Source organism: Eriocheir sinensis, chromosome 10 (genome assembly GCF_024679095.1).
Source record: "Eriocheir sinensis breed Jianghai 21 chromosome 10, ASM2467909v1, whole genome shotgun sequence".
In the NCBI taxonomy this organism is placed as follows: Eukaryota; Metazoa; Arthropoda; class Malacostraca; order Decapoda; family Varunidae; genus Eriocheir; species Eriocheir sinensis.
In genome coordinates, this window is record NC_066518.1 from 16403227 (window position 1) to 16475315 (window position 72089).

General features: G+C 44.9%; 2 long non-coding RNA genes across 3 annotated transcripts; one reads left to right on the top strand and one right to left on the bottom strand.

The window, feature by feature from the left end:
• Nucleotides 1-22190: 22190 nt before the first annotated feature.
• LOC126996649 (uncharacterized) lies at nucleotides 22191-23557 on the top strand. The gene is made up of 3 exons (XR_007751325.1): nucleotides 22191-22328; nucleotides 22392-22721; nucleotides 22790-23557. It is a non-coding gene; the product is annotated as an uncharacterized LOC126996649 (long non-coding RNA).
• LOC126996650 (uncharacterized) lies at nucleotides 22238-24020 on the bottom strand. 2 transcript variants are annotated; one of them, XR_007751326.1, is made up of 4 exons: nucleotides 23910-24020; nucleotides 22686-23678; nucleotides 22483-22549; nucleotides 22238-22356 (listed from the first exon to the last, which is right to left on the bottom strand). It is a non-coding gene; the product is annotated as an uncharacterized LOC126996650 (long non-coding RNA). The 2 variants fall into 2 exon arrangements; XR_007751327.1 differs by lacking the exon at nucleotides 22483-22549 and having other exon boundaries at nucleotides 23910-24019.
• Nucleotides 24021-72089: the final 48069 nt, after the last annotated feature.

The following is a 72089-nucleotide window of genomic DNA, read 5'->3' on the forward strand; positions in this document are numbered from 1 at the left end:
AGAAGGTGGTAAGAAATCGGGAAGAATATCAAATTAATAGATGTGTAGATACAAATGGATTTATAACAGAGAGAGGAACAGAGAAAGAAACAGAGAGAGAGAGAGAGAGAGAGAGAGAGAGAGAGAGAGAGAGAGAGAGAGAGAGAGAGAGAGAGAGAGAGAGAGAGAGAGAGAGAGAGAGAGAGAGAGAGAGAGAGAGAGAGAGAGAGAGAGAGAGAGAGAGAGAGAGAGAGAGAGAGAGAGAGAGAGAGAGAGAGAGAGAGAGAGAGAGAGAGAGAGAGAGAGAGAGAGAGAGAGAGAGAGAGAGAGAGAGAGAGAGAGAGAGAGAGAGAGAGAGAGAGAGAGAGAGAGAGAGAGAGAGAGAGAGAGAGAGAGAGAGAGAGAGAGAGAGAGACGCTTAGGGCATCCAGCACTACGTAGAAACCAAATGGTTGTAGAATCCAGGCGCGACGGGCTCTCCAAACATATTCTATCCAAACATAATTATTGGCTGGTGTATAAAGCTGACTGACGTTTGAAAAACATCACTTGTATGCAACACGATATCCTTTTAAGTGTTTTTATTAAAGAAAATAGTTGCCAAAAGAATATCGTCATGCAAAGAAACGTTATGCTTCAAGCGTCAGTCATACTTTAAACCACGACTCATAAAAAGATAAAAATCACAAGATCCGGCCACTGCATTTCTTCCCTAAATTCTCAATCGCTGCGTATATAGAACTACTTTACACCTTCCCCCCCTGCCCTCCCCCCCCCTTCCCTTCCCCCGTGGCTACTGCTACCCCATATACCCCTCGCGCCCACCTCCCTCTCGCATGGCATAAATCCTCCCTCATGCTCTCCTCCATGCCGTCAACTTGAGTTCGAGGAGGAGGAGGAAGAGGAGGAGGAGGAGGTGGAGGAGAATGAGGAGGGGTCTCAAGCGGTCAGGCCCATATACATAAAACTTGTTACCACTAGCAAACAGCTGTTAAGACTAACATATTCCTGTTAGCCTTAACATTTTTTTCTGTTAAGCGCGAACATATATTCATAAAGCTTGTTAAGGCCTTAACACCATTGTTAGGGTAACAGCGGCAGGGAGCACTTTTACCGCTTAGCAAACAGCTGTTAGCAGGATTGCTTATGTTCTTATTGTAACTTCTCCCTTATTTGTTGATCATTTTTCTTCATCCAAAAAGCATTTTGATCGGGAATGACAGGAGATTAAGGCTTGTGCGGATACATAGATGTGTTTGTTGAATTTACGAAGAAAATTACGATATAGTTCTTCGCGGATAGATACAATATGTTAGTGAATGCTAAAACATTTCCCGTTTTATTCTGTAGCAGCGCGAGAGAAAGTTGAAATTTTAGGAGAGACATAGGAATACCTAAGACATAAACGAGGTGAAAACATCTTTTGCAGCCAGTAATTCCGCAGAAACTCATGACAGGACTCAGGTTGTGAACATATTTTTTGTTTCTTTATTAATATTGACATTGAAATCAGTAAATTAATGAATATAAACACCTGAGAGTGTCGAGAGTATAGTACAGTTGGCACCCCTGAGCCGAAACAGCTGTTTGCTAGCCAACAGTTGCCAAGTTTCGCTTTCTGTTAACGTCTTACTGCTAACTAGCAGAAATTGTTAAGGCTAACAGAAAAGATTTATGTATACCGGACACTTTTATTGGGCCTGTGAGGCGCGGCGAGCAATCCCTTGACGCCCAGGGAGGAGAGGAGCGGAGTGTAAGTGGATGTTGTTAAATGATGATGTGATGATGGCGATGGCGGCAATGGTGAGTAATAATAATAATAATAATAATAAAATAATAATAATAATAATAATAAGGTAAGAACAGCAACAACCTTTATCATGACTAACAACGCTGGTACTGATCAAAATTAGAAACCTCCTTTTCTATTCAACCTCTTCTTTATAACTTGACTAGGTATATACGTTATCCAAAGCTATCACTCGACTATAGTACATTTTTTTTTTTTTACAACAAAGGAGGCAGCTCAAGGGCACACACACAAAAAAACAATAATAAAAAAAGAGCCCGCTACTCGCTGCTCCTAAAAAAGAAACAAAAGAGGTGGCCGAAAGGAAGATCAAATACGGGAGGAGAGGTGTCCTGATACCCTCCTCTTGAAAGAGTTCAAGTCGTAGGCAGGAGGAAATACAGATGAAGGAAGATTGTTCCAGAGTTTACCAGCGTGAGGGATGAAAGAGTGAAGATGCTGGTTAACTCTTGCATAAAGGGTTTGGACAGTATAGGGATGAGCATGAGTAGAAAGTCGAGTGCAGCGGGGCCGCAGGAGGGGGGGAGGCATGCAGTTAGCAAGTTCAGAAGAGCAGTCAGCGTGGAAATATCGATAGAAGATAGAAAGAGAGGCAACATTGCGGCGGAATTTAAGAGGTAGAAGACTATCAGTATGAGGAGGAGAGCTGATGAGACGAAGAGCCTTAGCCTCCACTCTGTCCAGAAGAGCTGTGTGAGTGGAGTCCCCCCACACATGAGATGCATACTCCATACGAGGGCGGACAAGGCCCCTGTATATGGACAGCAACTGTGCAGGGGAGAAGAACTGGCGGAGACGGTACAGAACGCCCAGCCTCGAGGAAGCTGATTTAGTAAGAGATGAGATATGAAGTTTCCAGTTGAGATTTTGAGTTAAGGACAGACCGAGGATGTTTAGTGTTGAGGAAGATGATAGCTGGGTGTTGTCAAAGAATAGGGGATAGTTGTTTGGAAGATTGTGTCGAGTGGATAGGTGGAGAAATTGTGTTTTTGAGGCGTTGAAGGACACCAGGTTCTTCTTGCCCCAATCGGAAATAATAGTAAGGTCTGAGGCTAAGCGTTCTGCAGCCTCCAGCCTTGAGTCGTTAAGTTCCTGAAGGGTGGGTCTTCTATTAAAAGAAGTTGAGTAATGCAGAGTGGAATCATCGGCGTAGGAATGGATAGGACAGTTCGTTTTGGAAAGAAGATCATCAATGAACAACAGAAAAAGAGTGGGGGATAGGACAGAACCCTGTGGGACACCACTGTTAATAGATTTAGGGTAAGAACAGTGACCGTCTACCACGGCAGAAATAGAGCGGTCAGAAAGGAAACTGGAGATAAAGGTACAGAGAGAAGGATAGAAACCGTAGGAGGGTAGTTTAGAAAGCAAAGATTTGTGCCAGACCCTATCAAAAGCTTTTGATATGTCCAGCGCAATAGCAAAAGTTTCACCGAAACGGCTAAGAGAGGATGACCAAGAGTCAGTTAAGAAGGCTAGGAGATCACCAGTAGAACGCCCCTTGCGGAGCCCATACTGGCGATCAGATAGAAGGTCAGAAGTGGAAAGGTGCTTTTGAATCTTCCGGTTAAGATTGATTCAAAAGCTTTAGATAGACAAGAAAGTAAAGCTATAGGACGGTAGTTTGAGGAATTGGAACGGTCACCCTTCTTAGGCACAGGCTGTATGAAGGCATACTTCCAGCAGGAAGGAAAGGTAGATGGTGATAGGCATAGGCGAAAGAGTTTGACCAGGCATAGTGACAGCACGGAGGCACAGTTTTTAAGGACAATAGGAGGCACTCCATCAGGTCCATAAGCTTTATGGGGATTGAGGCCAGAGAGGGCATAAAAAAACATCATTTTGAAGAATCTTTATAACAGGCATAAAAGAGTCAGAGGGGGGATGAGTAGGAGGAATATGCCCAGAATCGTCCAGAGTGAAGTTTTAGAAAAGTTTGAGAGAAGAGTTCAGCCTTAGAGATAGATGAGACGGCAGTGTTGCCGTCAGGACTGAGGAGTGGAGGAAAGATGAAGAAGTGAAGTTGGAGGAGATGTTTTGGCTAGATGCCAGAAGTCACGGGAAGAGTTAGAGAAAGCAAGGTTTTGACATTTTCTATTAATGAAAGAATTTTTAGTTAGTCGGAGAATAGATTTGGCACGATTTCGGGCAGAAATGTAAAGTTCATAATTAGCATTAGTTTGAAGGCTCTGGTACCTTTTGTGAGCTACCTCTCTATCATTGACAGCACGAGAACAAGCGTGATTAAACCAAGGCTTTTTAGCGTGAGGAGTAGAGAAAGAACGAGGAATGTATGCTTCCATTCCAGAGACAATCACCTCTGTGATGCGCTGAGCACACACAGAGGGGTCTCTATCCTGAAAGCAATAATCATTCCACGGGAAATCGGAAAAGTACATCCTCAGGTCGTCCCACCGAGCTGAAGCAAAATGCCAGAAGCATCGCCTCTTCGGTGGGTCCAGAGGGTGAACGTAACTTCATTAGAGACATGACTACAGAACATACACCACCCTCGAGAACAATAAAGCAACGATATCTGAAGAAAAAACACTGTTGAATAAATGGTAATCATTTCAAACAATAAAACCCACGGCAATACAAAAAAAATATAAAAAAACATATAAACATCTTTCCCATAAACACAGCAACGCAACACACAAAAATATATACATCCCTGCAAGCGTCACTCCCGCTTAGGCAGGCACGGGGAGACTAGAGAATAAGAAGCCGCCGAGTTATATGACTTGGCATAACACAAATTGAAAAGTCTCCTATCTACGTCTAATCTTTGGCGAGTCCCGAGTCGCCGCCACCTTTCATTGAGACAAACTGCTCTTGACTACATCGAGGGAAGAGGGGATGGGAGGCTTGGGTAGGCGAGGAGTGGGGAGGGGAGGGATGGGGTGTGTGTAGCCAAGGAGAAGCGAGGGGAGGTGAGGGTAAATGGCGGCGAGGGCAGCAAAGGGGGCGGGGGGAAGAAGCTTGACGGCAGGTATTGATAGATGATCCCACATATATACAGACAAAAAAAAAGAAAAAAAAAGACCTGTGTAAAACAGACGGACAGACAATAGATACACACAGGCAGAAATCGACAGACAAATACAGGCAAACAGTAAAAGCCAAAAATATTGCTGAAACTTAGATACATAGACAAGCATACAAAACAGATAAATCCCAAATAAACTGAATTTTACTTACACAAAGACAGAGACAAATGCAAGGAAAATATGACTTGGAAGGAAGGTCAACATACAAGACACACAAAGGAAAGACAAACACAAGGTATCTCTTATCAGCTCCCCCCCCCCCCACACACACACACACACACCCTCTTGCAGACTCCTTACGTTCTTATGTTCACACACACACACACACACACACACACACACACACACACACACACACACACACACACACACACACACACACACACACACACACACACACACACACACACACCCTCTGCAGACTCTTACGTTCTATGTTCACACACACACACACACACACACACACACACACACACACACACACACACACACACACACCCTTGCAGACTCTTACGTTCTATGTTCACACACACACACACCCACACAAACACACACACACACACACACACACACACACACACACACACACACCCTCTTGCAGACTCCTTACGTTCTTATGTTCACACACACACACACACACACACACACACACACACACACACACCCTCTTGCAGATTCCTTACGTTCTTATGTTCACACACACACACACACACACACACACACACACACACACACACACACACACACACACACACACACACACACACACACACACGTGGGGGAACGGCTGGCTGTCTCGAGAGAGACCCGCAGCAGACCAAGAGGTGAATTACACACACACACACACACACACACACACACACACACACACACACACACACACACGGCCTGGTAGCTCAGTAGTTAGAGCATCTGCCTCACAACCAAAAGGACCGGGGTTCGATTCCCCGACCGGGTGAAGATAAGTTGGGTTTATCTTCTTTCACGTGTAGCCCCTGTTCACCTAGCAGTGAGTAGGTACGCGACGTAAGGAGAGGAGTTGTGACCTCGTTGTCGCGGTGTGCTGTGTGTGAGTGGTCTCAGCCCTACCCAAAGATCGGTCACTGAGCACTGAGCTCCTTCAGTAGGGGAACGGCTGGCTGTCTCGAGAGACCCGCAGCAGACCAAGGGGTGAATTACACACAACACACACACACACACACACACACACACACACACACACAACTCCAAAACCTGTGACAGTCACACCAGACAACAAGAACACGCTCCATCCCCTCAACAAATACTGCAATGCCGCTGAACTTGACCTGAAATCGTCTTAACCAACGGCAGTGAAGAGCGACGCGGGTCGTCATGAGAACACTAAAAGCAAAGCGTCTCAGACCATGAATAGTGGCAAGATAATAATGCAAGAGGAGGAGGAGGAGGAGGAGGAGGAGGAACACAAAGGAACACAAATGAAGAACACACAACAGCAGACCTGATGGTCCTAACGAGGCTGTTTGTGACAAGCTACATTAACTATCTAATCAAAGGTGGAAGATGAAGGACAGCAAAGGCGAAGGCTCCTCCCCACCCCCCCACCCCCCATCCCTCCAGCAAAAGCTGGCAGGAAAGGAAAAAGAACCATGCGGCATGGAAAAACTGCATGGAAATTATGTAGGAAAGAGGAAAGAACTACCATTACTGCTACCACTAACCGGGCGATAAAAACTGACAAGGACACCAGTATTCGAAAGAACTTAACGTTATTACGACAATGAGTAATATCTTAGTTGCTGGTTGGATTCAAAATACTTGTCTAATCTATTCTTGAAGGCCGTAACTGATGTACTATCAACGACATCACAGGGTAGAGAATTCCAAACATTAACGACTCGATTGAAGAAGAAGTATTTGGCTTCGTGCGACGAGAATCTTTTACCACATATCTTCAAACTGTGATTTCTTCTAGTTCTATTTGATCGAACAACTGTAAAGTAATCTTCCGCATTAATATCACTGAATCCTTTAAACATTTAAACACTTCTATTAGATCCCCTCGCATTCTTCGTTTTGATAGGCTGAATAAATTTACTTCTTTAAGCCTTTGTTCATAAGATAAATTTCTCAATCTAGGAATAATTTTTGTTATTCTCCGTTGAGCCCGTTCTAACTTTTCTACGTCCTTTCTGTATCAGGGAGACCAAAACTGCACACAGTACTCTAGATGCGGTCGAACCAGCGAATTATATAATTTTAATATTACTTTTTCCGATTTATTATTAAAGACTCGTCCGATGAAGCCAACCAATTTGTTTGCGGTTTTAACTACCTCTGAACAATGCTGACCGGGCTTTAAATCACTTTACATAGTGATTCCAACATCCTTTTCTTTACTTACTGCAGAAAGTTGTTGGTCATTCATTACGTACTGAACGCGATTGTTACTGTTTCCGATGTGTAACACTTTACATTTGTCAACGTTAAATTTCATTTGCCATTGATTGGCCCAACGTGTAAGTCGATCTAGATCTGATTGTAATGCTTCTTCGTCGAGTGTCGTAGTTACCTTACAAGTGAGTTTTGTGTCACCACCAAATTTTGATACTTTGCAAGTGAGCCCATCAGCGATATCATTAACATAAATTAAGAAGAGCATGGGACCAAGCACTGATGCTTGAGGTACGCCGCTTCTAATATCAAGCTAGTTAGATGAAACACTGTTAAGAACTACTCTTTGTTTCCGCTCAGAGTACAGTGGCACGGCCTCTGCCAGCAGGGATGGTGCATATCACAGCCTCATATCACAGCTGGTTACAGTGGCACGGCCCCTGCCAGCAGAGGTCATGCATATCACAGCTGGTTAAAGTGGCACGGCCCCTGCCAGCAGGGGTGATGCATATCACAGCTGGTTACAGTGGCACGACCCCTGCCAGCAGGGGTGATGCATATCACAGCTGGTTACAGTGGCACGGCTCCTGCCAGCAGGGATGGTGCATGTCACAGCCTCATATCACAGCTGGTTACAGTGGCACGGCCCCTGCCAGCAGGGATGGTGCATGTCACAGCCTCATATCACAGCTGGTTACAGTGGCCCGTCCCCTATCCACCAGTCCCATTACCAATCGTTCCCCTTTCCACCAGTCCCATTAACCCTTCTTTCTCATCACACCAGTCCATTACCAACCTTCCTCTATCCACCAGTCCATTAAATCCTTCCCTTTCCACCAGTCCATTACCAATCCTTCCTTCTCCACCAGTCCCATTACTAACCTTCTTCTCCACCAGTCCCATTACCAACCTTCCCTATCCAGTCCCATTATCAACCCTTCCTTCCCTCACCAAAGTCCATTACCTTTCTCATTCATTCAAATTGTCTCATCCCTCCCAACCCTTCCCCTCTTCACCAGTCCCAATACCAATCCTTCCCCTATCCATCAGTCCGGGAAGGGTTGGTAATGTTACTGGTGGATACGGGAAGGGTTTGTTATGAGACTGGTGGATAGGGGAAGGGTTGGTAATGGGAGTGGTGGATAGGGGAAGGATTGGTAATGGATCTGGTGGATAGGGGAAGTTTTGGTAATGGGACTGGTGGAGAGGGGAAGGGTTGGTAATGGGACTGGTGGATAGGGGAATGACTGGTAATGGGACTGGTGGATAGGGGAAGGGTTGGTAATGGGACTGGTAGAGACGGGAAGGGTTGGTAATGGGACTGGTGGATAGGTGAAGGGTTGGTAATGGGACTGGTGGATAGGGGAAGGATTGGTTATGGGACTGGTGGAGAGGTTAAGGGTTGGTAATGGGACTGGTGGAGAGGGGAAGGATTGGTAATGGGACTGGTGGATAGGGGAAGGGATGGTAATGAGACTGTTGGATAGGAGACGGATAGGTAATGGGACTGGTGGATAGAGGAATGATTGGTAATGGGACTCATGGACAGGGGAAGGGTTGGTAATGGGACTGGTGTATAGGGAAGGATTGGTAATTAGACTGGTGGATAGGGGAAGGTACGGTAAACTGACTAGTGGATAGGGGAAGGATTGGTAATATGACTGGTGGAGAGGGGAAGGGTTGATAATGCGACTGGTGGATAGGGGACGGATTGGTAATGGGACTGGTGGATAAGGGAAGGATTGGTAATGGGACTGGTGTAGAGGGGAAGGATTGGTAATGGGACTGGTAGAGAGGGAAGGGTTGGTAATGGGACTGGTGGCAAAGGGAAGGGTTGGTAATGGGACTGGTGGATAGGGGAAAGATTGGTAATGGGACCGGTGCAGAGAGGGGAAGGGTTAGTAATGGGACTGATGGATAGGGGAAGGGTTGGTAATAGGACTGGTGGAGAGGGGAAGGATTGGTAATGGTACTGGTGGATAGGGGAAGGGTTGGTAATGGGAGTGGTGGATAGGGGAAGGATTGGAAATGGGACTGGTGGATAGGGGACGGGTTGGTAATGGGACTGGTGGAGGGGGGAAGGGTTGGTAATGGGACTGGTTGATAGGAGACGGGTTGGTAATGGGACTGGTGGAGAGGGGAAGGGTTGGTAATGGGACTGGTGGATAGGGGAAGGATTGATAATGGGACTGGTGGAGAGGGGAAGGATTGGTAATGGCACTGGTGGTTAGGGGACGGGTTGGTAATGTGACTGATGGAGAGGTGAAGGGTTAGGAATGCGACTGGTGAATAGGGGACGGATTGGTAATGGGACTGGTAGATAGGGGATGGATTGGTAATGGGACTGGTGGATAGGGGAAGGATTGGTAATGGGACTGGTGGATTGGGGACGGGTTGGTAATGGGACTGGTGGATTGGGGACGGGTTGGTAATGGGACTGGTGGAGAGGGGAAGGGTTGGTAATGGCACTGGTGGATAGGGGACGGGTTCTTAACGGGACTGGTGAATAGGGGAAGGTTTGTTCATGGGACTGGTGGAGAGGGGAAGGGTTGGTAATGCGACTGGTGGATAGGGGACGGATTGGTAATGGAACTGGTGGAGAGGGGAAGGATTGGTAATAGGACTGGTGGAGAGGGGAAGGATTGGTAATGGTACTGGTGGATAGGGGAAGGGTTGGTAATGGGAGTGGTGGATAGGGGAAGGATTGGTAATGGGACTGGTGGATAGGGGACGGGTTGGTAATGGGACTGGTGGAGGGGGGAAGGGTTGGTAATGGGACTGGTTGATAGGAGACGGGTTGGTAATGGGACTGGTGGAGAGGGGAAGGGTTTGAAATGGGACTGGTGGATAGGGGAAGGATTGGTAATGGGACTGGTGGAGAAGAGAAGGGTTGGTAATGGCACTGGTGGTTAGGGGACGGGTTGGTAATGTGACTGATGGATAGGTGAAGGGTTAGGAATGCGACTGGTGAATAGGGGACGGATTGGTAATGGGACTGGTAGATAGGGGATGGATTGGTAATGGGACTGGTGGATAGGGGAAGGATTGGTAATGGGACTGGTGGATAGGGGAAGGTTTGTTCATGGGACTGGTGGAGAGGGGAAGGGTTGGTAATGCGACTGGTGGATAGGGGACGGATTGGTAATGGAACTGGTGGATAGGGGAAGGAGAGGGGAAGGGTTAGTAATGGGACTGGTGAATAGGGGAAGGGTTGGTATTGGGACTGGTGGAGAGGGGAAGGATTGGTAATGGGACGGGTGGATAGGGGAATGGTTGATAATGGGACTGGTGGATAGAGGAAGGATTGGTAATGGGACTGGTAGATAGGGGAAGGGTTGGTAATGAGACTGGTGGAGAGGGGAAGGATTGGTAATGTGACTGGTGGACAAGGGACGGGTTGATAATGGGACTGGTGGAGGGGAGAAGGGTTGGTAAAGGGACTGGTGGAGAGGGGAAGTGTTGGTAATGGGACTGGTGGATAGGTGAAGGGTTGGTAATAGGACTGGTGGAGAGGGGAAGGGTTGGTAATGGGACTGGTGGATAGGGGACGCGTTGGTAATGGGACTGGTGGAGAGGGGAAGGGTTGGTAATGGGACTGGTGGATATGGGACGGGTTGGTAATGTGACTGGTGGAGAGAGGAAGGGTTGGTAATGCGACTGGTGGATAGGGGACGGATTGGTAATGGGACTGATGGATAGGGGAAGGGTGGTAATGGGACTGGTGGATAGGGGAAGGATTGGTACTGGGACTAGTGGATAGAGGACGGGTTGGTAATGGGATTGGTAGAAAGGGGAAGGATTGGTAGTGGGACTGGTGGAGAGGGGAAGGGTTGGTAACTGGACTGGTGGTTAGGGGAAGGGTTGGGATGGGACTGGTGTAGAGGAGAAGGGTTGATAATGCGACTGGTGGATCGGGGACGGATTGGTAATGGGACTGGTGGATAGGGGAAGGGTTGATAATGGGACTGGTGGATAGGGGAAGGATTGGTAATGGGACTGGTGTAAAGGGGAAGGGTTGGTAATGGGACTGATGGATAGGGGAAGGATTGGTAATGGGACTGGTGGAGAGGGGAAGGGTTGGTAATGGGACTTTTGGAGAGGGGAAGGGTTGGTAATGGGATTGGTGTATAGGGGAAGGGTTGGTAAAGGGACTGGAAGATAGGGGAAGGATTGGTAATGGGACTGGTAGATAGGGGAAGGGTTGGTAATGGGACTGGTGGAGAGGGGAAGGGTTGGTAACCTTAGTATCATTTCCAATTGGGCAAGAAGAACCTGGTGTCCTACAATGCCTCAAAAACTCAATTTCCTGACCTATCAACTCGACACAACCTTCCAAACACCTATCCCCATTCTTTGACAACACTCAGCTGTCACCTTCTCCAACACTAAACATCCTCGATCCATCCTTAACACAAAATCTCAATTGGAAACCCCATATCTCCTCTCTCACTAAATCAGCTTCTTCGAGGTTTAGCGTTCTGTATCGCTGCTTTGTATAGGCCAAATGGCCTCCTGCAGATTCCTTACGGTCTTACGTTCTTCCCTCTAGCCTGCCCCGCGCCACCTTTCTCCTTCTTCAAGTCTTCAAGTATCTGAACAAGTCTTCAAGTATCTGAACAAGTCTTCAAGTATCTGAACAAGTCTTCAAGTATCTGAAAAAATTCAATAACGTCGATTACTCCAATTTCTTTGAATTGCAAACCAACCTAAGAACTAGAAATAACGGTTTACCCATTCAGTCTAGTCGATGTAACACAGACATCGGAAGGAGTTTCTTTTCAAACCGAGTCATCCGTCACTGGAACAATCTTCCTTCAGAAGTAGTAAATGCGAATACTATCAACTCCTTCAAATATAGAATCGACCGTCACTTCGCTGCGTCGGGAGTAAACTGAATATTGAGTTGCTTTCATCTGCTCCTCAATATCGAGGCGCTTTCATCTGCTCCTCAATGTCGAGGTGCTTTCATCTGCTCCCCAGGCCCCAGGCTGTCGAGCAGATTAAATCACCAAAGCGGGCAACCTCGTAATGAGCCAATAGGCTTTCTGTTGCCTACGTTTCCATGTTTCCATGTTTCTTCCTCTTGACATACACCTTCCCTTTCCTCGCTCCCCTCGCTTCTGCTCCCCTCCTTCTTTATGATTATTTTACAGTCTTTCAATCAAGTGTAAAAAGAAATAATGGATACAAAATAACGAGGAAGCGTTTCAACTCAAATGAATCAAAATACTTCTTCTTCAACCGTGTCATCAATGTATTGTATGGTCTGCCTCAAAACGTCGTCGAAAGCGAAACGATTTGCACGTTCAAAAACCGACTAGACAAATATTTAGAAGATAACCCGAACATCCGCTATTTTGCTGCGGTCTAACAGAAAGTAGTGTTAGCTTAGTTGTCGTGTATGATCTTCCTTCTATCCATGTAAAATTCCATTGTAGTTTTTCTATACTACATGGTATTCTTCCTTTTTGTGCCAGCCTCGGCTGGAGGGACTGGTGGGAGGGGAGGGGCCTTCACCTTTGCTGTCCTGTGTCTTTGACTCGTAGATTAGAGTAGATGGTAGCAACAACAAACAGCCTAGTTAGGACCAAGAGGTCTGTTGCTGTTTGCTTTTCCTTTGTACCGCTTTGTATACTTCCCTCTACCCTGCTCCCCGCCTCTTCTCCCCTCCTTCCTCTTTATATACACCCTTCCTCTCCCGCCCTTCTCCCTTCCCCCCTCTTCAGATCCTTCCTCGGCATCCCCTTTCCTTTTATGGATTATTCTATCTCCTCGTTTTTTGGCAGATTCACGATTTTGCCTTTTTTCAAGCAGTGCTCTACGACACGCGATATCAGACCCTCCTACGAGCAGTGTTAAGACCCCTGAGGCGACTTGTAATATACGGTTTAGATTCTCCCTTTCCGTCTTGAATTGCTGATCTAAGGCTAAACAGAGGATCGCTTCAGTTATTTTTTTTTTTTTTATCACTAAGGGGGATGGTGGTTGTGAGTGGTGGAAATCACCAGTTTTCTCAGTCTTGCATAGAGGTGGAAATGCGAAAGAAATATAACGGAGATACCTATATTTTGGCATACTAAATAAGGAGGTGGAGTATGGTAAGGTCGGAGGTGAAGGGAAAAAGAAAGATGTGTAGTAAGCGAAATTTGAGTTACAGAAAGAATATGGATGAGGCAAAGCGCGACAAAGGAAGCTAAGGATAACGAACGGGTGTGCGTGGAGAGTGATGAAAGGGAAAGCAAGAAAAGAGGTACCAAAAACGCGACTTCAAACATTGATTAAAGAAATAGCGCAATGTGTGAGGTGCTGAAAGAGAGGAATAGAAATAGGAAGAGAGCAATGAAAGGGAGAGGAATGAAAATAGGGAGGTGAAAGGGAACAAAAAAAAGGATACCAAAACATGAACGTGACCAGACATCAAACAAGGACGGTAAGAAGTGTAACCGTAACTGAAGAATGGAAAAAAAAAACACTTAATAAGCGGATGGTAGAGGAGGAAATGTGCGAGTGTGCGGTGGAAAATAAAACAGGACCATATGGCAAGGCTTGATGTGGTGGAGGAGCAGGAGAAGGAAGAAGAGGAGGAGAAAGAACGAAGAGGAGGAGAAAGAACGAAGAGGAGGAGGAGGTGAGATGAAAAGGATAATGAGGACGTGTATTAAAGAAAGAAAGATGTAAAAGATGAGACAGAGGAAGAGGATGAGAATAAAGACCTCACGGATGAGGAAGGCGAGAGTGAGAAGGCAGGGAAGAGGAGGAGGAGGGGGAGGAGGGTTAGATCGCCTCTTACCTACATGGAACGCGAGCCGCACATAAATTTGCATTTGGCAGCTCAGATTCACCTAAGTCCGGCGCCATCGACACTTGTACCCGCAGAGGGATGATGGCGTGCCTCATAGACCCTCGATATAATCATGCTAACGAGTACCGCCTTTTTCTGACCTCCGCCTGGGTGCTGGGCGAAGAGTCCCGCCCTTCCCTAAAACTGTACGTCAACGCGCGAAGATTTATCGGAGTCGGATTCTTTGTCAATAGTGAGTCTTAGCGGAAAATAAGGGTAAATAATTCAAAAGAAAAGCCAGACTCGCATCATCAGTACACAAATAAGCCGTGCACTCTTCCTTCCTCCTCCGGGTGTGCCCAGCGACCTTCAGCGAGGGAGCTGAATGAAAGCTCCACCTCTCCCTCATCAGATGGATTTGATGCAAAGACTAAAAAGAAAAAAACGTGGAAAAAATGAACGAAAAATCGCTTGCTCTATCAACAACTTATACTACTCTATCGACTATATTACTACACTACTACTACTACTACTACTACTACTACTACTGCTGCTACTACTACTATTACCACCACTGTTACTACTACTACTACTATACCAACTACTACTACTATTACTATTACTTCTACTACTACTACTACTACTACTACTACTACTACTACTACTACTACTACTACTACTATTACTATTACTACTACTTCTACAACTGCTACTATTGATTGGAATTGAAGCGAGGAAAATGAGACGGCTCATCTTCCTTCTGATGAAACCCACAAATGTCTATTCAAACATAATGAGAACGCAAGGTGCCAAACTATACCATGAAAGTTATAATGGACCAAGTTTTGTGAAGGAAGTTATCACGAAAGTCCTGCAGGAAAAAGTAACCCTCGAAGTCATTACTGAAAACGTAGTACCGTACCTACAACGCTCCCAGCAAACGTGAGAGGGAGAGACGATGATGGGACGCAGCCACGGCGTTACAGAAAACAAGTCAACTTTCACAGTTAATCTCAGAACTTAAATGGTCCGTAAAATTGAAATATATAATGGGAGTCACCAGGACCGAGCGAGACGAAGCTGGCTGACCCACTTTTCTTCCAGTTGTCATCTCTGCCGTTTAAATCGTTCCATCAGTCCACCTTCTTCTCTGAATCCTTTCGTTCATACCTTATACACAAGAATGCAAAAGGATATAAGGAGATATAAGAGACCAGACGTCCTACACAGGAAAACTTCCGAGAGTAGTTTGTTCGCCAAATTACCTTCCTATCCATTAAATCTAACTTCCATTTCAAGCTTTCCATTGCGTTTTCCACAACTACACACTAGCTCAGTTGGTTCCACTCATCCACCACCCTGGTCGTGAACTAGTTCTTGCCTATTTCCTTCTAAAACTGAATGTATCTAATTTATGCCGCTGCTGTGTGTTCTTTCATCAATTTTATATATACATAAGTTATTTCTCCTCCACGTGTTCGAGGAACCTAAACTGAGCACTAAATCAGTCCTCGAAAAGAGACCAACTGTTGCTCGATAAAGGAATGTAAGTTGCCACAATGAACTCCATCCGTCCCTGATGTATTGGCTTCCACGTTTTCCCTCCGTTATTTACAGTAGTTTCCTCTGTAAGCTAACTTTCCTCAAGCCTCCCTGGCACTGCGAGAGGCTCACGTAGTAATGTGAGACGGAGGAGAGTCGTTCTTACTTTTATGCTCTCTGTATTAGGCTTTCGGGGCCGCTGGGGGGTTGGGGTTACTTTGCAGGATTTTATTTGCTTCTTTACGTCAGTGCAGCCAAGTCCATCGAAAAATTAACTACGTATTCCCTCTTATAAGCGTTACAAGATTAAAAGTTTAACAGTCACACGTAAAGCTTTTTCTTTACATATAAATTGCTTATTTTATTTCCACCTGAGTGCTTTTGAATAAGGTGTAGGAGTTTAATAGGTGTGGGATAGTCTAGGAGTGTACTCTCTCTCTCTCTCTCTCTTTTTCATGACTTTTTTTTTAAAGCCGCATCGCGGTGAACGGAACACTTTGCTGAGGCCCTGAGGGCGAGCTTCTGTGCATCACCTCATGGCCTTCTTGTTCTCCTCGGCGCGTCGCATTGCGGTGAACGGAACACTTTGCTGAGGCCCTGGGAGCGAACTGACGTCTTTTGATACACAGACGTGTTGGGGATGTATTTGGTTTGTGAGTGGATAAGTGTAAAAAAATCACGCTAAAATGACTGTCACAAGGACTAAGACTCTACTTGATTATATATGAGAAATTATGTAAATAAGGGCATGATTTAGCAGGTAATTAGTCAAGTCTTTTTTTATATCGACGAAACAACTGTTATATATATACCGCTTGGTGGTGGTGGTGACAGCTGTACATACACGCATACACACAGGACTACACGAGAGGAGAGGGAACAGCGGCTGCACACACACACACACACACACACACACACACACACACACACACACACACAGGAAAATACACACACTCGACTATATGCGGCGCGAAGGGACGCCAACTCTACACCCGCACTCACAAACTACATAGTACACGATGAGCGAGGCTGGCGGCAGTACACATATATACAGTATGGTAATGGGCGGGACAGCGGCTGGTCAGGCAACGTACAACTCACGTTAAATCAGTGGCCTCAACGCAGGTGTCATCGGGATCATCATCACCTGTTTGTCTGTGTCAGTTCGGTTCTGTGTATGCGTGTCTGTTTGTCTGTTTCTCTCTCTCTTCCTTTCCCCTCTTCTCCTTCCAATATTTCTTCCTTCTCGGGGTGTAAGCGTGTGCCGCAAAGGTCACTATGTTGGAGGTGCACGGGTGGTGGCGGTGGTGCATCACCTTCAAAGAAAAGTGTCCAGGAGAGGAGGGCAAGGAGAAGACAGGAAGGAAATGAGAGAGGTAAGAAGTGATGCAAGAACAGACAGGGAGGCGATGGGCGGAGAGGAGAGGAGTGGTAAGGGGAGAGATGAGAGTGGAGAAGGTAGGCCATTGGAGAGAAGAGAGGAGAGGAGAGAGGGGAGGAAAGGAGACGAGAGAAGAGGAGAGGAGAGGAGTGGTAAGGAATGGTCAGAGTGAAAAAGTATGGCCATTTGAGAGGAGAGGAGTGGGAAGAAAATAAGTGAGTGAACAGAGAAGGCCACTGAAGAGGAGAGGAGAGAAGAGAGGAGAGGAGAGGAGAGGGGAGGAGAGAAGAGGAGAGGAGGATAGAGGAAAGGAAGTACGAAAGGAGAAGACAGGAAGGTATTGGTGGAGGAAAACAAGGTGAGGAAGAAAAGGAAAAAGAGCAGAGGTAAAAGGTGAGAAAAAGAGAGAAGTGGGAAGGAAGAAAAGAGAAAAGCAAGAGAGAAAATAAGTGAACATGGATGTCGTGTTCCCCAGGGTCGAAGACCAATCGAATCAAAGTGTCGATCCAGAAATTACTTGACTTGCGGGGATGAACGCCGGGAGGGGAGGGAGTGGAGAAGGTGACGAAAGAAGGGGAGAAGGATTGGCGAGGGGCTGCAGGAGGGAGAAGGTGAGCGTGGACTAAATAATTGGAAACAGGAGAGGGAGGGGAGAGAGTGAAGAGGGTGAGGGAAGGGAAGAGGAAGTGACGCGGGGCTACAGAAGGGAGGAGGTGAGTGAACTATAAATAATGGGTTGCGGGAGAGGGAGAAAGAGAGAGGGGAGAAGATGCAGGATAAGAGGCGAGATCCTGCAAAGCGGAGAGAGTGAGGGTAAAGATGAGAGAGAATAAAGGAAAAAGAGTGAAGAGAGAGGGGGAAAAGGTGAGGTAAGAGGCTGCAAGAGTGGGAGAGGGATGGGGAAGGATGTAGGGTGAGGGGGAAAGGTGAGATACTTCAAGGAGCTGAACGGGGAAAGACAAGGGGAACTTTACATCATACAGAAACAATGAAAGGAAAGCAACGGGTCCAAAAAATAATCCTTCACCATTCTCACCATCACCACGACCACCACTACCACCACCACCCCTACTAGTACTCTACCTCACCTCGTTATGTCCTTTCCTCTCACCTCGCATTTCTTTCACTCCATCTCCTTACCCTATTCCTTTACCCTCAGTTGACCCCTTCATTCTTCCGCATTAGTCTTTCCCTTCACCCTGCCTGCCGTCCCCTCACACTTCCCTTCTTTCATCTTGCCATGCCTTACCCTGAACCTGTCGACCCATTTCTAACTGGCTTTCATCTTTGTCCTCCCTCCTTAATTTTGCCAAACATCACCCTGTTCCTTTTTTTTTTTTTACCCTGCCGCCCCTTCACTTTCTCGCTCCCTTCACCCACTGTCATTCTGTTATCTTCACCATGCTATCCCTTACCCTCACCCTTTCTCCCTTCACGCTGGCGACCTCTCATATTTACCTTGTCATCCCTTTAGCCTTCTCCCTCCTTCACCCTTGCCCACTCCCTCGCCCGTCCCCTCCCCACCAAGGCAGGGCTTGACGTGAGCCTCGTCCTCCCGTCCCCTCCAGGATGATGTCACTCGCTCATTTACCCTTTTCCGTGCACATTTAGACATTTTCGCAATTCATCGGCTAAGTGCTCCTTTTCATAGTCTGCTCCCCTTCCCTCGTTCCTCTCTATCCTTCAATTCTTCATACCTCTTTCCCATTCTACTTTTATTCCTCTCTCCTCTCATCCCTCTTTTTTTTTTTTTCTTCTTCTCCCCCTCATCTCGTCTCGACTCTTTCTACGTTGTTTTACTCGTACTTATATAATTAAAGCAGGAACTCTTGAGTTGTTCATGTATAATACAACACAACTCGCTTCAAGGCAGGAATTGAACACATGAATGTTTTCCAATTGGAGGCGCATAACACAAAAGCCTCCGTGGTGTTAGTCTTTGTTTACGTAATTTATTCGTTTAGAAACAATAAAATGCAGATCAGCTGCTGCAGGATGATAGAGTAATAGGCTTTGAGTGGGTTCCTGGTCAGGGAACATTATCATACTTTTTTTTAATGTTTCTGCCTATGGCGCCGGTAGCCTTTCTTGGTGGGGCCTGATGATCGGCCCCAGCCCGTTATGGCACTGGCAAGCGTTTGTAGTGGCGCCATCTTGCTTGGCCCCCGATGCTCATCTTTGATCCCTTTATTTAGAGAGAGAATCTAAAAGTTCGGGTTGGGGCGGTGGGTGCGGACGCGGAGCCGGCACGCTAACTACTCTGCCACCGCCTCTCCTCCCTACTACTATATTATTATTAGTTATTATAGCTATTATTATTATTATTATTATTATTATTATTATTATTATTATTATTATTATTATTATTATCACCAGTAGTATTATTGGTGTTGCTATTATCTTTTCCATTTCACATATCCGACAAGCGCGCGCTCTCACACACACACACACACACACACACACACACACACACACACACACACACACACACACACACACACAGACAAACGAACAAACATAAATAAAATGATTCCAGTTACGAAACAAATATATTCTTCTCATGATTATTATCACTATTATTGCTGTTATTGTTATTATTATCAATGTTATCATCATTATCATCGTCATTATTATCACTGTTACCTTTCACATTTCCTGTTTCAGAAACACACAAACAAAAAACATTGTGTTTCACGCACGAAACAGATAAACGATTCCGAGCAGGAAATTTACGAGGCAATTCATCGCGTGTTATCGCCGGTCCTCGACGGGCTGGAGCGACAACACACAGCCAGACAGCCGGGGATAAATATGCGGGCAGGTGAGGCATGCACGAAGAAGGCTGATTAGGCGCGGCGCAGGTGTGGCGGGTGGTTAGTGCGGACACGGGGGCGTGCTAGTAAGGGCAATAAGGGAAGGTTGTATTGGGCTGTGTTCACCGCGGAGGCTGTCAGCTGGGGAAAAGACATAACTACATTACGCTCTTTTTGTTCTAATTTTTAAATCCTCTTTTCTCTCCTCTTCTTCCGTTTCCCCTTGTTTCTTCTCTTCCTCCTCTTCCTTTTCCTCCTTCTTTTTCTTCTTTTTCCTATTCCTCCTCCTCCTCCTCCTTAAAACAAAAACTCCTCCTCTTCCTTCTCCCTTTTCTTTTTCCTCCCTTTGCCTCCTTTTCTTCGTCGATCTCCGTCTTCCTCTTCTTTGTTCAGGGGTGAGACCGGACAGGTGCTGTGGTGAACACACACACACACACACACACCAGGGGTGGATCAAATACAATTGTATTTGTATTTGAATTGTATTTAAATACAATTTCAATGTATTTGTATTTGTATTTGTATTTTGACATCCAGAGAAAAAAGTATTTTGTATTTGTATTTGTATTTTGGCACCCAGAAAAAAAGTATTTTGTATTTGTATTTATATTTTGGCACCCAGAAAAAAAGTATTTTGTCTTTGTATTTATATTTCGAGTCAAAACCATTTGAGGAGGATAAATACTGTTAAGGAAATAGAAAAAGAAATAATGTTAAGCCGCGTTAAGGCGGAGGAGGAAACAGATTAAGGTTGAAGGCGAAGGAGGAAAGGATTAACGTCAGATCACGGGGAAAGCGGAGTAAGGAGAACATTAAGGTTGAAGGCGGAGGACGAAAAAAATTAAGGGTGGGGAGTAAGGAGGAAATTAACCTCAGGTCACATGGAGGAGGAGTAGGAGAGGATTTAGGGAGTTACTGAGGGATGGGTGGCTCGGAAGAAGGATCCGCCCGCAAAAATGTGTGACGTCACGGAAATGGGAGGCATTGGGGATGAGATGTGAGTGAAGACGACGAGAGAGACAGTAAACCGATCTACTGCTTTAACTTGGCATATGCACTACAGTCACCTATCAAAAAGAGGTCGCATCCATTTCTTGAGCGGACTGATGTCATTGCCGCAGCTGTCATGGGCCCCAGGTTTAAGCTGGCATGGATGCCATGTAAGAAAATGCAAAAGGAAAAGGTTTCCAAGATTGTGGACCTAATTATTTCCGAGTCAACTCAGTCGACCTTGAAGAAGAAAATATTCCGAGAGAGTGAGCCCTCGTCTTTTCGGCTGGCATGAGTGCAACACGACCTCGTTTTTTTGCCTACTTGCCTCCAGCTGGGCAAATGATGGCAAGTGCATCAACAAATGACACTACAGTGGTGAAGGCAGAACTTGAAACGTACCTAGAAGAAGGTGTTTTGCCTTTTGATGTCAATCCACTGAGGTACTGGCGTGATGCAAAAAGCTTAAAAAATTTGAAGCACTTTGCCAAGAATATTCTAGGGTGCTGTGCAACAACATGGACGCCCCGGGAAGCAAGTCACATCCACGAACATAAAAAAAAGTCCCGGCAGAGAAATTAAACAGCTGTCGTGATGATAACAGTAAAAGAGCAAAGGGCGGGAGGCGAGGGGGATGAAAGGGATGGAGGGAGATGAAGGGTAGGGAGAATGGAAAGGAAAGGGGGCTGATGAAGAAGTTTGAAAGAAATATATGTATTGAGAGCAAGGATGAAAGAAAGGGAGAAATAGAATGAAATAAAGAGCAGAAAAATAGAGGAACAGACGACTAAAGAGAAGTGGCAAAACAATACAAATGTTAGGAAACTTTAGTGGGCCGTCCTCGTAAGTCAAAACGCTCACTGGTGTTCTCCCTCAGCAGGTGTGAGAATGCAATGTACCTGAAAGACGTTAATTGTTGAACCAATTCTTACTATGTAAAATCAATCAATCAGTCAATCAGAGAAAGAAAATATAATTAAAAAGAAAAATTGGAAGTAAGAAAGAAAAGGGAAAAGGATTCTGCGCCGGAAGCCGCGGCGAGTATTCCTTATGATGCTTGTGCGCGTCCCTGAGGCCCATCGGTCCTTCATCCAAGAACCGATAAGCGCGGTGACCGGCGCCTTCACGGCATTTATGATTAATTTTATAATCCAGTCTGGTAGTTTTAAGAAGCGAGTTCTTGTATCCGCCCTATTCGAATCGGCGGGGCGGTGGAGCGCCAGCGAGCCCAAGGTCTCCCAGGCAAGCATGGCAGGACTGGAGGGCTCCCGGCAGGGCGCCTCGGCGTCCATCGGGACCCCGACGGAGGTGCCGGAGATCTTTCGGCTACAACGCCGGGCAGGTGGGGCTCGTTAGCCGTGGTAGGCAATCTGCCTAGGAGAGCAAACTCCGAACAACAAACCCGGGCAGGTGAGGTTCGTTAGCCGTGGTAGGCAATTCACCTAGGAGAGCAAACTCCGAACAATAAACCCGGGCAGGTTGGGCTCGTGAGCCGTCATAGGTAATACACCTAGGAGAGCAAACTCCGAACAATAAACCCGGGCAGGTGGAGGTCGTTAGCGAAAGCAGTTCATCTAGGAGAGCAAACTCCGATTACAAAACCGGGCAGGTGGAGGTCGTTAGCGTGAGCAGTTCACCTAGGAGAGCAAACTCCGATTACAAACCCGGGTAGGTGGAGGTCGTTAGCGAAAGCAATTCATCTAGGAGAGCAAACTCCGATTACAAACCCGGGCAGGTGGAGGTCGTTAGCGAAAGCAGTTCACCTAGGAGAGCAAACTCCGATTACAAACCCGGGCAGGTGAGGTTCGTTAGCCGTGGTAGGCAATTCACCTAGGAGAGCAAACTCCGAACAATAAACCCGGGCAGGTTGGGCTCGTGAGCCGTCATAGGTAATACACCTAGGAGAGCAAACTCCGAACAATAAACCCGGGCAGGTTGGGCTCGTGAGCCGTCATAGGTAATACACCTAGGAGAGCAAACTCCGAACAATAAACCCGGGCAGGTTGGGCTCGTGAGCCGTCATAGGTAATACACCTAGGAGAGCAAACTCCGATCATAAAACCCGGGCAGGTGGAGCTCGTCAGCCGTGGTGGGCAATCTGCCTAGGAGAGCAAACTCCGAACAATAAACCCGGGCAGGTGGAGCTCGTCAGCCGTGGTAGGCAGTCTGCCTAGGAGAGCAAACTCCGAACAATAAACCCGGGCAGGTGGAGCTCGTCAGCCGTGGTAGGCAGTCTGCCTAGGAGAGCAAACTCCGAACAATAAACCCGGGCAGGTGGAGCTCGTCAGCCGTGGTAGGCAGTCTGCCTAGGAGAGCAAACTCCGAACAATAAACCGGGGCTTGTGGTGCTCGTTAGATGTCGTAGACAATCCACGTGATGGGAACACCAAAGAAAAGGAAAATAAAAAGGAACACCAGAAAAGGAAAATATAGTAACAAAACATCAAGAAAAAAAAAAAAAAAAAAAACAGATCATCCACCTTCAGGCCCTACCATCTCCAAAATTATGGGTGAGTCTTTTCTGGGGAGAAAGAGGCTCATCCAGACCAAAGAACATCAAAAAGGGATGATATAGAAAGGAACACCAAAAAAATGGGAAAAAGAAAAAAACATCGCAAAAGAAAAGTAACAACAATAACAGAACAACGTCAAGAAAAGTAACATACAAAGAAACATCATCCACCATTCGGACCCAAACTAACATCACCAAAATTATGGGTGGGTCTTTTCTGGGGAGAAAGAGGCTCATCCAGACCAAAGAACATCAAAGAGGGATGATATAGAAAAGAACACCAAAAAATAGGGGAAAAAAGAGCAAAAAAACATCGCAAAAGAAAAGTAACAGCAATAACAGAACATCAAGAAAAGTAACATACAAAGAAACATCATCCACCATTCGGCCCCAAACTAACATCACCAAAATTATGGGTGGGTCTCTTCTGGGAGGAAAGCGGCTCACCTAGACCAACGAAGAACATCAACAAGAGGATGATATGAAATAAAAGAACATTAAAAAACACGAAGAAAAGAAATAAAAAGAAAAGGAACAGAAAAAAAACATCGGAAAAGAAAAACAAGAAGAAAAACACATCAAGAGAAGAAAAATATAAGAAACATCATCCACCTTTCGGCCCCTAATTAACATCACCAAAATTATGGGTGGGTCTCTTCTGGGAGGAAAGCGGCTCACCCAGACCAATGAACATCAACAAGAGGATGATATGAAATAAAAGAACATCAAAAAAGAAAAACAACAGCAAGAAAACAAAGAAAAAGATAAAGAAAAGAAAAGGAAAAAGAAACAAAAAAAGAAAAAAAGAAAATAAAATAAAACAAAAACAAAAAAATAATCCAAATAAATAAATAAATAAACAAATACAGAATACAGTAAAATTAACGAACTAACTAATTCAAACTGTCTAACTATTAAACTACCTATTAACTAAGGGTACTATACAAGGGTACTATTCGACTACCTATTAACTAACTATCAAATCATCTAACGATCGAACATGTATTTGTGTGACTCTTTATCTATTTATCTGCATGGGTATCTATCATTATGTTTATCTATCCATCTTTTTTTTTCTATTTGCAGTTAAGGAAGCAGCTCAAGGGCAAAAGTAGATTATTAAATAAAAAAATCCGCGTAAATAAAAATAAGTTCTATCTCTATATCTTTTATTTGTTTAGCTTATTTGTTCATCTTATTTATTTGTTTACTTATCTAGTCCGTCATCAGTCATGGTCAGTTCTACCTACACGTTTTCCTGCCACAATTTTTTTTTCATTGTGTAGTCCTTAGTTCCGGTCCGACCTTGAGCTGGAAGGGAAGGACGGGGGCAGGGAGGCAAGAAGAGGGAGGGAGGGAGGGGGGAGGTAGGACAGAGTAATAGGAATAATTTGGATTATAATGGTTCCCCCCCCTCCCCCTCTGCAGTCAAAAAATAAAACGAAGAAAAGCGTCAAGTAAAAAAAATAAAATAATAAATGGTAGCTAACAATGATAAAGTGCTTGCTAAAAAAATGGAAATCGATGAGGTACAGACTTGGCAGTTTTCTTTTCTTTCTTTTTTTTTTTTCAACACAGAAGACAGAAAGCTCAAGGGTCAAAATAAGAGGATACAGAAAAAGAAAAAAAAAGATCGCTACGTCGCTGCTCCCCAATCTTTATCCTTTTGATTATCTGTGTCTTGAATGTGGCAGAGTAAGAGACTTTGTATAACTACTGATATTTGTACTATTATTATTATTATTATCATTATTATTATCATTAGTATTATTATTATTATTATTATTATTATTATTATTATTATTATTATTATTATTATTATTATTATTGTTATTATTATTATCATTATTATTATTATAATTATTATTATTACATTATCCTTATTTTTATTACTATTATTATTATTATTATTATTATTATTATTATTATTATTATTATTATTATTATTATTATTATTATTATTATTATTATTATTATTATCATCATCATTATTATTTGCTAGACGTCTATAAGACTAATCACATTTACAAACATGTTATCTATTATTTAGCAAATTGTTTCTCCTCCACTTCCTCTTCCTCCTCTTTTAAATGTATTCCCTACCAATTTCCCTCTTCCTTTTATTCCTAAGCCTCCTCCTCCTCCTCCTCCTCTTACTCCTCCTCCTCCTCCTCCAACTCTTCCTCCAACTCTTCCTAGAAACAACGGAAAAACAATTCAAGCAAAGCGATGCAATACCGACATCGGCAGGAGTTATTTCTCGAATAGAGTTGTTCGCCACTGGAACAGCCTTCCTGCAGAAGTGGTTAGCGCAGAGACCATCAACTCCTTCAAGAAACGCATTGATCGCCACTTTGCTGCAACGGGAGTGAACTGAACGTTCCCAAGAGTAGGTACACAAGTGCTTTAATCCTTCCCTGCAAGACACTCCTATGGCAAACGGATTGATTAAATCACTGAACGCAGGCAGCCTAGTTATGAGCCAACAGGCTTTCTGCTGCCTGCTAGTCCATGTTTCCATGTTTCCATGTTTCCTCCTCTTCCTCCTCCTCTTCCTCCTACCTCGTCGTCGCCATCAGCAGGAACAGACAAGGAGATCGGGAGACCTAACACCACCAGAACCACTTTTTTTATGCATCGAAATGGACTTTAATGGAAGGGAGGGAGGAGGGAGTAGAAGTAGGGAGAGTAAATATGATCCTCCTCCTCCTCCTCCTTCTTTTCCTCTTTTCTTTTTCTGCTTTTTTATCTTCATTTTTTCTTCTTCTTCCTCTTTACCTTCCTTCTCCTCACCAACAGGCGTCACTTTTTTGTCTCCTGTCGGCGCCGTGGTAACCTAAGACAAGTTTAAAGAGAATCGAATTCCAAAATAGCCAACTTGACCCTCTTCCCCGACCTCCTCTTCTCCCTCCCTCCCCTTCACTCTCTTCCCCTTCAATCCCCATCTCATCGCATTCTATTCAACCCTCTTAACCCTCTCGCTCACCCACACACCCTCTAACCCCTAAAGTTTCCTTACTGACTATACTAACCCATTCGTCCTCTCGTCTATACCTGCTTCTTTTCTTTTTCTTTCCCCCATTCTCTTTTCCCTTTCCACTCAACTCCCCTTTATTCCTTTCTACGTAACTTTCACCCTATCATTTTTACCCTCCCCGATCCTCTCACTTCCTCCTCACATCCTTTATCTACGTAACCTCCGCCTTTCCATCCTTACCTTCTCATCCTCTCACTTTCTCACACTCATCCCATTCTTCTTTAAACCTCACCCCTTTCACCCAAACTCTCCACCTTCTTATGATTTCCCCGACCTGCTCCTCGTTTACTTAGCCTTCGCCCACCCTCTCCTCCTCTCCACTCCGATTCCTTTCTTTCCTCCCGCTCGTTCTCTTCTCCTTAACTTCGGCCCTTCGCCCTCCTTCCGGCGAGTCTGCAGCGCCTTGGGACGGCAGCTGCGAGGACCACTTCGGGGTAATGCGGGCGCTAATTAGTTTACCTGGAAGCTTCCCGAAAAGTCTGCCGGCGTTCCAGTTGGTTGTTACTATTATGGAAGCGTGTGTGAGCTGACTTTGGGGTGAAGAAAGGGGAAAGGGAGAGTCAAAAGGAAAAATAAATTAGAGAAGGAGAATGGGAGAAATATAAACAATGAGAGAAAGATAGGAGGTAGGAGAGGAAAGAAATTAACTGAAAAAAAAAGAGAAAAGACGAGAGGTGAAGATAAATCCACTGAGGAAGAGGAAAAAAAGCGGGAGAAATAAGAGTAGGATAAAACATATGAAGAAAACAATGAAAAGAATGATAAATGATGGAATGGAAAAAAATATATATGTGTATGTAGGCAAGAACAGGGCAATCAAGTATAAAAGGATCAGAAGGTAACGCGGTGAGAGTAGAGAGGAAAGAAGTAAAGGAAGGAGGAGGGTAAGAAATAGAAAACAAGTGAAGTAAAAGAGAAGAAAACAGTGCAAGAAAGGAGAAAAAATAACAAGAAAAGAAAGCAAGAAGGAGAGGATTTGAGAAAAGAGCGAAGGGAAGGCAGGGAAAACAAAAGGAGAAAGAGCAAGGAAGAAAAATAAAAGGAGAGAAAATGAGAAGGAAACGAGACAAAAAGAAACAATAAAAGAAAGTGAAAGGTAAGAGAAAGGATGTAAAAGTCGAAAAAAATAATCCCCCGAGCTAGGTAGGTGCGAAGGGTGAGCTAGGATCGAACTGGTAACCATTCAGTACCGAGCCGAGCGTCCTACCCAAAGAGCCACCAGACCTCCAGGGTAAGGGAGAGGACTGAAAAAGGAATGGAGGAGACATGGATGTGCGGTATCGACAAAAATACCGGTATTGCCGCTATCGGTTTTCTAAACTAATACCGGTACGCCTCTTCCCGGTATAAGTCATAATACCGCTACTACCGGTATTTCCTAAAAAAATACCGGTAATACCGGTAACGATATTTACTTTTGAAATGGATTTTTTTTCCTTTGTCTATTCTCGTACAATATGTAACACTACAATCGCACAAGGTAGTTTTAGGTGACTTCTAACTTATATTATTTTTTGCATAAAAGTATTTTTAACAATGACAAAAATTCAAATCTCCTTAAACATTTATTTCGGGGTTTGTGTGTGTAATAAAATTAATGTGAGCCCATCGCCGGCGCGCCACTCACTGAACCCGTAGTTCTCCTCATTTGGGCTTTGTGATTTTTTCTGATGAAAAAAGGCATTCTGCATCATCGCCTCCAGGATCTGCCTCCCACAATTTCTTCCTGCGAACTTCCAGAAGACAGAACAATTCTCTCCTTCTTCACTAGAACTTTCATCCTCATTTCTGTCTTAAAAAAAAATTCGCACCTTTTCCTCCAGCGCCTCCTTTCTTTGCTGTGTAGGTCTGTTTGACTCCATGCTGTTTCCCGATACATATTTATCTTCTTACTTCTACCTTTGTATGCTGTTCCTTGAGCAGGTGCTTTCTCCTGTCTAGCTCCACCTATTCTTTTTTTCAAATGAGGTCTTTAAGCCTCCTTGTATGGAGAGGAAGTCAAGAGAGATGGTTTCGAAGCTTTGCAACGTCTATGACACCTTATTTGCCTCAGGAACTGGAAATATGATGTGTGGGAGGTAAACCCTGGAGATATGGAGTGGTGCTAGTATGAAACATGCAGTTCCATATTACCACCCAACGACATTTTCACAATAAGTCAGCAGAAATTAAAAAAAAAATTCTAGAAAACTATCTACGCCATTTTAACAAATGATCTTATGACTAATCAACACACTATATATCAGAGTCCATATGTATTGATTTATATAGGATAACTGGTTTTGAATCCTATTTTATAAAAAGTTTCACTGAGCAAAAATTGAATAATTGGTTTTGGATTTAATAAATAGTGAGTAACCTTTTTTTTTAATTTTCTTAATATTGGGTTAAATTCACCCATTGTTTGCAGACGCGTCACAAAAAAATATTGTTTGCATATAAGGGTTAAGAAAGATATTAAACAACCACAGCCGCAGTTCCTTCGTGATAAATTATTATTCCACTCAGCTGACATGTGGACCAAAAGTTATTTATCAGTTTTACAGATTAAATATAGGTAAAGTCTTAGGATTTAAATCCCTCATTATAAACTTTTGGGGCCACTTTCACAGTCGTTTTGTTTGTTTTGATCGTTACCAATGGCGCCGATCGCCGCTATAGTTTTCCACGTGAAACTGGCCTATGAGGTAGTGGCGGCTGCAGAGGAAGCGAGAGGTGATGAGAGTGTGTGGTAAGGTGCGGGGCAAGGATAACCCCGCAGCCGCCACTACCCCATAGGCCAGTTTTACGTGGAAATTCTAAAGCGGCGATCGTCGCCATTGGTAACGATCAAAACAAACAAAACGACTGTGAAAGCGGCCCTATATCCTCTTGCCAGACGCGGCCCCCAAACACTAGTTCAATAAATATACAGAAGCTAAAGCGATTTGCCCGAAGAAGTTTTAATCTGCCTCAGTAACAAAGGAAGGCGAACAGGGCACGACCAGGCAAGCGGACAAACACTACCTCACAGAACGGAACAATACTAGGATGACACTGGATCGGTGACCACGACGGCGCTTCTGTATGATAATCAAACGCAATACAGTGAGAGCAGAACACGCACACTAACACACACACAAGACAAAAAGGGGAACAAGAGCAGTTAGAGCACGGAGGTAAGATGTTAAGGGCAAGGCGCATCGTCAGGAGCGTGGCGGGAACTGGCGCACCTGGGCGGGTCACGGATTTAATTAGAGGAAGACTGTTGCAGGAAGATAGTGGGTTAGGTACCTGCGCAGTGCCTAAACTCTAAAGAGAGTGGTATAAAGAGGAGGAAGAGGATTAGTAGTAGTGGTAGTAGAGGAGGAGGAGGAGGAGGAATACAAAGGACAAGCAGACAGCAACATACCTCTTGGTCCTAACTAGGCTGTTTGTTGTTGCTACCATCTACTCTAATCTACGAGTCAGAGACACAAGACAGCAAAGGCGAAAGAAAGAGGAGGAGGAGAAAGAGGTGGAAAGGAGGAGGAAAGGAGGAGGAGGAAGAACGTATATCACCCCCTCCCTCGTTTTTCTTCCCCTTTTAATTAAGCCCGACCACAGCTACTTGCATATGGAGAGAAAGAGAGAGGTAGGCAGGGAAGAAGCAACATGTGCAGGCAAAGGGAGACGGTAGGAGGGAGGGAGGCAGGGCGTGTTAGTAAAGGAAGAAAGGAGGGAAGGGAAGGAGGGCATGGAACGGTAATAAAGAGGGAGAGTACTTAGAGGAGTATGCATCACCATCATATCACACAGAGCCAAATGATGAAGGGTTGGAAAAGGTTGTCTTCATTCCTGCATTCAACATCAGCAAGGGGAGACTATACAGTGAATGGGGATGAGGATGAAGCTACGGTTGTCTATCTTGAATACAGGGCATTAATTATCATTTCGATTCCTATGCGCGTTAAGGATGAAAGAATATATGGTTATCTATCGTATTAAGGCACTCTAAGCCTGTAATATGTTGGAGAGAGAGAGAGAGAGAGAGAGAGAGAGAGAGAGAGAGAGAGAGAGAGAGAGAGAGAGAGAGAGAGAGAGAGAGAGAGAGAGAGAGAGAGAGAGAGAGAGAGAGAGAGAGAGAGAGAGAGAGAGAGAGAGAGAGAGAGAGAGAGAGAGAGAGAGAGAGAGAGAGAGAGAGAGAGAGAGAGAGAGAGAGAGAGAGAGAGAGAGAGAGAGAGAGAGAGAGAGAGAGAGAGAGAGAGAGAGAGAGAGAGAGAGAGAGAGAGAGAGAGAGAGAGAGAGAGAGAGAGAGAGAGAGAGAGAGAGAGAGAGAGAGAGAGAGAGAGAGAGAGAGAGAGAGAGAGAGAGAGACACAATTACATCAGTTTTCCGTGCGTAGGTCATTTCACGCCATCGATTCGCCTACCCAACCTCACCTGACCGTTTATCCTCTTAAGTCCATCAACCTGGCATTCGTCACCTAGCACACTCGCCCAGTACAAACACTCCCTGCTTAGCGTACACACACTCGCCACACAAACACACTCTTACAATACAAACACTCCCTGCGTAGCGTACACACACTCGCCCCACGAACAAACACACTCGTACAATACAAACATTCCCCGCGTACACACACTCGTACAACACAAACATTACCCGCGTACACACACTCGTCCCACAAACATACTCGTACAACACAAACACTTCCTGCGCACACACACTCGCCCGACAAACACACTTGCTGCGTATACACACTCGCCTCACAAACAAACACACTCGCCCAATACAAACACTACCCGCGTACACACACTCGCCCGACAAACACACTTGCTGCGCAGAAACACTCGCGTCCCATCGCGCAATTAGCTCTCGGGAAATAATTAATTCCCTTTTCATTCTCGCCGTCATGTGTTCAAACTGCCGCGTGCCGGTCTGAATTTCCTCTCACTCGATTCCCGCCATTTGCTTCATCAAATTAGCGAAGCAGAATCCCTACAGTAACGACCGGCTCCCGAAGCTGCAATTTGATAACGAGCAATAAGCTGACTGTATTATATTACTCGAAATATAACTCCAGTGACCCAGAGTGAGATATTGGGCTGCACGGATTTTGTGTACCCGCAGATCTACCTTTCCTATACTGCTGATTGATGAATCCAAATAACATTATTTTTATTCCGGAAAACAGGAGCCGGTGGAGAGAGAAAGCAAATGGCTAGGGGAGGAATGAGAGAAGTGTATGGGGGAGGAAAAGAGGGTGAATGGGATGGGAGTGATTGAGATTTGGGAGTAATTGAAAGGGAATGAAGATAATTTATTATCAGTGATAAGAGTTTGGGAGACTGGGGATAAAGAGGGAAAAAAGTAAGAAGCAGTGAGAGGGGAGAGGAGTGATGGTGGGAAAAAAGTGAGAGGAATTGGGGAGAGAATGGAAGGGGAGAGAAGGTGACGGAGCAGTGAAACGCATGGGGACAAGTAAAGGGAAACTGCGGGGAAGGAAAGAGTGATGAAGGGAGAAAATAGGTGGGAAGAGTGAGAAGCAGTGAGGCGGATGAGGAGGATAAGAAATGTTAGGAGGTGTGGGTAGTAGTTGTGAGGGAGAGGGGAGGGAGAGAGGTGTAAAAAGGTATGGGATGGAAGAGTGGGTGAGAGAGTGGAAAAAGAGTAAGAAGTCGTTGGGAGGGAAGGGAAGAAAAGGCAGCGTTGTTGTAAGTGGCTCCCGGCTTCACAATTTATTTCTGCATGCCTGAACATTGCTGTCTGTGAGATGGAGATGAACGTGGCCTTAATGAAGCTGTACAGGAGGCAAGGCTGGCAGTACGGTACGGTACTTAATTTTTAACCGCACTCCGTACCTGAAAAAAATACCGTACCGTAATTTCGTACCATACAGCCAGCTATTTTTCCATACCGTACAGTACGGTAAAAATACCGTACCGTGATTCCGTACCATTATCGTGCCATCAGGAAAATATATTATCGTACCACCAGGAAAATATATATACATACATTAAAAAAATGTGAAAAAATAATTAAGGCACGTCAATAAATTTGAAAAGGCACATTTAAAAAGTGACTATACATGTATCACGCCTCCTAAATATAGCCTACCAGTCGTTAATGAGCAAGAAAGTAAAAAAAACATCTAAGGATGATCACTTGTTTTAAGCCTGTGGTACGGTAATCACTGCTCCCATAAAAGTGAAAAGTAAAGAGTGGCCAAAAGAGAGGTTAATTTCGGGTGGAGAGGTGTCTTGATACACTCTTCTTGAAAGAGGTCAAGTTATAGGCAGGAGGAAATGCAGATGCAGGAAGGCTGTTCCAGGGTTTACCAGTGTAAGGGATGAAAAAATGAAGATGCTGGTTAATTCTTGCATAAGGTGTTTGGACAGTATGGGGATGAGCTAGATTACAAGTCGAGTGCAGCGGGAACGCGGTAGAGGGGGAGGCAAGCAGTCAGCAAGTTCAGAAGAGCACTCAGCATGAAAATATCGATAGAAGATAGAGAGGTAACATGGCGGCGGAATTTAAGAGGTAGAAGACTATCAGTAAGAGGAGAGGAGCTGATGAGACGAAGAGCCTTAGATTTCACTCTGTCCAAGAGAGTTGTGTGTGTGGGGCACCCCATCACATGAGATGCATACTCCATACGAGGGCGGACAAGGCCCCTGTTTATATATGGAAAGCATCTGTGCGTGGGAGAAGAAATGGCGGAGACGATACAGAACGCCAAACCTCGAGGAAGCTGATTTAGTAAAAGAGATGTGAGTCTGCAGTTGAGATTTTGAGCTAAGGATAGGCCGAGAGGATGTTTATTGTAGAAGGTGATAGCTGAGTGTTGTCGAAGAATAGGGGATAGGTGTTTGGAAGATTGTGTCGAAAGATTGTATGAGAGGCTAGTGCGTTAGCAGGTATGCAAATATGATGACAAATAACTATGTATAGCAATGTAAATAATAGAAAAGCTATAGGAAATGCACTAGCGAACAAAGAAAACCTCAAAACAAAACGAAAACACACACACACACACACATTGACCATGAGTTTACTGACCATAACATACTATAAATTATTATGAAACAGTAATACAACATATGGTCCAATATAAATAACACCAGCAACAAACGATGAAATAAAATCTAAAAACGTAAATACTTCAAACGCAACACACACACACACACACACACACACACACACACACACACACACACATCAAAGCTTGCATGTATTGACCATTAAACTTCAGTGAAACGTAAAATTCGAGCCTCTTCACGACCAGCGATGAAATGATTTCCCTGAACCACCAATCCGGCGTCTCTAACACTTCCTCTTCCTCTTCACGGCGGCAGTGAAACGACTTTCCTGAATCACAAATCCTGCGCCTCTAACACTTCGCACCCCTCCCCCCGCGGCTCCAGTCTTTTATAATTCCTTCTTCAATCGTGCAGCAGCGAGGCGGAACCGAAATACCACAAGTGTCGCGGCACACCAATAATGTTCACCTGTTTCTCGTCGCCATTAATGTGGACGCGATTCTTTTGAAGTGTGTTGCGTTGGCTTTGTGAGGCTTTTGAAATTGTTGTCTTCTTAAGACCCTTTGCGAGGACGAAAATGTATATATCTATGCTTTGTTCTTTCATGTTTTAATGGAGGTGGTGGTGTATGTCTTAATTATATACATTTATTTAGTACCATACTGATTTAATTGAATTTTCTTATTTTTCTTTACTTCTACTTCATCATTTTGTCTACTAGTCCCTTCTACTTTTCCAAAACACCACCACCAACAACAACACCTACTACTACTGCTACAACTAGTGATGTACGTACTTTTTCTACCACAATTTTCACCAACCACAATAAAACTGAGCCAAGCGGTGCTGTCGCCTGGCCCTGTCCTACCCTGACCTTTCCTGCCCAGCCATGCCCTGACCTGCTAGGCTTTCTTTGCCCTGGCCTATCTTGTCCTGGTCTCCCTTGCCTTGGCATACCCTGGCACTGGCCGCTGCCTTTCAACTCTGCCCCCTCGCTAACCTATCCCATTTTGCCCAGCCCCCTAATTTGTTTCTCACCTGTTCTCCCCTCTCCCTGACACTCCCCAAGGGGCTGCAAGACGTCACTAAGCGTCAGTGAGCCTCGTCATCCCAACCTGTCTCACCCCTCAGTCCCCTGCCCTCCTCTAACCCCCCCCTCACCCTATTGAAAGCCGGAGGATGTCACTTGGCGTCACTGAGCATCATCACCCCACCCTGCCTCACCTCTCATTCCCCTGTCCTCCCTTCTCACCGTTACGCCCAAAGAAAGCCGCAGGACGTCACTAAGCGTTACTGAGATGAGTATGGATGAGTAAGATGAACAAGATGGAGCCACTGTAAGAACACTTGCCTGCGCCAATATAGGCAGGGGCCCGCCAGCAGGCTCCACTAATACAGCCTACCATAGCTTTAGGCCGAACGTGAAAAAAAATTCCGCCCGCGCCTCATGCAGCCAAGTACCGGAAACACTGTCCCCCAGACCTTAGCCTCAAATATTTTTGTTTTGTGTACGATAAGAAAAGGACGACACCAAAAGCGAGGAAAATTATCAGCGATGTAACAACAGATCAACAGATATATCAGACAGGCCCAGAGGCCTGCATATACGAAAAATAAACGCTGGTTAATACACCACAATGCTGTATTGCACCCGGCACACCCGGCTGTTCTCCCCCACAGCACAGGCATCAGCGCAGGAAAGAACAAGGAGTGAGGCTGGAAATTATAGGCAAACACACAGCACCGTAACACTCACCCCTTCTCGCGCGGCTCAGCCCGGCGAACATGACAGTTGATTACCTGTCACTCCTGCAGCAGAGCAAGGGACATCAAGTATTGCCTCTCTAAGAGTGGTTGTGAAGAGGGCGATGCAGACGAGACCCGATAAGTGACGAGGGACAGACTTGGGTGTGGAGTAGGAAGTAGTGATGTGCATCAGTTCCACCTTCCATTTCTGGTGTTCCTGTAAAGAAAAAGATGGAGATTGATAAGAGAGGAAGCGACGGACACGAGTGAGGACGAAAATATAGCATATAATAATATTATATGTCAGTACCACACACTTTTCGTCATTTGTGGGAAAGAAAACGACGATAACGGGTAAGAGGGGAGAGAGGAACTACTTTGCGTTTAGGACGAGGAAACATAACAACAAGGGTCTGCTTTGGGTGACTGGAGATATATCACATAGACATCCTCCCTTCCTCTTGTCATTGTGAAAAAAAAGTGCCAGTAAGAGACTTCCTTCCCCTCGTGCAGACTCTCGGCTCATCAGACCTTTCATCCTCCTTTATTTCCTCTGAACAGCGTAGATCGCGCCAGAAAAACAAGACCTCACCGCCGTCGCCGCCATGCGAGGAGGAAAGCCGCGACAAGACGTGGAGCAAAAGAAAAGGACGAGAAACATTTATTGGCCCAAGACGGATCCGTCTTGTGTTTATACTGGCGGCTGCAGGAGAAGGAGGACGAGGAGGAGGACTGGAGATGAAGCGGAGGTGAAGGAAGCTTTGCTGATGGCTTGGACGTGCGACTTAGGAGGTGAAATAAATGTGTGTGTGGGGGGGGGGGGGGACGAGACGGCGTAACGCCGAGAAATCACAAACGGACCTTCCAAGGGCCCAGCAAACACTTAAATTAATTAATAATACAATGGGTGTATGTGGATATACATTAGAATAACAAAGATTTTGTATAAATACCACAGCACTTGACAATGTTGTATTGCAATTTTGTCAAGTGTCGTGGTATTCATACAAAATCTTTGTTATTGTCCTAAAAACGAAACAATCTGAACACTATATGACCTTATTGTGTATTATCCAATTATTTAGTTAAATTCATTTAAAGGTAGTAAATATCTGACATATGAGAGGAAGCGAGAGGTGTTGTGAGTGTGTGGCAAGGTGCAGGGCGGGGCTGACCCCGCAGCCACCACCCCACCGGCCAGTTTCACATGGAAATACATTACAGGAATTAATTAGAATCCATGAGTTGTCAATGAGGATGCGTCCTGATAGTGAAAATGTGAGTGAAAGTTTCTGGAAAATATCGAACATGTAAGGATATGAATTGTGACACTGATTTGCTGTTTAGAAGTGTGACGGAGGTGGTGGTGGTAGTGGATTTGGTAATGAATACACGGAGGTGCTGGACAGTGCTAGCAGGAATGACATGGTGTAGTATTGTCCGGGACGGAGGAATGGTGTGGTGTGGAGTGTGTTAAGGAAGGAGCGTCAGAGCCATTTCCAACAGTCCTTCAATCTGTATCCCTCATCTCCCCCTTCCCCTCCTTCCTCTCCTCCTCATCTTTTCCATGTAAGACGACCATACACGTGGCTACCGCGGGACACTGGCTCGGTGGACTCAAAAGCTCCCATCGTGCGCTAGCCGTTGAGCCTCTCCGGACGCTGCGACGCCGGACATATAAACAGACAGGCAGCAACGCGTCTCTGATATGCAGTATACATCAATGTGCTCTTCTCGCATCCCTTACACCACCAGCACCAGCCACGCCACCATCACTTAACACTGGCTTCACTCTTTCACCCCCTACATCACCAGTAGCACCACTACCACCGCTATCACAACCATCGTCACACATATCACTGGGCTCACTCTCGCATCCCCTACATCTCCATCAGCAGCACCACCACCACCGCTAGCACAAACACCACCTCATATATTTCTGAGCTCACACGCGTTTTCCCTACATCACCACCAGCACCACAATTACTACAGCAACCACCTTCACAACACTGGACTCATTCTCGCGTCCTGACCACCACCATTATCACCACCACCGTCATTGCGATATCCAGAGCTCTGCACGTATACATGGAAATCGGGCACACATAACAGTGATGCTAAAGGTATTAACGGCCGGTTATACAATCAGGCCCCATTAATCTCGTGAATATGTAAAAATTATCTGTAAACTATATGAAACTATAACACATTTCCTCCTGCAGTGTTTAGTTCCGTCACGCAGGAGTATTTATGAGTGACTCGACATACTTTTGATGACCCGCTGAGTTGGCCGAGGAAAGAGGATCGCAAAATGAATGTTCCTGAGGCAAACTTTTCACTCAGCTGCATGTTTTTTTTTTTTTCTGGTGATACGAAGGTCACTAAAAACTTTCCTACTGTTTGCTGCCTCTGCCTGTTAAGATAAATTCAGTTCACGTGATCTATGAATTTGAACGTAACACACACCTCAGTCCCTGGACAAGAGCATAAAAAAATTAAGCAGTAACACATGTACACGTGCATACATGGCGAGTATTACTGAATCGCAGAAATAACACGACTTTCAACAATTTCAGCACGAATATCGACATAACGCTCGAGTATATCAACAGGTTTAACACAGGGATCGACATATTTTGCAAAAGTATCAGCATCCATTACATGAACATCAGTGGCTTCGACAAGGATATCAACATATTGAATATAACTGTAGTACCACCAGCTTTAACATGAACATCGACATATCACTATTTTAAAGTTTTAAGTGACTTTTAAAATGACTGTCATCCTAACAAGAACTGATATCCGATGAGAGGCTGTGAAATGAGAAAGGTCCCTCCGGCAGTCGATATGGCGTCTTCGTCATGAAAAAAAGAAGGAATGAACAGGGTAAGCGGTAGACGTGGCGGAAGGCTGAGGGGCAAAGGAAACACGAAATACTGTAAGGCAGACGAATTATTAGGGGAAAGGAAAAAGGAGGAACATGCAGGTGGAGGACCTATCACAGGCCATCTCATTCAACATTTTTGTACAACCAGGTCGTCACCTTTTTCACTGTATCCACGTTGTTGTTGTTGTTGTTGTTGTTGTTGTTGTTGTTGTTGTTGTTGTTGTTGTTGTTGTTGTTGTTGTTGTCGGAGAGAGAGCAATAACTAGAATTCTGGAGAACATATTAAGTTTTGAGGTCACAGAGCTAAACCGGACCTTGTGGGGGCAAGTCACGTGATACTGGTATCCCACTCCATCCCCCCCACAACCCCCTCCACACTCCCTCACTCACCCACACACCCACACCCACACATTAAGCAATTGTAAACCCACAGCCTCGGTACAGAATACACAGTAGCAATACGCTCCCGGGAGAGAGAGACACACACACACACACACACACACACACACACACACACACACACGTACATCCCTACCTTTTGCGATCCTCACCCTGCCATGTTTCTCCCTAATGCCGCCTCCCTCCTTCCCACACCGCCGCCCTCTGTCCCAACCGGAGTACAAAGGCTAAAGGCGAGGCATTATATTTACACACACACACACACACACACACACACACACACACACACACTCACGCACGCATGCATGCACTCTCTCGCCTGATGGATTTTCTTCCCTTTACCCTCTCTCTACGCATGAATGATGATGGCACTCAATGAGTGCCGTTTTTAAGGCCCATGATGTATCCCGTTGACTCTTCGATGTGCACGGCCATCGTACATTCTTCTTAGTTTCTTATAAAGATAAGAACAATTTTTGGAAGAGGTTACTTTGTATACAACATTCCTCTCTGGCCAGTGTTTCTAAGTAGTCGCAGTTATTTGTCTTTAAATTTCATCACCGTGCCTGTTTTTTCCGATTTTTGCCATTCCTCCTCTCACCTACTGAAACTGTCTCTCTCCTCACTACCCATTTAGTTTTTTGGCCTTCAGCTTAAATATTAGTACAGTTTCCAGTCACTTCTACATCCCATAAAAACTTGCCCCGCTCTGCTCTCCTCGCCTAGCCTCAGTAATTGATCCCACCGCCTACGCTCCTCTCCTCCTGAATTGCAGTTGTAATTTATCTCTCACCATCGCCTTTCACCACCCGTGCTGCCTCCAACAGCCCCGGTACTCCCAGCCCTGCCCCGCCCGATGGCTAAACATTTATTTACATCAACCCCACGCTGAAAGAAAACATTAAAAGAATGAAGTAATCTATGAGAGAGAGAAAGAGAGGGGAGGTTAAGCGCCCTAAAGGGAAATGGACATCCCCTGCTTGTCTGCCTAGCCAACATTCTGCAAAAAAGAGAGAGAGAGAGAGAGAGAGAGAGAGAGAGAGAGAGAGAGAGAGAGAGAGAGAGAGAGAGAGAGAGAGAGAGAGAGAGAGAGAGAGAGAGAGAGAGAGAGAGAGAGAGAGAGAGAGAGAGAGAGAGAGAGAGAGAGAGAGAGAGAGAGAGAGAGAGAGAGAGAGAGAGAGAATCAATGGAAAACCCTTGTGGAAGGGGAAAAGCCAAGTTAGGGGGGGATGGGACGGCTTTAAAAACACAGGGGCAAGCTGGCGACGAACAAGACGAGGTACAGACGATAACTTATAATATGGCGAGCTAGTATATAACGCCATCTGAAAAGCCACCATGGAAATGCAGTTAGGGTAAAAGGGAAACGTCAAGAATCGAAGAGAGAGAAAGAAAAGAAGAAAAAAGCAAAGAAGAGAAGCCGAGGGTGGGGTAGAAAAAGACAACAGGTCAGCTGTTATCAGCGTGTATTCAGAGAGCGTCGGAAGCATCAGCAGCGGGTTCCTAAGTGTAAAGTCGATCAGTAATTCAGGCGCAAGAGGTGCTGGTCGGCGGCCAACAAATGACGGAAAGTCTCGCCCGCTCAGCTGTAAAACCCAATCTAACTTTCTTTTCCTACGGTGACCTCCAACGTGATCACCTACGTTTTCGAGGCAGCATTTCGGCCTCGCTGCCTTTAACGGGTTTTCAACACAAAAAGAGATTGAGGTGAGCTTTCCTTTTACTTCTGCCGCTCGTTGAAATGTTCGAGGAATATTGTGGAGCTGCATGCCGACACGGGTCACAGTGAGGGAATTACTTTGGACGTTTGAACATGTTGAAAGCTGTGGTAGGCATTTTATCATTAAAGGCAAAGATGGAATAGTAAAGGACCGTATAATACTGTTGAAATCTGAGCGTCTTAATGGTTGGCAGACACCCAATCAACAAGACAAAGCAAGACCGCAAATTCTTGTTTAAATCTGAATGCATCGATAGCCAGTAACCTTCTCTTTCATTAGGGATGAGAGAGATGAAATACGGGGTTATAGTGAAGTTCAGTAGTGGGCACGGTTCCGCTAATCCGCTAACCATTAATTAGCAAAGCTGACTTTTTCCTTAGCTGATTAGCGTTTTTGCTAACTTTGGAAACAGTTAGAGGACCAATTAGCTTCCGCTAAATGTAGCTCCTCCTCCGCTAATTTCAAGTCCACTAAAAAATTCATACAGTTTTATTCTTGTCCGTTGTGGACAGACACAGCACCAGTTGAGCCACATGGCGCAATAATTCCAGGGTTTCCACTTTTGGGTAAATTACGCCTTAAAGTAGGGTAATGGGACAATTATTAGGGGCACTTTTTGGTATTTTAGGGTAATACATCTTCCATTTCCATCTCTTTGAACTCGGGATTTAATAATAAGAACTCGATATTTTCAACTAACGAGAAATAAACTTAAAATAATAAAAAGAAAAGTGTCATTTATGGAAATAAAGTAAAAAATGCGTAAATTTGGGGAAATCTTTGGTAAAATATACGGATTTAGGATAAACTGGAGGCTTCTTTCTCTTCTCTTGTTGTTACTGCTTGTTTGTTTGTTTGTTTTGTTTGTGTTCAACTTTATCATCATCTGATTTTGGCATACTATACCTTTCTGGAAAGCTCTATGTCTAAGCTACAATGTATTTAAATTTCAGATCACTAGGTCTGTTTTTAAGGGTTTTAGTGCCAAAATACTAAACCAAAGCTAAATCCATTTAAAAAGTTAGCGGTTAGCGGTTAGCGTTAGCTTCCACTAATTTCTTTATCAGTTCAGCGGTTTAGCGTAAGCGAAGCTAACTTTTTAGTTAGTGGAGTACCAGTTAGCGAAGCTAACTTTTCGGTTAGCGGTGCCCACCACTGGTGAAGGTGCATACACATCCTAATTCTCAAAATCCAGAATCGCAACACTTGGCGGTGGATATCACCTCGCCCCAGCCCCTTCAGCAAAAAGGTTGACTTTATCACTACGGCAAGAGGTGACACTAATGGTGGATACCAATGAAAGTTCCATCGTGTTCTAATCCTGAAAAATAGCACCGGCAGCTATTACTACCACCCGATAACAACACGCACGGGGAAAATAATGTTATAATATATAGACTGTCTATCGCACGTCCTCCCTCCCGCCCTTTCACTTTCCCCCAGACCCTCACCTGTCTCTGCGTCTTACCAGTCCGCTACTCTGTTGCTCTACGGCTAATGAGGGCTGTAGGCGACTGGCAGATATGAATACTTACAGCTGAACAGAGGCGCCGCGAAACTGTCACTGGCATCCATCTTTTCGATATTACAGTTTTGCCAGCTGAAATAAACTAACGTATTTTATTTCAGCTGGCGAAAAGATGGATACCAGTGACAGTTTCTGAATATACTCCTGAATCTTATCCTTACTTTATCTCAGCGGGAAAAGACACGGCAGCCTCTCCTCGCCTCTAAAACAACACTTTATGAGAAGAGGAGTAAATTGAATATCTCTCGCGGCGCCGGGTTTAGTTCTAAATACTCATACCTGCCAGTCACCTCCAGCCTAATTAGGCGCCGGTGAGCAATAAAGTAGCGGGCTGATGAGGCGCTGCGACAGGCAAGGGTCTGTGGGAGGGTGGGTAGGAAGAGGGTGCCAGACGCATAATCTATATATTATAACGTTCTCTATTCCGTGCGTGTGTTGTTACGGGGTGGTGGTGGTGGTGGTGGTGGTCGTGGTGGTGGTGGTGGTGGGAGAACGAGCCTCTTTAAGGTCTCTCAGCCGGGTACATCTTACATATTTTAATGTAAAAAAATAGCAATTACTTTAATATGAACGAAGGAAAGTTATCCAAGGAAAAACAAACAATTCTGAACACACACACACACACACACACACACACACACACACACACACACACACACACACACACACACACACACACACACACACACACACACACACACACACACACACACACACACACACAAACAAACATCCATACATAATACACAAAATACACACACAAGCAAAATACACAAACAAGCAAAATACAAACAAACGTCCTGCATTCAATGAATTCCAGAAAATTTATAATTTTGTCTCCATGAAAATGAAACGCTGATAAGATCCTTTGCTCTGTCACCATACACACGATCGAGGTTCAATAAGCCTCGAAATTCTTCCTATTGGCGTATTCCGTAACGGGGTTTAAATGGCGGCTCGCGTCGGCAGATTATGGGCTGTCACAGCTTACCAATATTTTCAAACACCTTTTGTACCGGTGTGCTACTTGTCCGGCAGAGACAATGAGAAAATTAGTTACCTCCTAAATGAACTTTCGTAATGGTAAAGGAGACACACCTGACCACCTTAACAGGATTAGCCCCGGCTGAGGCGACAGCCTAAGCTTCTCTGCCCTTCAGTTTTAAACATTTTTAATAATATTAATGATAATAATAATAATAATAATAATAATAATAATAATAATAATGATAATGATAATGATAATGATAATGATAATAATAATAATAATAATAATAATAATAATAATAATAATGATAAATTTGATAATAATGATAATAATAATGATAATAATGATGATGAGAAGAAGAAGAAGAAGAAGAAGAAGAAGAAGAATTGTAATAATAAGTTTTACTTCGTCTTGCGCCATATAAAAATAGGTATAAATATTGAAAAAAATAGGTGCAGAGATATAAATTTGTACGCAACATCTTAAGTTTTGTTGACTACCAAATGAACTGAGCCTTATACAAACGTGTCCAAAAGGTTACAATAAGGTTTCTTTCAACTTTACCCCAACCCTTAAGGATGCACACACTCCTAACACAATAATACTCGCTGACAACTAGACAAACGGAACTCTCAGAGAAACAAGTCGACGCAGCAGCCCCGGACATGGGAAACAAGTCCTCGTGGCGCCAGATCTGATATTTATGAGCCTCTCCTAATGCCCGTGGACGAGGCGGGGCAGCGAAGGCTTCCCAGGGACGAGAGTGGCGCTGATAAATAAAGCCGTGCGGGAGGAGGCGACGCGCTGACCTTGCCCGAACAGACCTGCGTGCCGCTTCCCCGTCACCGCCGCCCATGCGCCTAGAATACACAAATGTCGTCAGTACCGTAAAAGTGCGCCTGCCAGCTGGGTGCATTGTGATCATCAGTTCTAGTGACTCTGGAAGCCTATGGGATATGACTGTCCCTAAATTCAATATTCTCCTCCTTGAAATCTACGAGTTGAGGACTTACAGGAGGATTACGAGTAGAGGGGATGTTACGGGGTTCCGAAATATCCCCGACGACAAACATTAAAAGGCGAACAAAGGAGAACAAAGCTTCGGTCGCTACTGGCGTCTGGGGACAAATGGCTGAGATAGAGTGAGGCGACGGCTGCCTTCCGGGGTGGAGTGGCACGAACGGGGCGCCGTTAGAACCGGTGTGTCTGTTTCTCTTTCGTCCTCAAGTTTAATACGCCCTTGTCCCGACTGATTTGCTTCTTTACGATCTTCAGGAGCGAGGTATATCTCGTTTAATTCTCCCCTTAGGCTTTGATTAACCGAACTTATTATGAAAATCCACCTATCTGTTGAAGAAAGGGTGCCCTAGGCATACTGATATCTCCAGTATTTTTATGTGCATTGTCATAAATTTATGTCTACTTCCAGTTACGTACGTAAACAGATAAAGTTTAGGCCAGGGAAGGGAAGACAACGCGTATATTCGTTAAAAGATAGGCAAGCATTGAGTCCCCCTGCCACAGGATACGAGGCGCGGCACCTCCCCCTCAGTGTACCCAAATGAAGACTCTCCATCCCTCGTGTTTACAGGACACACTTCGCCCTGCGGGGAGCAATGGAACTCGACCTGCCCTCGAGGCCCAAAGGCGGTGTGAACCTCAGCCGGACACTGCGGCCCGCTCAATAGGCCTCGTTAGCATCACCGGGAAGAGGCTCTCATTGCCTGTGGCGGGGCATGTGGGGGGCGTGGCCCGTCTACGCAACCCCCACCTGCAGCGTCCCTTCAAATTCTTCCAGCGCGCTAATACCTCGTTCTCCTCCTCCAGGGCGCCAGGAAGTACTCCGTTCTTTACTCCGTTCTGTATTTGTCTCAACCGTGTTGTCATAAGACCTTCGCATGGCCGGCACGGCAAATAGTTGCTGTTCACACGGTGCTGTCTCTACTCGCACCTCAACAACTCATTGGGATAAGCGAACACATGGCAGCATATTCAAACTTGAGTGTTATGAACGGACTCTGAATCCAAGATGTTTAATTAATGACAAAGAGAAATCTGATTCACCAGCATTTTTACATATCGTCTCCTGGGTCACATTTCGGACAAGCAACTCAAGTAGAGATGAGACGCCACGGTGACGTCAGGCCGAAGACAAACAAGGGCCTCGCGTCCCCTACTCTCTCAAGGCTCACGTTCAATAAATGTTTGCCCGAAGGAGAAGGTAATGGTAGAGTGGCTCTGCCTCGGCGGGGACGAAGAGCAACAACCAAAGATATCAGCCAGCAGGCCTTTGCCTCCTCCACCTTTGTTTCGCCGTTTCTTCTTTATACGAAATGGACCTAAGAGCAATACCGACCAACACGCCCTCGCCCTCCTGACCCCAATACCCTCCACCACGAATGATGCTTGGGCACACAGGCAGCCAAAGAGATCAACCAGCAGACCTTTGCCATCTTCAACTTCGTCTCTTATTCTTCTTGATACGGAGACAAGGGCAAACGCCTCCACGCCTTTGTCCTCCTTACCCAGCAACCCTCGTCTCGGTCCTGCCATCCTTATTAAAGCGAGAAGAGGTCGAAGGGACGCCGACTGCCAGTAGAGAACGCCCACGCCTCTTCTGATCTCTCCCTCTAGCTCTAAACCCTCGTTCCATTTTTCCTAAGCCGAACGGAGCTCAGGAACAGCAGCAGCCAGAGACATCAAGCATTACCCATTCACGGCTCCCCTCACATGCATCTTCCTGCCTTCTTAAACACACTTCCCTGGATTCGTTTTCTTTTCGAAACGAAATGAACTTGATATAATCATAAGGAAAAAATATAAATCTCTCTCCCCTTCATAATCAGAGCAGTTAATCAACAGGAGACTTCCGAATGAGAAAAATAAAAATAATATAAATAAAAAAAAGCCTCGCATTTTCTCATGGCAAAATTATGTCTAGGAGATAAAGTAAATTTCTCTCCCCTTCCTAATTAGAATATAATAATAATGGACTGAGACCAGAAGCAAAGGAAAACATCAACATCCTATCCCCTCAATTATGCTGATCGCCCCGACGCGAACTGAACTTCTTGCAGTAAAATATGTCCCACTAATTTCGGTGATCCTTCAAACTTTGGCGATAAAGAGTCGACGGTAGTGAGGAAGAGGTCATCTCCGCCCCTCGCTTCACGTCTGATTAAGCTGAGTCCTCCAATCTGACTTTCGTGACTTCCTCTCGGTCAACAACGGGAATTGTCGACTCTGCAAGCACGGAAACCGACTCCACTCCTTTCTCCTCAACTTCTTTATCTTCTGCTCATGTCAGTGTGTGTGCGTGTTAACGTGTGTGTACGGCGGAGTGTGAGCGTGCAGTACATGTGTCTAAATATCTCTCTCTCTCTTTCTCTCTCCAATTTATCTTCGTCAACCCCAACATAAGACTAAATTCACCTCGAGCGTTCCACCAGCTGGTTTTCCAACGAAGGTGATCTTTTTTACACAAAGAGGAACCGGTAAGTCCTTCAAAATCTGCTTCCTCTTCCCATTTCTCCTCTCTCATTACATTGGTCCTCCTCCTCCTCCCCCTTTATTTCCCCTTTTCATTTTTCTTTTTGTCACTTCTGCGTTCTCAGTCCATTTTCCTTTTTGCTCCTATTTGTTTGAAATGGCTTCATACTTAATATTTTCTGTCACTTCATAACAATCTCTTCCTCGTTCACAGTATCTCAGCACGTGCTCTTTCATGTTTCCACTTACAAGAGAAGAAAAATCAAAGACAAGGGAAAGTATAAGGGTTCCACAGGCAAAGGTCGCAATATTTTTTCAGTTTTCTGTCCGATTCGTCCACTTTCAAGGACAATAAGCTGAATCAGACGATAAGGGACAAATAATAGTAGTTTTTAGTTTTATGAACCCTTTGAAGGAAGATATAAGGCTGAAAGAGACGAGACGAACAACAAAAAATACATTTTAATTTCATATATGGATCATCCAATTTGAAGGACATTAAGAGGAAAAACACGAACAAAGAATACAAGTCAACTATTATGAGCTCTTGAAGAAAAACTGATGATGTGAAATAGAGGCGTCCAATAAAGCAAATGGATGAAGAGGAGGAAAGCTATTCACTGCAGCAACTGAAAACAGCGGCACGAGACAGCCACCGAGGCACAGCGTGCACCGCGGCGGGCCGTGAGAGGTTGAGGGCTTCTAGAGATTCACTGTTGCTCGTTTTATGATCTTCTGTCTTTAAAAGTTCGCTCACGAATGTCCGCCTTATCATCCTCTCTTATTTCTCTGTTTTTTTCTCCTTTTACCACCACCACTCCACTCCGTTCGTGAACCTTTTTTTTTTTATTGTTATTATTATTCTATTTCTTCTTTATATTTTACTAGATCACTTTTAGTTAATTATTTCCTGATACCCTTCTGTCATTCATCATCATTCTTTTCCTTCTCCCTTTTCCTCGTCCTTAGCATGCCCTTATAATAACCCGCACCAGTGACTAATGGCTTTTAACTGGGACTCGTGACCTCGGCCACCTTTATCCTTTTGTAATTAGCGGGAAACATGTGCCTGACGGGGCCTCGACACGCCTCCGAGACGCTAATTGTGGAAAAGGGGACGGAGGAAGACACCAAGACGGTACTATTTGTCTCTCTCATTCACATCCCGTATTTCTGTCTGGCTGGCTGCGTCTGTTTGTAGATTTGTCTGTCCGTTTGCCCATCTGTCGGTCGGTCTGTTTCCCTGCCTGCCTGCCAGCCTGCCTCCCCCCCCCCCAACCCCATCTCTCTCTCTCTCTCTCTCTCTCTCTCTCTCTTCGTTGCAGTCACACAGTTTGTTAATCGATACTATTCAGAAGTTATAGGCTATGGGGGAGGAGGAGGAGGAGGAGGAGGTGTTGGAAGATGAGTGGCATCGTTTTCAAAAAGCTGCGTGACTTATGGTGAGGACTCGAGTGGCTTGTATGTATTTTTTGTTCTAATGACTTACGGATGACTTATGGTGAGGAATTGTGTGACTTATGGGAAGGCGTTGAGAGATTTATTATTATAGTGAGATCTCTGGACGTCTGCCTGGCACTCCGCCCATACGGCCACTTTCACGACCGTTCGCCGAGACGAACTTGTAAACAACATAAGGGATAAAAAATACACGATTGCCGCGGGTGTTGAGAAGACCAGCGAGCCGCCCCGCCGCCGCCTCGTCGTGCCGCCTCTGTCTGGCACGACCACCCGCGTACACGCCATTAGCAAACTGCTGTGGCTCATCCACTTCTATTCATCTGCGTTTCTTCACACTCTTCCTATTTATAAGCTAACAGGCATCCCATTGCCTGCTCTTTCAGGTTTCCTCTTTTTCTCCTTCTCCTCCTCCTCCTCCTGTCAACGAGGTGTCCACCCCCACTTCCAATAACACGGCAACTTCCTGAACACAAACACACGTCCGCAATGAAGTGTCACCGACCTCACAATATTCTCAACCAAATGCAACGAGTCGTCTTAATGTCTTGATCTTTGGCAGCACACACGTGACCACTCTTTGGTAATAATAGTGGTATATGTCTACAATTCTTTCGCGGAAATGTAAGAAAATAAAGTAATTTAAGCAGCCCCAGAGAGTAAAAATCTCCTCTGCTTGACTAGAACTTCACGCGACATTACCTTGTTTTATCTAATCTTTGGAATGTCAAGGTGTCTATGAACCTATGATTTAGATTTCTTTTCGTGTGTGTGTATCTAATACATTCTTTGTAGAGCACCATGTAGGAGGAAGGTTTGTTATCAGTATATAAATAGCCTTTACTCTGTTCTCTACCATGAAAAAAGTGGCAAGAGCATCATCATCATCATCGTTGGCATCGACACTGGCAGACACCCTTGGCGTTTTCAAACAGCACCATTTACTGTTTCCCTTTCAAACCGCCGCCTATCAGAGTGACCATCAGACGCCTGCCTCGCCCACCTGCTACATAGCGGCGCGGCTGTTTCCTCCTCCAAAAGGAAGACTGTGTATACAGGTCGATGGAGTACTCTCGCCTTCCCGCCCGGCTCGAGAGGGACACTAACAAACAAGACAGAATAAACAAGATTTTTTATCAGGATGCTGTAAGAAAACACGATAATAAAAAAAAAAGTTTACATGCTGGCAGAGATCGGATGCGTGACATACAAAAAAAATATATATGATGAAAAAGTAAAGAGTAAATTTTAAGTCGGATTATGCAACATGCGCCTGAGGCGTAGTGTAGAGGAAAAGGTGTGATGGTAGAAATACCGTGCACATATTAGGCCAGTTATTGGAAGCTCGTATTCGGTTACAAGACTTTCATCGCACGAGACTCTCTCTTTCTCTCTCTCTCTCTCTCTCTCTCTCTCTCTCTGAACACTGAAAACACCACTAATTCGACGCGGGTTCTGAAAGTTTTGACATTCCCACTCGGCCACGGATGCGGCGCGCCAACTCGCTGGACAATTCTGGCGGAAATGTATCCCTTTTTACAATTCACTTTGAGCCAGCCTCACTAACTCCAGCTACTAATTCGAAACATTATCTCTAGTGGGCTTTGGCGGTGTGGTGGTGGTCAGTCAGCTCTCTTAATGCTGATCAAAATGCTGAGTCTGGCGTTTTGTTCTGACGGGCAAAGCTCACCCAGTTTGGTGGATGAAGAGAGAGTCGGCTGAGGTCACTTGGACATGCACGTTTAAGCCCCACCTAGACTAAATGCTTCCCTGCAGAATCTTCTCATTATTACCTCTGATCACAGGAGTGTGTACTCGGGAAACCCAAAAAAGCCTGCCGTTTGTATTTGTGTGTTGGGGGAGAGAAAGGGGAAGAGTGCATATTTGGGCCTCATGGAGGGGTGCAGTGTTGTCTCTGTAAGCCACTACCATCCTATTATATAAGATCTCGAGGCAGGTGTGTTACAGGGGAACTTTTATAAAAAAAATATTTTACGAATTACTGGACGTCACGAGCACAAACAGCAGGCATGAAAAATGGATGATTCCTCAGGTGCACTTCCCTTTAGGTTTCCATCCCCTATTGATTCTTTTCTCCCTCTCCTTTGATTTCTTTATTTTCTTCCTTCCGCTCATGTATTCTATTTTCTCCTCATCTTCCTTTGCTCCCTCCTCATCCTTTTCATACGTCCTACCTTATTTTAATTCTTCTCCTTCTCTATCCTGTCTTCTCCTCCGCCTCCTCTCTCATCAGATCCTATACCATTCTTATGACCTTCATTGAAACATACATATTCTATATATCTGTTTCATCTGTTTCATTCACATACATTATTGAATTTGCAAATCAAATTTCCCTGTTTCCTTATATCTTGTCACTTATATGGTGCCTAAACTTTGCACCTGAATGCCTGGGCAATCAGAGTAGGTGTCATGCTTAACCGGGACACAGTGAACATGCCTTTGGGGAGGCGGTGGACGAGTGGTTAACGTGACAAGCCGCGTCCATGACGGAGCGGGTTGGTGCCCCGCCCACAAGCTGGGATTTTTCAGTCACCACCGAGTGGCCTAGACTACGCATATGCTGTCCAGAACACCACCTATCAATAAGGACTCTAGATTCTCTAATAGAGAGGATCCTTGATGAGCTCCGGGGATCAGCATGAGCTAAACAAGATGGCACCACTATAAACATTTACCTGCGCCACAACGGGCTGGGGCCGACCATCAGACCCCACAAAAAAGTCTACCGGCGCCATAGGCGGAAACAATACACACACACACACACACACACACACGCGGTGGCTGAGTCGTCAGAGTAACGGCCTCGTGTTCAGGAGGACGCGAGTTCAATCCCCGCCCAGTGCCACCAAGCTGGGATTTTTCAGCCGCCGCCGAGTGGCTTAAAACTACCCACATGCTGTCCAGAAGACCACCTATCAACCCGGACTCTAGATTCTAGGACCAAAAATGAGCTCTGGGAGGGCAGCATGAGCCAATGCAAGATGGCGCCACTATAAACACTCGCCTGCGCCAGAACGGGCTGGGCCGACCATCAGGACCCACCGGAAAGAAGCCTTGGACCGACCATCAGGATCCACCGGGAAGAAGCCTACCGGCGCAATAGGCAGCAATGTAAAAAAAAAAAAAAAAAAAAAAAAAACCACTCATCTCATCCCCCCTCTGACTCTTTTATGCCTGTTATGAAGATTCTTCAAAATGATGTTTTCTATGCCCTCTCTGGCGTCAATCCTCAGAAGGTTTATGGACCTAATGGAGTGCCTCCTATTGTCCTTAAAAACTGTGCCTCCGTACTGTCACCCTGCCTGGTCAAACTCTTTCGCCTTTGTCTGTCAACATCTACCTTTCCTTCCTGCTGGGAGTATGCCTTCATACAGCATGTGCCTAAGAAGGGTGACCGTTCCAATCCCTCAAACTACCGTCCTATACCTTTACTTTCTTGTCTATCTAAAGCTTTTGAATTAATCCTTAACCTTTCCACTTCTGGCCTTCTATCTGATTGCCAGTATGGGTTCCGCAAGGGGCGTTCTACTGGTGATCTCCTTGCCTTCCTAACTGACTCTTGGTCATCCTCTCTTAGCCGTTTCGGTGAAACCTTTGCTATTGCGCTGGACATATCAAAAGCTTTTGATAGGGTCTGGCACAAATCTTTGCTTTCCAGACTACCCTCCTACGGTTTCTATCCTTCTCTCTGTACCTTTATCTCCAGTTTCCTTTCTGACCGTTCTATTTCTGCTGTGGTAGACGGTCACTGTTCTTCCCCTAAACCTATTAACAGTGGTGTCCCACAGGGTTCTGTCCTATCTCCCACTCTCTTTCTGTTGTTCATTGATGATCTTTCCAAAACGAACTGTCCTATCCATTCTTACGCCGATGACTCCACTCTGCATTACTCAACTTCTTTTAATAGAAGACCCACCCTACAGGAACTTAACGATTCAAGGCTGGAGGCAACAGAACGCTTAGCCTCAGACCTTACTATTATTTCCGATTGGGGCAAGAGGAACCTGGTGTCCTTCAACGCCTCAAAAACACAGTTTCTCCACCTATCCACTCGACACAATCTTCCAAACAACTATCCCCTATTCTTTGACAACACTCAGCTATCACCTTCTTCAACACTAAACATCCTCGGTCTATCCTTAACTCAAAATCTCAACTGGAAACTTCATATCTCATCTCTTACTAAATCAGCTTCCTCGAGGTTGGGCGTTCTGTACCGTCTCCGCCAGTTCTTCTCCTCCGCACAGTTACTATCCATTTACAGGGACCTTGTCCGCCCTCGTATGGAGTAAGCATCTCATGTGTGGGGGGGCTCCACTCACCCAGCTCTCCTTGACAGAGTGGAGTCAAAGGCTCTTCGTCACGTCAGCTATCCTCCTCATGCTGATAGTCTTCTACCTCCTAAATTCCGCCGCCATGTTGCCTCTCCTTCTATCTTCTATCGATATTTTCATGCTGACTGCTCTTCTGAACTTGCTAACTGCATGCCTCCCCCCCTCCCGCGGCCCCGCTGCACACGACTTTCTACTCATGCTCATCCCTATACTGTCCAAACCCCTTATGCAAGAGTCAACCAGCATCTTCACTCTTTCATCCCTCACGCTGGTAAACTTTGGAACAATCTTCCTTCATCTGTATTTCCTCCTGCCTACGACTTGAACTCTTTCAAGAGGAGGGTATGAGGACACCAGGGATGGCCCGAAGGGAATGCAGTTGGGGGGGGGGTAAGGTAAACTATGACCAACTCAGTCATTTTATGACCAACTCCAAACTGGCGAGCGAAGCGAGCCATTCAGCGGGGGGGTTTTTAAAACTCACCTTTTTTAGGGGCATTTTTAAGGCCTAAGTAGGGACATTTATGAGTCTCAGATGCTTTTCATTTGCATTTAACTTTAAGAGTATAATAATTTTGGTCATGGGGGCGGCTGCTCTCCCAGGGTCATTAAGTCATTCTGCGTACCCTTGTCTAAAGTGTCATTTGTTGATATTGTTACTGTTGTGTTGCTGCCACTGCCAGTAATGGCTTATGGCTCAAGGGGTTTGTCGTTAGTGGAGCAGGTGAACTTGCTCCGGAGTTGAGGCTCCGGCTGGACCATCCCTGCTCTCCGAATGGACCCTGATCTGATCCCTTCCCACTGTTCCCAGGGCTTCCCTCCTGGACCATCACTCTCTTAAATAAAAAGAAAAAAACCCTTAAACTTTTATTTGACCATCTGAGGTGACCTCAGATGGTCAAATAAAAGCAGTGAGGTGGGTGAGTGGTGAGCGTGTTGTGGTTACGTTCTCGGGGTGCCGAGTTCCAACCATACTACAGTCTACAGGCAAACCCTTATTCACTGCCGAGTGTCTTAAAGCTATCCACATGTCACCATCTACTCCACCTGGAGCACATAATGTGCATGGAAGGATTTGGAGGATCACCCAAACATACCCAGCGCTAACCCCTGCAGGAGGCTGGTTCAAGAGTGATGATACTGAGCCAGTATACAGTTCCGAATAACGCAGTCGGGCCATCCATGCTCCCTGATCCCTCCCCGCCTGTGGCCATTCCTGCCTAAAAAAAAAAAAACTCAAATTTTTGACCAACTCACTAGGACTTTTTGACCAACTCCGACCAAACATTGGGGGGGGGTGACCCCCCCCCCGCTCGGGCCATCCCTGGAGGACACCTCTCCTCCCGAAATTGACTTTTCTTTTTGGACACTCCTTTGACCTCTATTCAGGAGCAGTAAGTAGCGGGCTTTTTTTTTTTTTTTTTCTTTACGCCCTTGAACAGTTTCCTTAGCTTAAAAAAAAAAAATGGTTAGAGCGCTGCGCTGCCAGGCTTCACAGTCTGACAGGGCGGCGGTTCGAGCCCGCTCAGGCCGGATTCTTTCCGTTGACTAGGAGTGGTTACTCTCCCCCCTTGAGCAAGGGGGATGGGGTGTGTGGTGTGTGAGGTCCTGGCAGTACCCATAGATCGACTAAAAAGACCACTTTCTCATGTCGGGAGGGTATCTGCTATTGATTACGAGTCCAACTCGTGATGTGACCCTACTGAGCCATCCAATGGTGGTCTGGGATCATCAAAAGGTTAAGAACCCCTACACGAGCAGGGAAGTAAAGAGGAGGAGATCGGTAAGAAAACAAGGTAAATTAGGATGTGAATAGGGAAGAGAGAATAGGCAATGGCGAGGGTGTGGGTGGTGGGACAGCGTCAGGTAAAAAAAGGGCTGAATAGGGTGGAAGGACAGGGTGTGGGCTGCGTGGGTGGAGGGAGGTGCGTCGAGAGGCAGGATGAGGTGGAGCAGGTAATGAAAGGCGGATGCACGGCGCCAAGAGAAAGGACAACCGGACAGTGTAGTGTAGGAGTGACTGAAGGGCATCAGGAGTGTATGGGGGATGTAGGGGCGGGCTGTAGAGGGGGAGGAAGACAGGCGGGTATGCAGGGGAGAGTGGGGTGTTGTGGGTGGTTGCTAAGTCACGGTGTTTGTTAGCAGAAGGAATAATTTGACCCGGGCCGGCAGTATGGACAGGCGGATCGGCAAAGGCAGTTTATTTTACGGGAAGGAAAGGGAGAATGTGTATTGTGAGGAATGTTCCATCTGGGTGTTGTCCGTGACGAGACGAGACGATAGATAGTAGATAGAAAGAGGAACGAGACTGACAGACAAACAAAACTACATGCAAAACCACACCGACATACCCCAACACCCTTCTTTTTGTACATGTTTTTTTTTTAATTACTTTTTTCTGTATTTTTTTAAGATTTCATTTACTTGTAACCTGTAAATTTCCAGCCTGACAGCTCCAAATACCTAATAAACTATTCATTATTATTATTATTATTATTATTATTATTATTATTATTATTATTATTATTATTATTATTATTATTATCATTATAACAATTATTATTATTATTATTATTATTATTATTATTAGTAGTAGTAGTAGTAGTAGTAGTAGTAGTAGCAGTAGCAGTAGTAATAGTAGTAGTAGTAGTAGGTAGTAGTACTAGTAGTAGTAGTAGTAGTAGTAGTAGTATTTGTAGTAGTAGTAGTAGTAGTCTACTACACATACAAGCACTGACAAAGTAAAGTGTAGAAAAAAATATAGCAATGTAACACTGAACCATTAGCGACTAACAGAGAACACAACACTTTCACGCAGGAAATAGCTGCTGGACTGACTGACTGATGAAAGAAACAATAAAGACAGGAAGCTCTGAAAAGTTTCATGATTGGAGGGACATTTTAAAATGGAGAGAATAGGGAAATGGAAGGTAGAAGTGAGAGGAAAGGTAGGGGTTAAAGGTAAGGTCCCTCCCCGTCGTCCTTAGCCCTTAAACGGTAGCGCCCAAATTGACTCACACTAGTGGAGCCGTGACTCCATTTGGACCCACTGCAAAAATATTTAAAAAAAAATATATGGATCATCTTTATTGAGTTACACTGCATCAGAATTGAAAAAGAAAACGTATTGTAGGACAATGAAAGTAAAAACAAGGAAATTTATGATCATATTTAATTTTCATGATTTATTACAAAAAAATTATTGAAAAAAATAGTGACTTTGCCATATAATGTATAAACAAGAATCCTTCGAAGAGAAAAGTAAGAAAATTTAATATTCTCTAACTAAAATGGTTGCTCTTTCAAGTAAATGGCATAAAAAGTCTATCCTGCAATCCAAATGTGGTGCTCTGACCAAATGAAAATGAACAATTCTTGCATGTGGTTTTATAAATAAACATGTAAATAAATAAATAAACACAAAATGCATACACACAAAATAATTTATGATAATAACATTCCTTGAATATACCATTAGAAATAACTGAAAATGATAATATGTATTTTTTTCTTTCGTAAATAAGCAAGTAAATAAACAGAATATGCATATCAGCAAAATTACCTATGATCAAAATACAAAATATATTTTCCGTGAATATACAAACATTTATTTACATATCTTGGCAGTCTGTGCAGTAGATCTCATAGTGTCGCTGACAGGTTACCTTGTTGCACCTTGCGCAAACTGTTCTACATTTGCTAGCAGTCTTCCGAGGGCAAATGTGGCACCTTTTCTTGCCTGATGGTGGTGTAGGCTGCTGGACTTAACTTCAACAATGTTGAAGCAGCTTTTGATAGTTGTCACCAGTGTTCTGCTGAGGTTAGGATTCTCCAGCCTCTTCATAGCACATGGTTTTGCCATTTCCATGGCAAGTTGGTGCATGAACAACCGACGAAACCTATCACTATGAGCGGTTGCTTTCCCAGAGAACTCTTATCAAGTCCCACAGAACATATTTAGCATGAGGTATGGGTACTAAGGCCCTGTATATCATATATACAGGCCTATAAACAATGTTGTCCCTCCCTACGTTCCCCCTAAAAAAAATTACACAAACGGACGGTGTGGGTCCACCTGGCGTCACAGCCCTTACTTAAGATAGAAGGAGCAACTCCAGCGTGGAGCACATCTGTTTCCCTCAAGGTCTGATGACACACTGACGATCGACTCTCCCACACAAGCTTTGTAGCAAGGCGCGAGTGAAAAAAATAGCGCGCCTTTCAAAACCAGGAAGTCGTGACTCCACCTGGCGTCACGTTCCCGTTTAAGAGTTAGGCAGGCAGAGTCACCACACCTGGACGGATGAAGAGGGAAAGGAAAATAAACACTTCCTCATCGCGACTTCCTTCCTGTTCACTTCAACAGGTGTTTTTCACCTGAAGATTCCCAATTTATTTTTTTAACTTTTCATTTGTTTGTGTTCTCTCTTTCACCACCGTACATTAAGCAGTTTTCATTTATAACAGACCACGCCTTCCTAACAACTTCTTGCATGCGACTTTTCTCTAGTTATTTTTTCCCTTTTTTATTCCATACTCAAAAGTTTCACAACAATTCAGTATCTTGTATTTATACTCTTGTCGTGTGGCTGACTCATTTCCTCAGCCCACGCCAGGCAATTGTTCGCTCCCAGGGGTTTGTCTACTCCCCTCAACAACTGACGTGTGACGTCCCGTAAGGCACCAAAATTTGCTTCTTGTTTCTCATTAACAATGCCCTCAGGGACACACCGCATCGCTTGAAATACGTTGACGACAGCACCTTGGGCATCCACGTCAACAATAGGGCTCCAGACTATGCACCTCTTCAAGTGTTGCTCGACAACCTTCAGGCATGGACGGTGGACAACAGTGCCACAATCAACCACACAAAGACCGTGGTGATGCACGTTTACACCTCCAAAAGAGGAGTGCCACCTCCGCAGCTGTCATTTGGCTCACAGCACCTCCAGGTTGTCCAGTCTACCAAACTACTGTGGACTACCAGCTCAACTGGAAGCAGCACGTCACCAACACCGTTAGAGCAGCCTACTACAAGCTGTTACATGCTGCGAAGACTCAGGGGCTGGGGGCACCAGCTGCTGAGCAGTGCAATATACACACATCATTTATACTGTCAAAACTCATGTATGCCTCCCAGGCGTGGTCATCCTCCCTTATTCTCACCCAACAGCAGCAGCTTGTGAGGGTTCAGAAGACGGCGCATTCAGGATAATTTTAGGCCCTGCTTACCACACCTATGACAATGCCCTGACCACCCTGAGTCTCCCGAGGCTCTCTGACAGGTACCAGGACGCCCTCAGAAAATTCGGCATCACCTTGCTTCACCATCCTCGCCACCGCCACCTCCTGCCACCCGAGGCACCTCCCCAAACCCGTTTCACCAGGCACCACAATAAACTTATCCCCTTCAGTGCGCCGCGAACCGACCGTTACAAACCAAGTGCAGTGCCGGCGATAGTGCGGATGATAAACAATATCTAACAGTAATAGCCCTGTCAACCCAAAGGGCTGCGATATAGATTAGCACGTCTCCGCTATCCTCTCTGCCCCCATCACACTACCCTCCTTTTCCCTTTTTTTAACTATTTTTAGCATTCCCGAAACCTTCTTAACCATTCCCCCTACCCCTTCTCTCTCCTTTTGGTGTAGCCTTGTATTAGTTCTTTGAACATAAAAACGTGAGGAGTCTGCAAGAGGCCAGTTGGCGATTAACTATCTGTATATTTTCAGCCTAACGGCTGCCATAACTTAATAAACCTGTTACTATTATGCGCATCCACGTCATGGCTTTATGTGTCTCTCCCTCAAGCTGTCCTCTTAAGTAAACCCTTGACGCGCCCTTTGCTCCCCCCACCCCACCACTCCTTCCCCTTCACCCCCAACACTTCCATTCACAAACAAACATATTTAGTTGAATAAAGAGACACCACAAAAACCTACACCCATGCAATCCTGTTTAGCCTCCACTTGCTCGATTATTTTATGTATGTCTGCTATATTCTGATGTTTTCGTCTACCTGCAAATCTTTGTCTTCCTTCCTCCCCCCCAAAAAGAAATGTTATATGGAAAAAATGCGAGGAGCACCCCACAACTCGTCACTTTCCTCCTTAATGAACCCGCTTTGAACCCTCAGTGGCGGCCATCAGCGTCTTCATGTGAACTCCATTGTCGTGACGCAGGAAAGGAAACATGACAAGAGCAAGCAAAAGCAGGAAGCTGATGAACGCCGCTTCTCTAAAAACATTTCCTTGTCCTTGTCCCGCGTTTTCCCTTCTTCGCTGCATATTTGTCTTAAAGCAACAGTTACATGCACGATCTCTCGCCTCTCCCTGTTCCTCTCTCTCTCCCTCTCCCTTGGCGTGGTACTTGAAGCTACAGCAAAGCTGCAAACTCTGCCTCGATTTTTCGTGCATCGGCAGCCGAAAAGTGTGCATGAAAATTTGCTAAAATGGAATATGTCCAAACAATTAATTCTCCCGCACAAACACAAGGATGGAATAATTTGAATATGCATGGGTCTAGTGTGTAGCTTTTAGGTTACTTTTTAATTGGCAATTTGAGAGGGAAGGTAATATCTTTCCTCCTGTCATTATGTAAGGCAAATAATTGCCCAGTACTAATGTAAAACTTGTTGAAGTATTGGTTTTGTCGTGTATAGTAACTACAAATATGTGATGCACTGATTCGCGTAGCAAACCCCTCCCGGACAGGCAATATACGCGAACATAATTTGCATACCATTTTCATAAGATTTAAACTCTGGAAAATGCTCACCAACAATATCGCGGCTATAAACTGTTGAAAAAAACTGCCTTCGTTAATATATTTCCCTTTAATGAACCAATTATTTCTGTAGGCATTATATTTTAATGCTCCTCTCCAATTTTCATACAATTCACACACACACACACACACACACACACACACACACACACTTTCATACACACACAGTAATATACACTTCACGTATTCTTAATACATCATATGCGTTATCCTCCTCCTCCTCCTCCTCCTCTTTCTCCTCCTTTTCCTCCTCCTAACTGTTCTCATTACCAGAACTTCCTGATTCACTGCACAATTATAGAAAACTCATTTTTTTTCAAAGCCTCTTTGGTAAGTTTTTGCATTCACGTGAAGTCTGAATCAGCCAGTCTGACAGCTGCGTATTAAACCTCACGGAAGCGAGGAATTGCAAGTAATAAAAAAGTGAAGCCAGACGAAGGAACACACAAATTAGAAATAAACTTTATATACAGGTAAAAAAAAAGTTGCCGCTCATTTTTTTTTCCTGTCACTGTTATCGCTGTGTGTCATGCATGCCAATCTACTGTCACCTGTACTCTTGCACCTGTCACTTCCATCTCTGTCAGCGGCGCCAGCTCTCTATCTGCCCCTCTTGTCACACTCACTAGTCCCTGTCACCTTCATTTTCCCCACCCTTGTCACCCTTGTTGTGGACTTGGCACTCTCACCATTGTTTCTCTCCTCTTCTTATCCTTGCTCCTCCTACGGTATCCTTCGTTTCTTTTCTTTATTTTTTACCCCTTCATTTCTCGTGTCCTCGCCTCCCCTTCCCTCTTCAGTCTTCAACTCGCTCACCCGTTTTTGAACTTCCGTTTATTCCGTTCTCACTTTATTTAATCACCTTTGTCCAAGTTTTCTTTTTTTCACCTTAGCTTCTTACTCTTGTTACCGTTTCTTAATCTTCGTTTTTTATCTGTTGTCCCCTTCCTTTCTCACTCTTCTCTTCTCCCTTTCAGTGTTGTTCCTATCACCTTTACCCGGTCACCTGCCACTTTCGTCGTGATATTGTGCTTGTTTCTCTTGCGTTCACCTTCCCTATGATTTTACTCATCGCACGCACCCTTCTACTTGTAACAGAGAAATACTGCTGATAAAAACAAGGATTTTGATATAATTTTGGGGGTGAAGAAAGAGTATTTAACCGTCGCAGATATACGACTGATATCCTTTATTTTGACGTAAAAGGCTGTTACTTCGACAAGATTCATTGTTGTTCCCACACACGGGACTGATAACGCTTGAGTTCTGGGCAAGGAATCTTCTCTCTCTCGGCCAATGGAACAGTTTCGTGCCCATGTAGCATCGGCGGTGTCGGCCAATTCATCGTCTAATTAAGGGAAGTGGCGGGGAGGTCCACGCCCCGGCCCTCGACGCCCCTCGGCCGACAGCAAGCAGTTGGCCAGGTAGGAGGAGAGGCGGTGTCTCACGGCCTGTCCTTGTGAGGCGTCAGGAGGAGACATCCGGATAAAAAAATGAAGATATCTTTTCAGGCACGTCACAAGAGGGAATAGCGGGGGAGTCTCTTGCAGCGCGTGACCAGAGGGAAAAACGAGGGTATGTCTGGAGGCACGAGAACCGGGGAATAAAGAGAAATGTGAGAGGTGTCCTTCCTTTCCTACTCAAGATGGATTACTGTATATACATTGTCTTACTCTATATACAAACTGGTAGACAGCATACACTCCTACTGTCCTACACCTGGGAAAGTAGGAAGTATACACACACACACACACACACACACACACACACACACACACACACACACACACACACACACACATACACACACACAAACGCACACGGTAGTATGCAATTTAAAGACATGAACAACACTCAACAAAGTTACATCTATATAGCGTAAGCTTGTCTTCCTTTTCACCGCTGGCTCTCCCTTTGGTACCGCTTGATGGAAAAAAAATAAGCATCAGTAAAAAGGTGAAGCTTGTGAATAGATAGACTCGTTGGCAAGAAAAATCTCCTTAGGGAGGCGCGCCTTTGAACCACTGCACAAACTCAACGAGAGAGAAACGTGAAGCCTGCGTGAATAAATATAATGAAAAGTTACGTAGTGGGAGGAGCGCCTGTTTAACGCATAAATAATGGATTTGAGTGAAAAAAGGAGCGGACCTGAGGGCGGAGTGTGTGAGTGTGTGTGTGTTGACATTTTTTCCAACTTTACAGACAGAATATATAAAAAGATATACAAAAGAATCAAACACTAATGACAGTGTACACATTCGCAAAGATAAAGTCATATATGCTAACACACACACACACACACACACACACACACACACACACACACACACACACACACACATGCATGCACAAACAGAATAATCCATCAATGGAATCGGCAAATATTCAATAGAGACAGCTGAAAAAAATAACATTCCGATACACGGATAATAATAAAAAAAATATATATATAGTACGTTGCGATACAAATGATAGGAAAAATTACGAGAGAAAAGAAACAGGCAATTAAGAGGGATATTTACGTGAGTGAGTCCAAGGGAAACAAAGATGTTGCAAGGTTCCCTCCTACTCCACTTTGCATTATCCCATTTTGACCGAAATAACTGTTTATAATGGCGGCTAAACAAGAGTATTTGTTGCTCTCTTGGATTCTTACGGGCAGAAAAAGCACACGTTGTCCCCGCTGGGATATGCCTGCGGAGGGGACAGTGAGGGATGGGATGGGAAGAGATGATGAAAGGGAAAAGGCAGTGGGGGAAAAGGAGTAAAACCAATGTGTTTATAGGAATAGTACAAAAATATTAACAGGGAAAGGAAGGAAAGAGGTAGTAGTAGTAATACTGGTGGTTAGGGAAGAGAAAATGGATGAGGAGAAAGAGGTGTGTGAGGTGGGAAGAGCAGAAAGGGGGAAAGGAGGAGGAGGAGGAGGAGGAGGACGAGGAGGAGGAGGAGGAGGAGGAGGAGGAGGACGAGGAGAATAAGGAATACACATAGATGGTGGTTGTGGTGGAAGAAGAGAAGGTAAAATGAGAAATGGGTGAAAAAAAAAAAGAAAAAAAAGAAAAAAAAGAAGAAGAGGAGGAGGAGGAGAAGGAAGAGAAAGGGGAGAAGGAGGAGGACGAGGAAGAAAAGGAGGAGGAGGAAGAGGAGGAGGAGGAAATCAATCAACCAATCAATAAATCGACTCTATAACAGAGATTCAAAAAAATCATCAGCAAACACAACTGTACAGCTACGATAAGCACACACACACACACACACACACACACACACACACACACACACACACAAAGAAAAAAATAAATAACAGGGGAAAAGAGGACGGAACAATAGGCTGCCGAAAGTCATTACACACAGAAACAACATTTGCTCTGCCGTGGGAAGGGAAAGAAAGAGAGAAAGAAGACGGGAAGAGAAAATGGTGTGTGTGTGTGTGTGTGTGTGTGTGTGTGTGTGTGTGTGTGTGTGTGTGTGTGTGTGTGTGTTATAGCATTTCTGTGTGTGGGATGGGGTGCGGAGGCGAGGTAAGAGAGGAGGTGGGCGCGAGGAGGGAGAGGAAATAAATGGAGAGAGGAAGGAGGAATGCTATCAGTGAGACTAGGTTGATTTAAGAGAAAGAGAAGGGAAAAGGGAGGAGAGAATAAAGGCTAACAGAAAGAGCTTGATCAGGTAGGGAGTGGGTAAGGAATACTTTTTGGGAGAGGGAAAAAAATGAGGAGTGTGGGTGCGTTTCGGAAAGCGGAGGCAGGAGTTTGGGAAGTTATCGGATTTAAAAGGGGAGAAAGAAGATTTAACAGTGGGAAAGGAAAGTAGAGAAAAGTAGAGATGGGTTTCTAGGGAGAAGAGAGTTCAAGGAAGGAGGGTAAATGAGGATGAAGGGAATGGTTGGAGAAGGGTGAAGGCAGAGTTGGGGGTGAGAGCCCTTTGGGAGAGGGAAGAAAAGGGAGGAGAGGCGAGAGGAGAAATATACGGTGGGACAGGAGAGCAGGGGAAAGGGGGAGGTTTTGAGAAGGGATGGGAGGATTTTCAGGGAGGTGGCAGAGGTTGAGGTGGAGGGGAAGGTTCTGGGGGTAGAGGGAAGGGCTCTGAGTCAACACCGCCCCTCACACCCAGCGTTTACATAACCAACGTGCATACACGCATGCAAACACACACACACACACACACACACACACACATGAATATATAAAGGCATGCAAACACACATAAACAATGAAAAAAACGTAAAATCTCGAAATCCTCAGTTTGAAATGGAAAGAAAATGAATGAGAAAAGAAAAATACGGAGAGGTTAAATAAACATCAAAGTTGCAGGCTTGAAAGTTAAAAAGAAAGTAAAAAGATCAACAAGCATCAAAGGAATAACATCAAAATAATTAAAACATGCATTACGACTTACTGAAAAATTCTTACGAAAAAAATGGGTCTGCTATCGCCATACAATAATAAAAGCTGTGCGTGTTGTGTGTGTGTGTGTGTGTGTGTGTGTGTGTGTGTGTGTGTGTGTGTGTGTGTGTGTGTGTGTGTGTGTGTGTGTGTGTGTGTGTGTGTGTGTGTGTGTGTGTGTGTGTGTGTGTGTGTGTGTGTGTGTGTGTGTGTGTGTTTGTGTGTATTCAAAACTTTACCGACGGCGACAATAGTACTACCTGAAAATGTCCTTCACACACACACACACACACACCACTCCTGTAGCTCAATGGTATAGCTTTGCGCTGCTAGGCTTCGCGGTTTGGCAGGCGGAGGATCGAGTCCCGCTTTGGCCGGAGGAGCGGTTACTGTTCCCCCTTGAGCAAAGGGGATGGGATGTGTGAAGGTCCCAGCAGTATCCAGAGATCGACTAAATTGAGCCTTGCTCTAATCGGAAGGGTATTTGCTGGCGACGAAAAGTCCAGCTCGTGATCAGCCCGTGGGTAAATTACACATACACAATACGGGAAGGCAAAACTCGACGCATTGAAAGTTTTCATAAAAGATGAAAGAATTAAAACAGAGCTCAGCGCACTGGTTCCTCCCCCAAGTTCTTAAAAAAAAAAAAAAAAAAAAAGATAATGCACTTCCTTCAACGTTTCCTGGGGGAGGAAAGAGAGACTGCATGCAGGAGCAGGAAGACCAAACCAGCCAGAGTGGCCCCAGAACACGAGGGGAAAAATAGAAGCCGATTTGCAAGGCGGTTTTGTGTAGTTCAGCATTTTTTTTTTTGGGGGGGGGGGAGGGGGGGGGGGTTAGAGAAAAAAAATAAGCCAGTTTTATTTTCGTTTTTTGCATTCAAGGAGGAGGGATGTGTTTCCCATAAATGTTTCTTTGCAGATGAGCCGCGTAATCCTTGTCCAATTTAGCTGTTGTCTGTTAGCTGGTTTTCACGAGGAAACGTTTCAGCCTCAGCAATTTTTTTTTTTTTCGAAAACAAGTGTATAAGTTGAAATAGGTCAGCCATGTGCTCCCCAAAAAATCTTTCTTTCACGATGCGCTGCGTAATGTAAGTCCTATAAACATCAAATATTCACCCAATCGAATAAACGAAAATAAGAGGAGGAGCCTGGCAAAGATAACAACAGAGGACAGATGCTGACGGCCGTACCATAAGGCAGCCTCTTCGACTACAGAAGCTCTTCGGCCAATTTCTCATACCATAGTCTTCGAGGGGCTCTCTCCGTAAGCGAAGGAAAAGTGTTAAGGGGCGAAATTGTTGGAATCTGGCAAGGGGTCGAGATAGGCACATCTTCGTCAGCCCCTTCGCATATTTTATGCGTCAATTCTGCATTTCTCTCATTAATATAGTAATAAATGATCCAGGAAATATAGTAAAACGTATTTGATCTAATATGAATCTGCAAAAGTTTTTTTTAAATACATGATTTAAAGTTTTGTTTAAGACTTAAGGATTGTATCATGATTTTTAACCCTTGCCGAGTTGCCGTGTCAACACGCCTGCTTGGTCAACTCAAGGAGCTAGGTAGTCTTTTCCTATAGCTCCGATGGGGCTCGAGCACTTTTCTAACGGCCCCTTGCTTGACGGGATGGTAGCGAGGGGCAGAGAAGTGATAACGCCGGGCACATGTGGACTCCTATCCCTGGTTGTGTGCGTGGAGAGGAGAGAGGTGGAAACCAAGGGCTGCTGACGTCACTCCCCATCCCCAAGGCCTCCCGTCTCGTAGGTCTCGTGGAAACACGGGCCGCGCAGAGATGCCAACCCTATCACTCACGCTATGTTCCCAATTATACTTATATTTGCCTTTCAATCAACCATTTTTTTTGTGATTATACATTGAAAAATATGTATGATTACTAATATATGTAAAATGCTCCAATTATCAATATTTCCGAGTTCAACCCAAATCAATTTATGCCGCAAAAGGAGAAGAAAATTAAGTGACCTCATCAACACTTATCATCAATCTTGCCGTCATGAGGAGCCGCATAACCCCAGTTAACAGTCCACCCCCTTCAGCATATGCGACGAAAAGTAAAGGAAATTGAAGGCCGCGGCCGCTAAAGATGATCACAGAGGATTGTACGTGTAAAGGCTTAGAGATTGCGAGAACTGCGTTCGCCTCCAATGCCGAAGGTTCAGGATAGAAAATGATAGGTATCTCAGGAAGTGGGAAGGCAAACACTTGTTATTTAATAAACCTAAGGTTAAGTTAGCAAGTTAATAACACTAACATAACTCCTCCAACACGTACAGTAATCTAACCGTCTAGCGTCCTCTCCACACAAATGATACTACCTAAATACTAATCACATTACAGGCAGCTAAGAACTCCTCCAACACGTACAGTAATCTAACCGTCTAGCGTCCTCTCCACACAAATGATACTACCTAAATAGTAATCACATTACAGGCAGCTAAGAAAAGAGCACGAATAAACATGGGAGAGGAACGATAGAGAGGGTTAGACCTACGTGGTGCGGAGTCGTATACACGGAAGTCAATCAGGACAACCGAGGACACTGTGCACACAATCACCACAATGTGCACACAATCACCACAAAGGTGTAACAAAAATCAATAATGAACTCCCCCAAACACGTAACAGTGATATAACCGGCTATTAAACCTCACCATAGTATTTCAAGCATAGCAACAACACAGCCTTTAGGCCAACACTGTGGGGAGGTTAAATAGAACAAGATTAAAGATCACCTGGTGTGGGATCGTGACAGTAGCACAGATGTAACGTAGCACACACAGCTCAAGACGAGACCAGAGGCGGAGTCCCCTCTCCATACAGCGGCTTGAACAGGCAGAGGGAGAATCACTTCAGCCCACGAAAGTGATGTCTTCTAAATGAGGACCTCAGCAGAGTGGAGTAGACGTATGTTGCCGGCAGAAGGCTGGAGGTCACTGAGGATATTAACAACCCGAGATCATACAACACCATCGATTCTCCTCGCGGGTTCGAACCATGCATCGGCGACTCACTTGAAGCATCACGCGTGGATAAGTGGTAGTTACGGTGGCGTGATGTTCCTACACACACACACACACACACACACACACACACACACACACAGTTATGTGAGGGTTGCCGGCGACCCTTACACAGCCCCCCAAACAAGAATCTACTGCAAGTAGATGAGAAAGACATTAGATAGGATTATGAGAGTGATCTGAGAAAATCAGCACCCACGTTGTCCTTACCAGCAATATGGACAACCCGGAATTTATAAGCTTGCAAGCTAAGTGACCATCTGAAAAGTCTATCATTCTTTCCCTTGAATGTGGCCAAGTACACCAAAGGTCTGTGATCTACCTCTAAAATAAATTATTTCCCTCTAAGATAATAATCAAACTTTAACACGGCAAATACAATGGCTAAACATTCCCTTTCGATGGTGGAGTACCTTCTTTCCCGATCAAGCAATTTCCTACTGGCATACGATACGGGATGGGGATGGTCGTTGTAATACTAAAGCAGCACTGCTCCCAGCCCGTGGTTGGAGGCGTCTGTTCTGAGTACAAAGGTCCTTTGATGGTTTGGGAGCCGAAGAACTGGAGCAATGGAGAGGGCAGACTTGAGGTGGGCAAAGCGGCTTAACAGATCTTCGCTCCAATGAAGAGGTTCTTTTACACCCTTCTTCAACAAGTCTGACAAGGGACCAGTATACTCAGATGCCTGTGGGATAAACATTTTGTAAAGATATCAACCCCAGGAAGCTGCGCAGGAGTTTCTTAGTGGAAGGGGGAGATGCAGTGGTCAGAGCCTCGACCTTGTCGTGCAGGGGCCAGAGATGACTGCCATCCAGCCGAAAATCAAGATACTGGATGGATTCGAGCCCAAAGCGGCACTTTGATGGCTTGACGGTGAGGTGATGGTCTCTCAGCTTGCTAAGGACGGAACGAAGAGCGGCCAGGTGGCCTTCCCAATCCTTAGAGTGTATAAAGATGTTATCAAAATAAAAGCTTACATCAGGTAAATCGGCCAGGACACTCATCAGCCGAATATACGTGGCACAGGCAGTAACTAATCCAAATGGCATCCTAAGAAACTCCATCAGACCCAGGTGGGTAGGAAAAGCAGTTTAGGGTTTGGCTCTGTCAGACAGATTACTTGGTAATATGCTTTACACAAGTCCAACTCTGAGAAATACCTAGAGCCTGAAAACTTATACAAGTCCTCTTCCATATTGCAAGTTGGCTCAGCATGAAATACAGTGACAGTTTAATTGACGATAATCAACTGCCATTCTAAAGGAGCCATCTGGCTTTCTTACCATCACTACAGGTGAAGAGTGCTGGGATGCGGAGCGTTGAATGATGCCCTGCTGCAGGAGTGTTTCCACCTCTTTCTCAAAATAGGGTTTGAAGTGAACTGGGACCGGATAAACCTTAGCCCGAACTCTGTCTGTGGTTGTGAGCGAAATGTCATGCTCCATGGTATTAGTGCAACCAGAAGTGTTAGAGAATACGTCGAGGTACTCCCCTGGAAGGTACCAATATTTTTTGTTGTAAATCAGCCAGGTGAGAACCGATCTCGGGTTCGGTGTCCTGCTGGTCGTCGGTCACACCATCAGGGGTCAGAGGCAACTGGTTAGAATCTAGGCAGTCGTAGACTCTGATGGCTGGAGTAGCCTTCTGCCCGTCTGCTTCTGGACTCGAATCCTCGAGTGTAGAGATCTCATTCAGAACAGGTGCTTGCATGGATTGTACTCTACGAAAATACTTCTTTAACAAGTTCACATGATAAAGTTTAGGACCTCTAGGAGTGTCAATCAAATAATCAACTTTACCACGTCTCTCTAATACCGCGTATGGGCCTTTCCATGTGATAAGTAACTTACTTGTTTCGCTCGGCAGCAATACGAGCACTTCATCTCCGGGCCGGAACTGACGGTCTTGTGATCTCACGTCAAAGGAGGCTTTATATCGGCGGGCACTTATATTGGCATTTTGTGCCGCTATCTTGGCACACTCTGACAGCTTATCCCGGAGCTCAATCACATACTGGAAACAGCTTCTCTCTTGCCCTTGGATGTTACGATCCTCCCACAAAACTCGCAGAGCAGTTAAAGGTCCTCTCACGGAACGGCCGTATAATAAATCAAATGCAGAGAAGTGGAGTAGATGTATGTTGCCGGCAGAAGGCTGGAGGTCACTGAGGATATTAACAACCCGAGATCAGACACCACCACCGATTCTCCTCGCGGGTTCGAAGCGTGCATCGGCGACTCACGTGAAGCATCACGCGTGGATAAGCGGTAGTTATGGTGGCGTGGTGTTCCTACGCACACGGAAACACACACACACACACACACACACACACACACACACACACACACACAGTTATGTGAGGGTTGCCGGCGGCCCTTACAGTAAGATAAAAAAGTCAAGCCCACAGCAGCAGCATGTAAGCACCACATCATGCAACACATAAATGCCGAGCGGCCACTTGACGAGCTATTTGCATTCCGAAGTAAGTGCAGGTATTAGTGACACTCCCAGGAGAAGACAGGAGACCATGGCCTTGACAGAAGAAAGAAGAGCTAGGACAGGAGGGAAGGGGTGGTCGGAGGTGATAGGAGGGGGGGAAGGGTGAGGGAGGGAGGGAGGGCGATGGGACACTCACATGGACACAACACTCAGCCCAATGTTCAGGCGGCGTCATGCACCCCTGGACATGCTGGAAATGCATTAAAAAGAACACCCAGGCGCACAGCGTGCAAAAAATTGTTCTGGGTGTATTGATGTAGAACGAGAGTGTGTTTCAGGGTGAAAGAGGAAAATATTTTAGAAATGCCTTTCTCTTCAATAAGGAGTCCACTTTTAAACACAGATTTGTTTGAACCTACTTTCTGAAACGCACACACATAAAACAAACTTAAATGGACGAATTCGAGTACATACGAATATGTTTGAACCTACTTTCTAAAACACAGAGAAAAGGACATTAGAAGAACAAATTCAAGTACATACGTATTTGTTAGCGCTCACTTTGAGACAAAAAATATTAGGACAAATTCGAGTACATTCGTAAACGTCTAAGCCGATTTTTTTTGGAACAGTCTCAAAACCTGAGTTGACTGACCAATTCGAGTACACCTGTGTTTAGTTGATCAATCTTTCTACAAAATCGCACGGAACCGCATTGGAATAAAAGTATGCCGAATATATAACGTATTTATTTGAACCTAGTTTCTGCAACATTGTTAGAGGTTTTACTAAAATACTGGACGCAGGTTAATACATTAGTTATTTGAACCCCTCTGTAACATCACGAAAAAACTGTTTAAATGACAAATTATCCGCATATAAGTAGCTCATCTCAAGTTGTCAACCATGTTTTGCAAATTTGCGAAGAAGTGTGTTGGAAAGACGAACTGCTGATAATTTTATTCGAGCCCACGTTCTTCAATATTTAATTTCCCTCCCGTGTTCCCCTGGCGCCGAGTCGAGTCTCAATCTACATTATGTCGTAATTCAGTCTCGAGGCAGACTCTCCCTCGAGCTTTTCTCTTTCTCCGTCAGCAGGTGTCTTGACGTGAAGAGCATCAGAGAGGAAAATGTGTACCATAATTTTACTTTCATATAATGTTATTCTACAGGCGTCATACAGTAAAAAAAATGTGTTTGTTGGTGCGTGTGCGCGCGTACGTACGTACGTACGTACGTACGTGTGTGTGTGTGTGTGTGTGTGTGTGCATTTCACCACGGCCTGGTCACGAGCTGGACTAGCAATCGCCAGCAAGTACCTCCCAATTAGAGCAACTGCAAGGCTCATTAATCGATCTCTGGGTACTGCCAGGACCTCACACACACTCTCCCCCTTGCTCAAAGGGGGACAGTATAACAGCTCCTTAGTCAGTGGAAAAGAAAACGGCCAGAGCGGGGCTCGAACCGCTGACAGGCCGTGAAGCCTGGCAGCGCAGCGCTTTACCAACTGAGCTATCAGTGTGTGTGTGTGTGTGTGTGTGTGTGTGTGTGTGTGTGTGTGTCAAACCTAACTTGACGGCAACAATAGCGCCTGGAAACACACACACACACACACACACACACACACACACACACACACACACACACACACACACACACACACACACACACACACACACACACAAACAAACAAATGCACAGACACACCCAGCACTGGAACACAAAATTCGACACATTAAAAGTTTTCATAAAAGATGAGAGAATTCAAATAGAACTCAGCTCGCCAGTTTCTCTCCCTCGTTTTCTTTCAAAAATATAAAAGATAATCCTGAACTTTTCCTAGGAAAGAGAAGAGAAAGTGAGACAGCAACAGCAGCAGGAAGACCAGACCTGCCAGAAAAGCACCAGAACACGAAAAAAAAAAAAAAAAAAGATTGATAGGCGGTGTTGCGAAGTTCTCCAGTGTCTGTTCTTTCTGGTTTTGAATAGGGAAACCTCAAGATCCATGCACAGCCTTTTTTTCTTTTTGCATACAAGGGGGAAGGATGGGATAGGTCAGCCATGTGCTTCCATAAAAGGTTCATTCAAGTTGAGACGTGTAATTCATGTCCTAGTTGGCCTTTGTTAGCTTGTTCTTCTAAGGAAAGGGTTCAAGCCCGAGCCATTTTTATTTTCCGCAAACAAAGGGGTTACCCTAGGATGTGCAAGGACATAAGAAAAGTACAAAAGGCCAGACGGCCTACACAAGGTCGGCAATGTGTTCCCCATAAATCTTACTTTCATGATGCGCCGCGTAATGCGAACCTAAAAACATCAAATATTCATCCAACTGAGTGTACGCAAAGGTAAGAAGAGAAGATGGATGATAAGATTCCTCATGTCCATTACATGAAGACCTGTAAAGACCAGCTAAACCTTCCATCCAACTAGTCTGATAATGCAACAAAAGAGAAGGAAAATGGGGACCGCCCAAGAAATTTGACGGGGGAAGATTTTAGAAAGGAAGAGAACAACAAATGAGAGGGAAAAAAAACATAATAATTACAACACAAACATCAAAAGTTACAGGCATTAAGGTTAATACGTGCCATGCATGTGCTCCCAATAAATGTTCCTTCCATGATGAGTTACGTGGTGCAAATTCTTATGATGACAAGTCTACCTTCCACTCAAATCAGTATTTGGGACGTACAAATTCAGAGATCAGCTGTGTTCACCATAAATGCCGTATTCACGTTGCCTGAAGAGTTCTAATACCAAGTCACCCATCAGCCCAAGTCAGTTTGCCGCGCAGAAGAAAATTGGATGCCGCGGAGGACAAGTATTAAAGGGAATATCATCCATGCACTCATCCTGAATCTTGCCGTCATGAGGAGCCGCTTAACCCGAGTCAACCATCACCACCCTCCTCAGCATATGCGACACAAGGGAAAGAAAATTGGAGGCTGCTGAAGATAAGTACAGATGAGTATGGAAGGAAAAAAAGTGAACCACGTGCACACCAGCAGAACGTAAGCACCGGATCATGCAACACTTACGTGCTGAGCAGCCACTCGACAGGCTATTTGTCTTCCGAAGTAAGTGCAGGTATTAGCGATATTTCCCGGAGCAGACAGAAGACCAAGGCCATAAGGAGGAAAGAAGAACTAGGATAGGAAGGAAGGGGTGGTCGGAGGAGGGAGGGAAAGGTGAGTGAATGAGGGAGGGAGGACTGTGGAACACCCGACACCCAACCCAGTGATCAGGCGGACACGCAAGGAAATCCACCGAAAGGACGAACTCCCAGTGTATGGATGTAGAGAGGGGGGGCGTCTGGGTGGAAGTGAATGAACAGTTTCTATATATGACCTTTCTTTACAACATCAAGTCCACTTTTAAACTCGTATTTATTCGAACGTACTTTCTGAAACTCAGGAAAACATTAGAAGGACGAGTTCGAGTACATACTAATTTGCTTGAACCTACTTTCTGAAACACACCAAAAACACAACAGGAGAAATTCGAGCACACACGTATTCGTTAGTACATACACTCTGAAACACAAACACACACAAAAAAATGAAGACAATTGAGTACATTTGTTTAT